The sequence below is a fragment of the Ceratotherium simum genome, chromosome 27, assembly GCF_057802395.1.
Source record: "Ceratotherium simum simum isolate JZ-2026a chromosome 27, ASM5780239v1, whole genome shotgun sequence".
In the NCBI taxonomy this organism is placed as follows: domain Eukaryota; kingdom Metazoa; phylum Chordata; class Mammalia; order Perissodactyla; family Rhinocerotidae; genus Ceratotherium; species Ceratotherium simum.
The window spans coordinates 38583662-38655750 of record NC_141926.1 but is presented as its reverse complement, the minus strand read 5'-3'; positions in this window follow the sequence as shown (position 1 = coordinate 38655750).

The window sequence follows — 72089 nt, the reverse complement described above, 5'->3', positions numbered from 1 at the left end:
GGCAAAAAACAAAAGTTTAAAAAGCACTGGATAGTTGGTACAATTTTGTTCCCCAACTTTTCATAGAATGTAGGACAAATTAAATTGGAAAGCATATAGAGGTAAAATAATTTTAGGGGTGCTCTACTTAAATAAATGCTATCCCCAATATCATTATATCAGGACTTTATTCATAAATATACCTACTGACCAATACATTACAAATGGAACATATAAGCTGGGACTTTCTATCATAATATTTCTAAATAATATCGATAAATCCTAATTAGAGAACCAAGCAGCATTCCACTCATTATATCTGTTTTTGGAAAACTTAAATTCTATCTGGCGTTCTGAAAGATTTTACTAATTCTCCACATAGAGTTTAACCTAAATGACGTATATTTTGGAAAGCCCAGTAAGGATTTCCTGGGTACAAAGGAAAGTAGTTTTAATTTTGTGGCTTGCTAGAGGGATCTGTAAAATAATGAAGTTTTAAAGAGACCTCAGAGACGCTCCATCAACAATGTCCCCGCTACCAAAACCATCAGGAAAGAATTATGTCAGCACTTTACTTTCTTTTCACAAAGGTATGGGCTTAGACAGAAGAAATACATCATCTTTATTAGAAGTATATTCATATTTAAATAAACTAAAATCAATGTCAATTTTCACAGGCAGACAAGATGAATTTTTATTGCCAAGACTGCCAATGAGAATGCCAAATTTTAAAGTTGAGAAAACTTGTGTTTCAAAACAGTAAAGCCACCAAGAGTGCTTTTGGACAGCTTAATCAGTAGGAGATCTTTGAATACTTGACCTCTTTGCCACAAACCAAAAATCATGGTGCCTGAGAAACAGAACACTGTCAGATTGTGAAATTCACTAAAGAAGAACTCGAATTTCCTATGAGAATGCTTCATCATTTGCTGTGATTATTTTTGGCACTCTGTCCATCACACTGTGTCCTTGTAAAAACAACAGTATGTTTTGTTATTGTCGTTGTGGTGACTGTTGTTAGTGTTTGCATTGTTCTAAGAAGTAACAAGAGCATTCTGGAATCTGTGAGATAATTAAAATGTATAGTCACAGCAGTTCTGATTATATTCAAAATATACCATTGCAGATCCTATGAGCTCACAATTGGTACTCGATATACGCACATCAACACTGTTGCTGTTAGAATAACATTTTAAAATCTGCAAAATCTGGTTTCCTGAATCTAACACACCTGAAGACACTTTAAGTTCCTAAAATGTGAAACATTATTTAAATATCGGTTATTAGCATTACTTTTTTTAAAGTTATATATTAGATTCTCAAAAAAATCAATAAAACTGAGTAAAAAACATACATAGAGTCAATTCATATATACACATATACAGTCAGTTCTCCTTATTCATGGTACTTATTTTCTACAGCTTCACTGTGGACACTGAATTAATGAATACTGAGCCATTGCTTCTAGGGGAAAGACAGAGTCAGGTTCCTGCAAGCCTCAGGTCACAATATTTTTGTCAGCCAATTCATACATAAGCTTGTTTTAGGCATGTTTCTGTTTAAAGACATCTTATTAACATGTTTTCTATAATTATCTGCAGTTTTTTTTAATAATAAAGCACTAGCTAGGAAAGATTTAACATTCCTGACTCTGGATAACATAACCATCCACTTCTTGGCTTCCAACCTAACAACAGTGCTGTTTGCTGTGCTTTTCTTAATCAGCTGCCATTTCATGAATCCATAAATTTAGCCACGTTTCCAACTTTACCATAGCTTCATCATATACTATAGATGCTCTTTTAGCACTTTGCTGAATGGCCTCATGTACATATCACAAATGTCCTCTTCCTCTTTCTGGATGTACCATATTGTTGATTCATTAACATTGAATTAAAGGCCAACAGCGCTGTAACTCACGCCTGACGTATTTTCTCCTTAAGGCACATCATAACTTTCTTGCACTTAGAAACACTAGGCAGCACTTCAGCACAATGCTCGGGGGCCGTTTTTAACAGTGAAATCAACAACCAAAGAATACAAAAATGCAAAAAATGTGGCACTAAATAGGCCACGAAAACGGCATGTCTTTACAGTATGAGAACTGAAACAAAAGGCAGAGTGTCATCTTGTTTGACCTTAGCTGAGAATGTGCCCTGGTGGGAACTCACATGTTTCACCACTCTGTGCAAGTCTGTGAACAACCATGAAGGTGCTATGGGTATTGATTTTGTCGCTACAAATACATTTTACCAAGTAGGAGTTTTCACAAACACGGAATCCGTGAATAATGTTGATGGATTGTGTATCTGTGTGCATATTTATAAATGGTTGATGTTTTTGTAAAAGTTGAAGATAACAGTTAAAGGCCAATTATCTTGGCTATTCTCCCATCTGTCCCATAGCCCTTGATCCCTCTCTAAGAGAAATAAAGAGTTTATGTGAAAAATGATAGAATTTTAGAAAATCCTACTTGTTCTTTGATACAATATATATGGTTTTGAAGTTATATTCCTAATTCAATAAATAATCATAAAATGATGAGAATTACAAAGCTTTTTAAAATTACAATAGCTTTTTAAACAAGCTATTTTTGCTTTTCTAATACACTCAGAAATTAATAAATACTTTAAAATATATTTTTTTCTATTTTCACTTTTATCTGAATGAAAGTTCATTCTTTCAATATGTGGACATAAAAGCTTATAATCCTTTAGAACTATTATTTTTTCAAACAAGAGGAGAGACTAGAGTCAGATAATTTAGCTTCATTTTCTACCAATTCCTCCTCACACTTTATGCAACAGTAAGGTCCACTGAAATCTTCATGTTTTTGCAAATGTTAGTCACTCTAAGGAGAATAGTTTTATTCCCCTCTCTCCATCAGATGCACAGGTTCATAAATGATTCCTGGTTGTGGTCCTATTACTCATCCTAATAGACAGAATAGATGTTCTGGAGACTATCTATTTTGACTTCAAATAATAAAGGTGCTGGAGACACAGACCCGGGTCTTCTAACTCTGCTTTGACCTACACAAACTGAATGAAGTCACGTGCGAAATAAATCAATAAATAATAATTCTGCCCAAATAATGTAGGGGACTCTAAAAACTGAACTTTAATTGTAAAGACAACAAAAAATTCTACTTTCAAAAGTGCTTAAAGTACAATAAAATGTGATTTCAGAAGAAAATGTCTAAATATGAGTTGATATGGTAGGCATCCTTTGGTCTGATTTATCTTTGAATGTCTTGAACTTAAAGAAATAAACCATCCAATGTTTGATGAATAAATGAATACAAAAATTGGGGGTTCTACAGATTTCAGAAGAGGGTGTAGGATTAACAGAGAGAGAAAAAAACACAGTTGCTTAATTCCCGTTTTGTTTGATTTTCTCAAAGAGAGAATTTTGAGATAGAAATAATAGGGAAAATCATTTTTAAAAGGATAAATTTGGCTCCTGATGTGTAGGGGAGTCCTCAGATACTTCAGATAAAGTTCAGTCTTCTAGTCCAAACAAACTACACCACATGGTGGTGCAAAATCCCTGATGTGGCTACTGATAGTCTTTCAGACACTAAGAAACAAAACTTACGGTGAGAGATATTTCAGGTGACTTTTTTAAATTTTTAAAATAAAAAAATAGTAGATTTTAGATACTTTGAAAATAATCAGTAATTTCTTGGTATCATATTATCTCATTCAAGGAATGAGTCATGCCCCAAACCAACTGCTTCCCCTTTTGTTTGGATGTACACTAAGCTAACATATTTACAGAGGATGCCGTAAACCAAACTACGATATCCAGATTTTTATAAATAACTTTATCAATTCTCTCCTGATAGCCTTGTGAATAAGATGGTGAAATATGAGTTGAAAGGTAGTAAAACAAAGCAATTCCACAACAAGTGAAGAATTCCAGCAAAAAATGTGAATTACTGCATCAATATAAATCTGAAGGAAACCTCCGTTTTCTTATTTTAACCAGTCTTTGAAAAAAAATCTATGATCTTCAAAATTTCTTAGAAAATTCCAGAATAAGGAAAAAAGTCATATGAAAGTGGATCCAGTCAGTCAAGTTCCAGAAAGAGACATGATTTCATGAAGCCTCGAGCTTATGGAGATTGGAGGATTCAAATGCTGGCAGCAGTGATGGGGAGGCTGCTGGGTGTCTTAAGTCATTAGCTGCACGGAAACAATAAATCTTTATACTTAAAGTAGGAAAGAAGAAGAATGTTGAAGAGTCTGGTGGTATCTACCTTAAAAAAAGGAGAAAATTAAGAAAGAGAGGAAAACACCCTTTAAATAGTTGAAGGATTTTTCTAAGGCAGAATCAGGAAGTATATTCCACTTTAGTCCTAAAGATCTATAACCAGGACAAATGTCTAGAAGCTACTGAAAAGTAGATTTTTCTTCAACTTTATGGAGAATTTCTAAGTCCAGAAATGTCCAATAGGGATTGAGCAATTTGGCAGTATGAGGTATTTATCAATAAATGAATAGGAGAAAAGTTAAATGACCTCTGTTTTAGATGGTTCAAAAAGAATTCCTCCCATGAGGAATTGTTATAAATCAACAATCTTTTTCTTTTCTGGAATAAATAAATGAATGGGAAAAGTGAAAAATTTTCTTAAGTTTGAGCATTATCTGACATTATATTTAAACTAATACAGAGAAAAAGAAAAAAAAACAAACACTACTTCCTAAAGAGAAAAACTATTTCATAATGGCTTGCAAGAGACAGCTCTAAAATATTCCTGTCCTGATTAGTGAGTGCACTACTGGTTTCAGAGTTTTATTGTGAGTGCTTATCTGTTAGGGACCAAAAAGAAATTCTAAAGCTTTTTTGAAAAGAATATATATTTTGTACAAAATATTTCAAGTGGGCTGTTCAGACTAACATTTGACATGCTATTTAAAGACGACCCAGGAGTTCCTGGCCCATAATCATGTACTTGGTCTCACGATAGGATAAATCAGCAGAATAATAGACAATAAGTAGGCACTAGATTCTTAGAGAAACAAGCAGAATGACCTGAGGCCAATCTATGTATGCATGATCTGAACTGATAATTCTAGAACTTTCCCTTGAATTCCTTTGAGCCACCTCACATTGCACTTTTAGCTAAATGAAAAAAGGATCAAGAATGTGCATTTATCCCCTGTCTGAGTTTTATAAATCTTTCCAAGGTCATATACAAATGATTTAGGAGATTGTCTGTTATTTTAAATTTTCTGCCCCACTGATCCCTTACAAAAATGCAGATCGTCAAGGCCAAACTGAATAAAGATATTCATGGAAGAAGAGAAAAATGAACATTAGTTGTAGCTCTGAAGAGCCTGTCAGTGTCTGCTTTACCACAGCTGTCATCCATTTCTCTTTAACTACTTGTAGGCTACTTAGAATTATAATTAAAGCCTGTAGTGTTTAAACTCACTTGACTGTCACCTGAAGATTTACCTGATTGGGAAATGTGCCACTTCATGCCACAAAAAAAATTATACAAACACACACATGCATTAGAAAAAAAAAAACGCTGTCAACTGCTAATTGGAATGCATGATGGTAAAACAAGAAAATATAATATTTTTAAAAAATATAAGTCATGTCTAATGCTTTCTTTCTCCCTGTTCATCCTCTAGTTGATGGGCATTCTCATCAGCAGTGTGACGCCAGCAGAGACCCACGAGGGAATTATAGCAATGCATTTTCCCTAGGGCCACCGTTTATACTATAAATTATGAATGCATTATTATGCTGCCACTTTGGTTTTGAAGAGCTTATGTTAATTAAAGGCTAAGAAAGCACACATACAGCACAATTATTTTTAATTAAGATTAAAATAATACAGTAAGTCAATACAGTCCTAATGGGAATGATGGCTTAATGTGTCACCTCAATTTCTTGTCGATGTAGCACAGCCACGTGTAATGCTTGTTTTTAGTTTCTTACCTTTTAAGTATATAAACCTCAAGGTCAACCAGAGATTTGTTTTATGCCTGAGACAGTGCTGTATACAAGCAACTATGGAGTGAATATTATGTGGCAAGGACTATCCTTTCTGAAATGGATACAAAAATGTAAAATACAAGATTCTATGTTTTAGGAGTTTGCCATCATGTTTTGGGTGAACTCTGAATTTGTTACTAAAATGGAGACTAATAATTTTTCTATAAATTTAAGTAGAATAATAAAATGGCATACAGCAAATGAATGAGAACCATATTATAAAACAAATATATTTGACTAAGCTATGTTATGAAGCATGACATTTTGGATTCTTTCCTGCAATTTAAAATCAAGGAACTGGGAGTTAACTTTTGCTTTCAATTTAAAAATAAGCCCAGCTAATTTGTACCTTCTTTTCTTCTTAAATTGTTACAAAAATGAATATTACATAATTGCGTAAACTTTATTTCTTTAATTTAGAATGACTCCAATTTCCCCACGTCTGCCAAGTTTATTAAAAAAAAGATTGATTTTGCAAAGTACTCAACAAATACTCCTATTCCAAAAAACACTAAAACCTCCAACTCATGGTGTTTCTAGGCAATAAACATTTCAGCCTTGCTGTTGTGTTCTTACATGTGAGAATTTATTTCTCTATGAAATAAGACTGTCATAAGTACTTAAATGGCAGTTTCCATAAAAAAGGGAACTTTTATAATCTATCAGTTAGAGGAAATCATACCTCACACAGAGATATGTTCAGGTGACATTTTCTTTTATTCCTGCTAGAAGTAAAAATCCTAGGGTTGACAAGAAACCTAAATGTTTAATTTTGTCACAGCAGCTACCCAGTACACAGGCCGGGAATGATCTCATTCCTGAGGACAGGTGAGCAGCAGAGATTCCTCAGGAAACTCTGAGGCTGAATCATTTAGAGCAGCCTGCCCAAACTGATGTTGCTGGGACTCTAGTAAAATGAGAAGACATAAAATCAAAATGAAGACAGTATAATTAAAAATTTTTGTTTGACAGTTTACTTCACTTTATGGCGACTTGTTTCATGTGCTTGTTTCAGTGGCAAAGAAGTTCTATTTTCAACATGAGACATTGTTTTTTCACAGATACTCCAATAAAACTACATAAGGAAAAAAAAACAAGAAGTGCCTGATGAAAAACATGAAATTCAGTAAATATGAATATGTACCTTACAGATAGAGTATTCATATTATTTAAACTGGGCACTTTGGGAAGGATATAATTAATAGCTGTGTCAGAACAACAGGAGAAAACTGAACACATTGGGGGATATCAGGGAATTATAGGTAAAAAGAAGAGGCCCTTTGAATTTTAGTTGGTAACAACAAAAATTTATTTGGAAAAACCTTAAAACCACAAAGTTTCTTGAAATAAATCTAAATTAATTTATTCCACGCCATTTTCATTAAATGCTAATACATATTGAAATGATATTAAAATGATTGTATTTGTGAATGTTATTAATATTGCTTGCAAAAATACATTTTAGTATATTCAATAAAAAGAGAAGAACCAACATTAAACAGCTGGTTTTGATTTTTTATTGGATAGAATTGTTTTGCCTGGGTAGCCTAGGGCTGTAACTAATCACTTCCCTTCTAACCAATCCTCCCTCTAGGTCCTTCTTGATTGGTTAATATTTCCTAATTTACTCAGACAGAGAAATATAATTAGTCTAATACCAGACGAAATAAGAACCCATGTGCTACCATTTTTTGTTTTCCTGTCCTTTCCTATCAAATCTGTTATGCACTTAGACGATGCATATATTATACGGCAAAATGTAAGAATCTTCAGTGTTGCTTCTTTTTTATGCTAATTTACAGATATAATCCATTGATAGTTGCTATTAATTCAAATATAATTTTCAATGATGAACATTATCTTTGGTAAATTATTAAAAATAATATGCAGATAATTCTATTCTGAATGGAATGTCTCTTTACCTGGAAACAATCCATTTACAAAAAGTAAATTTACAAGTCTTGCTTACTTGTGTGTTAAGAGGAGAGGAAAAAAATCCAATAAAGTGTACCGCAGATATAAATATAAAGTTTTAATAACTTAAATAAATTATTTCTGGATTTCAATATTTTGTTTTAAAAATGAATATGTAGGAGCACATTGTAATTTCTTAAAATATAAGACAATAAGGATTTGCTGTCTTTTAAAAAATATTTGCTAAAAATACTATGCAATGAATAATGATTAGATATTGAACTATGACTAAAAGAGTAACTTCTTTTCCCCATTCAGAGGTGACCAGTAATCCTGTACAGAAGACTAGAACGGAGGTACGCAGACGAAACCTTTAAGTGGCGAGAAGAGAGGATGTGTGGCCACACGTGCTGTATCGCCAAGAGGAGATGGAGCAAAGGAGGAGACGTAATTAAACTTTTCACACGATTTAAATAAACTTTCAAAAATGTTTTGAAATGTAACTTCAAAAATTATTTATGCCATATATGCTCACAGGATGTTATAATGTATTTTTTGGTTGTTTTTATAGCTGTGATTTTATTGGAAAAAAATTATGAAGCAAACTAATTCCCCATGAAACAGAAGCTATAATTCTACGGAAACAAATTCAAGTTAAGCCAACTAAGCAACTCTCTTGACATTTTTATTATACTTTTTTTTCCACTTTGACTTATTACTTAAAAAAAGGTCCAAATCCAAAAAACCCCAATGTATCCATTCCACTCTGAATGACAAGGGTTTATATCTCAACTATCATTTATCCACAGATATGTCTGGTCCATATTCTATCCTTTTACTGCTCTGTCCCATATTAGCAAGAGCCTTTCACGTTTGCTTTGAAAATGAGCAAAATACCACAATAATCACACACATTTATCATCTGCACAGGGCATTCTGCAAGTTTCAGGTAATATGATGCAGTACATGCTTTAATGCTTTGACTTAAAATGACAAATGGTAATCTAAGTATTATGAGAAATATTCAGAGCAAGAAAAATTATATATTTCTTTTAAATATCAAAAACTGCATTTTAAATAAAAATAAAGTCTGTACTTTATTTTTATAAAGGCCTAGATGTGGCCTTTAAACGGTTTTCTTATTTTTTTCCTGCAGCTATCTGAATTCAAAGATATACATACTATGTTATATTTCTCTCAAAACTAAGAGTTGATATTTTTCTTTGTTAAAGACAAATAATGGCAATTGTTCTTGCAAGTTAGTATTAATTGCGAAAACATCTCAGAAATATTCAATTTTCCATGCTAGATACAAAAAATAAGAGTGAGTCATTTAAACACAGAAGACTTTTCATTAAACGGGATATTGAGTGAAAGGAGTACTGTGATTAATTGAATTTTTTTGAGTTAAAAAGATTTTTAAAATTTTCTGACTCTTGAAATGGATTTTCCCCTAAAACGTCTCTTAGCACATATATGATGACTCATGCAGCCAGACACAGGGGATATAACTTCGAATGTGAAGTCGGGGAATTTGAGTCTTGAGTTTACAACCTTAGGCTGGTGACCTTGAATCTATGACCTCAGGCAAATAGTCTAGTCCATTTGAGTTCAGTTCCTGCCTGTGTATGATAGGAATACCAATACCTATTCAAATGATTTTTATGTGAATTAAATAAGAAAATATAAATAGAAGTGGCTTGTAAAAAGCAAAGGACTTTAAGAAGCTAAGGTATTACAAAATTCGCTACTAAACTCTATTAGGTGATTCAGAATCTTTCTAATATTTCAGAACTCTGACTCAGAGTAACAATACTCATTATATAGGATTTTAGTGATGAATATAAAAAGTATATGGGATTTGTTTGATCATGTACTGACTCCAGGAAGACATGGGGTTATTTTTGTAAATAAAATCTTCGTATTAGCTTGGTTCAATATTACTTGTTTCTTTCTCCTACATTTAGAGTATATCCTCTTCAAAAATGAAAAAAAAAGTTTTTATAGAGTCATTATTTTTCAAAGTTTTATTTTTCTGAATTACTAATGCTGATGTATTAATTGATATTACACATTACAAAAAGTAAAATTTAAATAGTATATTTTAAAGCAGACATGTGTGTTAAACTTATGAATTTATTAAACTAAAAATTACAACATCCTTACCATAGCTTTACAGAATGCATCTACTATGCTATCAACATCTCAGTTTAAAGAGATACAATATAATATAAATAAATGAATCCTCTTATTTTAGGAATTCTATTCTCCATTAGTCTACTTGCACAAGAACAAGGTTAATTTTTACTTAGTCATTCATAGTAAGAGAACTTTATTTTACATTGTTGTAAACACAGATACCTTCAGTCTTCAATTCCAAGTTATAAAAATAATTTAGGAAGCAATGTAAGACAAGGTTTATATTCCACTTTCTTAAAATTTTCTTAGTTTTAATTACTCTGAAATGACAATACTAAAACCAAAGTCTTTCATTTGTTGAATAGATAAGATCCTTGAGCAGTAATTGCACAAGATTCCCAAGACAGTATCCATGGAAAGATATAAATAAATAGGCATAACATTCTGAACAAATTTAATAGTGATTCCAAAAAAAAAATTCTTTTTTTTATTAAATTAAGGTCCATTGTAATTACTTTTTAATGTATCGCATATAGGAAGTACAAACACGGCCTGAATCTTCCCTTAGTAATACTGAAGCAAAGAAACAGAAGAAATAATAACATCATCTACATCATCTCGTCATCCTCAGAAAGGGCTGCATCGAAAACCGCCAAAAGCAGACTACTAAGTATTTCGAAAGTCAAGTCAAGGCTACTACGTTGAGTGTGTCTGAAGACGTTTCAGTACCTGTCCTAAAGATATGTCAAATTTTTAATTTTTTAATATAAAATTTTTAATATAAATAAAAATGGCCTCTACCTTGTTTTATTCCTTGTGGAATAAAAGTACTTAGATGTTTGGAAAAACTAATTTAACTTATAAGTGGACTTCTTTTCCTCGTCTGACAGTCACTATCAATTTGAGCAAAGGAGAAACTGAGTAGCCCTCAGGCTTTGCAGCTTCAGCCTTATCCTCACTATTTTGTGTGACCTTTAACGTCTTTAACAGAAAAAAGAAGGATTCTTCATTATATGAAAACAGAAAAATAGCATTTTTTATTACTTTTAGATAACTTCCTATAATTACTTTATTACTGAAGTGTAAAGTATTTTTAAAAAATTGTTATATTGATGAGATTCTGGATAATATCTTTCTAAAATTAATGCAAATAATAGACGAAATTAAAGGAAATGTTATCCAGTGCAAAATGGAGTGTGCAATTTGGAGGAGCAAAAAAAGTAAAATTTAATACTAACTAAGGAAGGGACTGATGGGCAAATTAGATCTTAGCACTGATGATGAAGGAAAAGAATAAGGTGCCATATGTCAGATAGTGTGTGGTAGGCATTAAATGCATAGTTCCCTGATAGTTTCTTGTATTCATTTCTATAGTACCTGTGCATGCACACACACACACATGCACACATTGTAAAGATCCCTTTGAAAATTTCCAGTCTTGCATCTACTGATTCAAGCGGGGAAAGGACTTGTTCAAACATAGCTCTGGCAAACTAGAAAGATCAGAATATTTTGGAAGCCAAGGCTCAGTGGTAATATTGACTACTAACATTATGCTAATGAGAATTAAGGTAAGAGTTGGCGGAAATGGAAATAATTGAGACCAAAAAGGTTTGATATTTCAGAAGAGATTTTCAGCCCTGTAAAACTGTAACTAGACGATTTCCTGTCCTCAAGGAACATCCATTCAATCATAGAGAAGGGATGGTCCACTGTGAATTTTTATTTTTAATTAAAACTATTTGTGTTCTATTTCAAAGGAAAAACTTAAGGATTATGTTTTGACCTTACCTTCCTTTGGATTTGACACATTCCATAGAAATTCATGTTTGAGACTGGCATTTGTTAGCTTCTATTCTTTTAACGTTCAGTAAGCTACCTAGATTCGGACATAGTTCTCTCTGCCTACTGATAGTTTTCTGTCATAAAATAGCTTTAAAACGTATGCATTCCAATTGGTCTCACTATTGTACATATACATCTACAGAATAATCAAATCTGTAGGAAACTTTTTTAATAGAACCTATTAGAAAGCATTTGCTGTTCTGTAGTCAGTTGCTATGACACAGTTTGATATTACAAAATAGAGAACGGCAAAGCATAGCTTTTCCTAGATAGTAGTTAAAATTTTCCGACTATTTAAAGTAACAGTGGACATAAAATTTAGATTTCATCTATTTAGGCATTTATGCCTGAACTAGATTAATTAACAATCTTTCCTCGCAAGCTATTATAACACGTTTTCAATATGGAAATCAAACATATTTATGTAAGTAAGATTGTAACAGACTTACAATATGAATTTATGTAAGTATTCCCTTTATTGGTCAAAAAATGTTTCCATTTCTTATTTTTGTTCCCCCCATAACTGCCTATAAAAATGCATGCCTTTGCAATATAAATTACACACACTATAAAAATTAAAATGGCATTCTTTTCATGATAATTCTTACAGATGAGAGAATAACATTTTCGAGAAATTATTTTCTGAAGATAGCAGCTTAATATCTAGATCATTTAAATACTTTGCAATATAAAAAATTATAAATTGTATGTTTCACTGAGAAGCAAATGAGTTTTACTTTAAATGTGCCTAAGTTATTTGCTGTGACCCTGATATCATCATTTTATACTCTGCTACTTTCTTCTTAACTCAGCAGCAATAAATAAGAGCAAGTTTTGAAGGTCATTATTAACTTTAAGTGTGAACTGTACTGAATGGAAAATGCTGTTCCTGATGCTAGCAGAGCCTTTGAATTCTGAAACACTACATTATGAGGCTTTGTATTACCACATACTCATCATCTTTTTTCCATAAACATCACAGAATTTCCAGTGAATTACCCATAGGCACAGAGTTAAACATGCCTCCTGGGGTAAAACCTTTTATTTCTTCTTCTTATAATAACTTTTACAGAAGGAAAAAAAATGAATCAGAGAGCTTTTTAATGTATAGGTTTTATTTAATGCAATAGTTACTTTTCATGTTAGTAAAATATAATTATGTTGAGAAGAAGGTAGTTTATAAGCAATTAATTTTGATTTCGCTGATGTCAGTTTGAATTCTAGGGGCTCAATGAAATATATAGATGCTATTGCTACATGTAGTTGCTCAAATAATGTAGGCTACCACACATGCTGGATGTTGATGTGTTTGATTTATTCCTATGGATATAGTTTCTTTTTTCCAGTTGTCAATCACCTGCTGGTGTTCTTTAGGGAATAATCTGAAACCTATGTCTGAATATGTGTAGCAAACCATGAACGAAAGGAAGTTAACAATGCTTTGGGCTGAGTTTCAAACATGAATTTATTTAGAGTGGCAAATCCAAAGCATTATTGCATCAGAATGTCTTTTCTTCATCATGCATAGTAATTTATTCTCAAAATATGACACAATAGTTTTAATTTTTAAAATATATGACATTTAGGAATTTATACAGCTGAATAGAAGTTACATGAGTATCTGATATGTCTGATTCCTCTTTGTGTTCCTAAACTTGTGATGATGCTCAACATATAACAGATTCTCACTCAATATTTATTGGATGTTAAAGTATATTTTATTGTTAATTAGAAGGGCATAAAAACACATACTGATTACTAACTTATTTTGCATTTTGCAAAATACAAATTATAATCTACTAAATTATTCTAGACTGTTACAATGTTTAAAAAAAGACTCTACTCTTTGTTTTTATTCTTTAAATGTTACTACATTGACAAGGATCTATGAGTATTCCAGTCCACACAATCATTGCTATGCTATATTGGCAAATCATATGAAGAACAATGAATGCTTGTTTCCATAAAATATGAATCAAAAATACAAAGTCTGTCATATGACTATAGGAGATGCACAAGTTAGATTAAATTTGAATTTTTAAAAATAGTTTAACAGAGGATCTGTGAGGCCAATAAAGAATTAAAGATAAAGAAGATCAGAATAGGGCCAGCCCGGTGGCTTAGCGGTTAGGTGCGTGCGCTCTGCTACTGGCAGCCCGGGTTCGGAAGCCTGGTGTGCAGGGCTCGACAGACGCACCACTTCTCCAGCCATGCTGAGGCTGCGTCCCACATAGAGCAACTAGAAGGATGTGCAACTATGACATACAACTATCTACTGGGGCTTAGGGGGAAAAAAAAATCAGAATAATTTATACTAGTTAGATTTTTAAGATCGGAAATTAAGCTCATTGTCCTTATGCTGATGGAGTCAGTGATGGTGAGGAGGTGGAGATGTGCTTTTCAGGGTATTGTTGTGAGAAGTAGACTCTTCATCTGAACTCAAAAGTGGGGGTTAAAAGGAAAGGTAGTTATCAGTCACATATCAGACTCCCTAAAATAGAAAAAACCTTGTCAGCATGAATGTAGCTGAGGCACTTCATAAATACAAATTTAATTCAAAAAAAGTGGAAGGTAGTATAGTTTGATTTGGGAAAAGTTTAGGTTTCTGGGCATGGCGTATTGATACCTTTCCTTTATGGAGGTTTAAATAATTCTTTATATAAAGGTTTATATAATTTTTCTTAAACATTTATATCATTCTAGGAAATCCACATTCATTAGGTTATACACAAAGCAGAAGTTCTTCGATTCAGGAAAAGGGCTATTCGTGTGTTACTATTGAGCGTAAGCAGCACAAACACCCAGAAAGCTTCAGTGCTAACATCAATGCCACCTTTGGAGGGCTGTGAGACACACAACGGTATCTAATGACCCATTTCCAGAACCTTGCTCACATGTCTCCAGGAAAGGCGAAGTTTGTAGCCCGATATCTTTGTTAAAATAAAGTTGTAAGCGCAGAGGGAGAATCCGTACCTCATATATACATTGGATTTGCTTCCAGGCTACTCTAGACCATTGAGGAAGAAACTTGGATATTTTCAGAGCAGACTACCTTTAATGGAAGGGGGAGAAAAAAATCCCAGAACATTGAATAACTTAAAATAGTAGGAAGTAGATAAATTTAGTAACCCAATTTTTGGGGAAATTATATACCTTAGAGCTTTCTAAGACAGAAAAATACCATAGATAATGGTACCATCTATTAATGATTTACAAAATAGTAATTCAGGGACATCTTTAAAAGTAAAACTACCTTTGTGTAAAAATAAGAATAGTATTAATTTCAAACACAATATAGGCTCCTTCTTTAAGGTTTTTTAACATCAAAGAAATCCCTATTATATATATATCTGACTATATGACATTAGAAACACTCATTATAAAATAGTATATATATATATCTGACTGTATGTCTGTAATATATATACACCAGTTGAGCATATTTATATACACATATGGAATTAGAAATGCTTTATAATGTGTGTCTATGTCTGAGGCACTTAAAAATATATAAAATTGAGTTAATTCTCAAAACATGCAGTAACTGATCTAACACATGATAAACATATGGATCAAAAATTGTTAATGTAATATATACACACAAATACATATATACATCTATATATAGATATACATATACATATGCAAAATTACAAAAGAAATAATAATAATTTCCACATTAATTTATAAATCATTATATAAAATTAAATTTCACAAATTCAAAAAATACAACATTAAAATTAAAACTTACTAAGTGACATTGTTTAAAAGGTACAGAGTTTCTATATAGGATGACGAAAAGGTTTTGGAAATAAATAGTGGCGATGATTGCACAACATTATGACAGCAATTAATGCCACTGAATTGTACACTTAAGATGGCAAATTTTATGTTATGTATATTTTAATAAAATAAAAAGAAAATTAAACATGACTCAAAGAAAATACTATACTATATCACATTCAGGCCAAATCATATTTAAGGGAACATGGAAAGGTCAATTTTATAAATGCGTATTAGTCAAGATTGAATATGTTTGTGTTCAGATTCTAAGAGTAGGATCAAGGGAATGATTTAATAATTATTTATAATTTCCTTAAATATTTGTGTATCCATAAAATACTTTAAAAATCTTGCTAGGGCATATATGACATTAGTTGTCAATAGATCTTTAATATTATTTTCAAATGAAAGTTCACTGTTTAAATATTAAAATTAGAAAAACAAATGTTTCCACTTCTGTTATTGTTTCATTCAAAGTATGTATCTTTTTAAAGATTTTATTTATTCCCCCCAAAGCCGCAGTGGATAGTTGTATGTCGTAGCTGCACATCCTTCTAGTTGCTGTATGCGGGACTCGGCCTCAGGATGAACGGAGAAGTGGTGCCTCGATGCGCACCTGGGATCCGAACCCGGGCCACCAGCATCGCAGCGCGCGCACTTAACCACCAAGCCACAGGGCCGGCCCCAAAGTATGTATCTTTTATGCATTAAAAAGCTATAGAATATAAGGATTAGAAATGTACTCTCTAGTTTATAATTCCCTTTCTATAATAATAACTTCATGAATATTAACCTAAGATGGTACAATTTCTTTCATTATGAACCATCAATAAAAATGCACCAAGTTCTCTTTGAAAAATATCAAACTAAACACCACACACAAAACGTTGAAACAGATCTTTACATTGACTCCTCACAACTGCAAGTTGCCTTACTCCAGTCACATATCCCACACAGTCACATTGTCTTCAAATATAGAATTATTCACCACATCAAGAGTAGAGAGTCAAGCAGGTTGCTCAGTAGACCAAGGCCTTTAAAATCAACTTAAGAGAAGAGAAACTAAGAAATGGCTTTAATTGTTCCATTATTTTTGAAAGTCCCTGACAAACTCACAAAAACCATTATGGAATATTCAGACCCCCAGAAATACGACTGTAACTAAAATACATCCAAAGTGTCCCATTAAACACAGAACTTGGGACTTTAGTTGACTTCCATTTCTCCCCGTCTGGGAGAGGTTTTGCTATGGTACTTCCTGTTAGTGGTAGCACCAGGAAGACTTTCCCACATCCACAGCAAAGCTACACACTCAGGAAATCAGCATAGGGAATACTACATGCACACTAAGAATAAAAGAAATATTTTGAATTTCAATAAACATTTACAAAAATGAAGTCCTAGGGATGGCCTGGTCACATAGTGGTTGGGTTCACGTGCTCTGCTTCAGTGGCCCGGGGTTTGCCAGTTCGAATCCCGGGTGCAGACCTACAGACTTACACACAGCTCATCAAGCCATGTTGTGGCGAGGTCCCACATATTGAAAAACAAAGGAAGACTGGCACAGATATTAGCTCAGGGCCAATCTTCCTCAACAACAACAAAACAAATGAAGTCTTTCTTTTTCCTAATGCGTATTCTAATGAGTCAAATCATCATGCACACTTTCGCCTTTTACACTTATAATACATGCAATTGCCCAGTAGGAAGGAGAACAGCTTACACTACCCCACTGATCTCTGTTTATTGTTTTATATTTTCAGTTCTTTCTGACATCTTTTGAAGTGCAAGTTTCTCACTAACTCACAAAGAACACTAATAACAACAATAAAGCATTCATCAGGGTATTTATATTTTAAGAGTAGGGAAGGGAAAACAGAATAAGTTCTTTTGAATACCTGAAGGAAGAAAGTTTCACTTTGATTGGTATCTTGTGCTAACAGAAATTCTAGCACAAGAATTTAAATATGCTTGAAAGAAATTGACGTTGTGCTAGGGGATATTAAATCCTTTTTCTCCTAAAATCTCAGAGGTAATTCTCTTCATTATTATAGAGCAAAAACTTCTCACCCCTCACCTCCTGTGTTTATGGATAGGAATCACAAAAGCTTCATCAAGTTGGAAACAAATCAAAATGCCCTTTCTGACTTGTTAATGAAATCGTTCCAGTCTTTTTTTATTCACCATCTTAATAGTCATGCTGTTAGGAGATTGTATCCAACTAAGAAAGTTATTCATTTAAATAAGAATCTATTCATTCTTATAGAATTTAGAGAAGAGGCTTAAGCAATATGAATAAAAGAAGAATTACTTGTCTGTCAATACGGGAGCACTTTCCTAGATCGTTGGTGATAAATTAAACATTTTAATATGTACTCTGATTTATTTTGATCGCACATGTAAATACTAAACATTCTGGATTGATTCTGTGTCAAACACAAAACATAAAAATATAATATACTGATTATATATAATTTATGTATATGTCATGTATATATATAAATATATAATAATATATAATAATCATTAAAAAGATTAATGTACACATCATCCAATCTAAAGTTTGCAAGTAAATATATACTGAGCTGATAATTAAAAACATAGCTACATTTATCTTTATTTTGCTCCCTCCTCTTGTACGCAAATATAGGCCTCAAGTTTAGACTCCAACTGTGCTGAGAGAGAAAACATACAAAGCTCAGGCTTTATGAGAACAAAATGTATTCTTACCAAAAATAAAGGAGAGCATTGTTGATATAAATATTTTGCAAAAAAAATGAAAATAATCTAAAGCAATACAAGAGATATCAAACAGCTTGTAGGTTTTTTTTTTTACTTTTGTAATCGTGTCCTAAAAAGTTGCTATTCTATATCCTGTTTGTCATATAACTGAGGACATCCAAATTAATAACCTACAGTAAATTGCCTATGTCATTATTCTTCTCTCCAAAGACAAAACGATCTGGTCATGAGATTCTGCACAAGAAGTAATATATACTATATGACATGGACAGAAGTTTACAGATGTCTACTGAAAGAAGATTGTTATCTAGAGATAGAAAGAGCAAACCCTTCATAACACTTATGGGACAGGTACTCCACTAGATTCTTTACGGATTCTTCAGCTCATTTAATCATCACAATAAGCCCATGTTGATAGCACAATTATTCTGCCCACTTTACTGATGGGAAGACTGAGGCACATAAGCGTGAGGCATTTGTGTGGGTCACATGATAACTTGCCCATGGTAACAAAGTAGAAATGGCAGAGTCTGGATCTGAATCCACTCAACCCATGCTCTTGACCACCTCATTATACTGTCTTTTCTACGGATTTTTAAATATGGTCTTGATAACACAAACAATGAGGTTGATAAAACAAACAATTTATGGAGTTTACAGGAAAATTAAATTTATAATGGAGGAGTGAGTAAAAATCATTTAGCTAACTTTCCTTTTAACAAATGTGATCAATGTTGGAAAGATCCAGTGGTAGAGACAAGGACCCTAATAACAACTCCTGCTCGTATACATCTCAGCAGCTTGGCGGCCCGTGCTATTAAAGTAGTGAAATTACCTTTAGCTCAAAGGCAAGAATTTATCATTAAGATTATCTTTGAAAGCTCTACTCCCTATGTAGGTTTTAAAAAATTAGCATAAAATATATAAGTATCCTCTAAAATTATATCCCCTCCACACCAAAAAGTTACATGGTAAATCATAAATAGCAAGACCCCAAAAAACCAGACAACTTAGTCTTCGTTTACATCCTAAATTCAACTGGACTTCAATAAGAAGATTGGGAATTTGAGGGAAAATAAAATATATCTTTTTTTCAAAAAGTTTAGGAGTCAAGGTTGCCAGTAAAGTACACTTTAGTAAGTTACTGCCTAATACAGTGCCACTTGGCTAGGTGATTAGGACAGGTCTACTAAGCAGAGAGTCCTGACGAGTCTTTCCCTTAGAGTAAATTATAAGTCAGTAACTCAACATTTCAGTTAAATAACACTGAAGATCAATCCTAGGGAGAAGCAGTGGTGGGGATACATTGAGATGTCATAAAACTACATGGGCTTCGGGAGCAGACAAATCTGGATCAATATTTTCACTACGTGACCTAAGGAAAGTTATTTCACCTCTTTAGCCTATTATTTCTCTCTCCTGTAAAATCAGAAATATCAAAATCATCTTTGAAAGGCTGTTGTCAAGATTTTATGTAATAAAATTATATGGAGCAACGGATACAGCCTGGCATATCATAGGCGCTCAGTGCAGCTTAGTTCCTCTTCATCACTCCCCTTATGTGAAACTTCTCCTGATGCTTGTCTTCTAGATGGGAGGTTCCCCAAACAATAGCTATCTTTCCAACTATGCAGTAGATAAAATACTTAAGGTCATACCTTATATATGTGGTCAAAGGAACAAGTGATAAATGCTTACAAAAAACACAGCATAAGGCCGGGAGCATTGGAAGTGGTTAACAGCGTCAATAAGAACAACATGCTATTTTCTACTGCCTATTTCCCCTTGGCCGTGTCCAACTCCTCCCCACCACCCTGCTTCTCCAGCTTTACAAGTCCTCAGATTTCAATGTAATCTCAAGGCATTAGGAAAATGAGAGTTTCATTTCAATAAAACACTATAGGGCTCATCCCTTATTAAACTTGTTTCTGCAATACTTAAATTCCGTAGGTTGCTTCTTACCCTAGGAAATGGATATGTTCCCATTTTTTATTTCATTTTCTGACCAAGTCTTCCAACCAATTGTGAAGATGAAATGAAATGCTAAATCCCATTGCCACTTAATCCAACAAAACTTCATCACTCAAAAGCATCTCGTTCAATCGCTATATTACCATAAATATATTATATTTATATATATATATTATATAAATATCTCATATTTTCAGAGACATTATAAAGATAGATAATGATTCAAAGGTTTAAACATAAAATCACTAACAGGGTTCAATTCTTTTACAGAAGGTAAGCAAATGTTTAACACATCATCGTTGTTGTTGAAAAATCTCAAAATTTTCAACGTCATTACAAATATTTTACATTTAGTCAATAGATTTCAAAACAGAGAACTTTAGACTATATGGAACGCTTTTGCATTTGGACTGCCATGTATCACACTGCAGAAAGCCTTATCAAAGGAATGGGAAAGAGTTATGTAAATAACTAATATATAAAAGGTCTCCATGGTCATAAAATGATTCTAAACTAATCATACTATCTAGACCTTTTATTTCAAATTGTCAAATTTGAATTGTCAAAATATCTTAAAGATATTACAGCTTTATTAGAAAACCCATATTGGGGTTCGATTGTTTAATATTTCAGAATAACTCTTATTTCGAAGTATGGTATCCTGCTAATAGTAAGTTTTCCAATTATGTTTTTAAAATAAATAAATCCTTAAAATAGCTAAGAATTTTAATACTTTGCTACTAACATCTACTGGAGTGATTTATGGGGCTAGAGCTAGATGGAGCTCCTGTTAAATCATTCAGGGGTCAGACAATTCGACCTGGTTGTTGTACACATTATCCAGAGTTCTTTCATCATCCCTGCAGAAGGTAAGAGGAAAGTCTAGTGCAATACCTAGACAAGCTAGAAGACATCGTTAAGAGAATTGTTGGAGAAAGACATATGCTTCAGAAAAAGTCGACCTGACTAAATCATTCTATCTCATTCTGTTGTTTTATCATCATTATAACACTTAACACTGTACAACATCATCTTATTCTTTACTTTCTTTTTTTTTGTCTTGTCTCTTCTAAATATAAGCCCCATGAGAACACAGAAAATAATAATAACAATACATACACGGGAGGAGGATCTAGTGTACTCTTCCACAATCTATAAACAGTGCTATATATATCCTAAACTACCTTTAGTTATGGTTCACAGTATTTAGTTCTACTTCTAAGAATTTTAACACATAATTTTTTGTCTCATATTCATATTCCCCTGCTTAAATCTCTCCCTTCCTTGGATATGTAAGGATGTTGATAAGCCAGGTGTTGAAGTAAAGAACTACTAATAGAGAATTTTCTATAAATAACTAATACCTCTATGTAAAAATGGATGAGACCAATTAACCATTGAAATGCAAACTGTTAATGTTTTTTAGCCATTAAGAGAAAAGGAAGAGACTGTTTTTTGACAGTGTGGTATTCTTGCCTCTTGAGGTTTGGGAAACACAAACCTAATGGTTATGCCTTCAGGCAAAAGTCTGAACTAATCAGGCTACTAATCTGCCATCAGATGTAACACGCCACAAACCACGTGAACTGAAAATAGAATGTCATTAAAGAGGTTTTCTATATGGTCCTTTTGAATACTGTAATAGAGAGGAAATGCTTATCTGTCACAAGTACTCTGACTGCCCAATAAGTGGGTGGGTATGTGTGTCTAAAATCTTTGCTATTAGGAAGCATATCCAAACTCTTAAGGTTTTACTAGCATGTTTAAAGATAGATGGGTAGATAGGTAGGTAGTTAGGAAGGTAGATAGACTGATAAAACTAGCATAGTGTGTTTTTCAAGGATATAGAGTTTTAAAGTAGATTCTGCACCTTCTGTGGATCTAAATTATTTTGCAAACCAAACATTAAAAATACTAGTCTATTCTGTGTAGGCAATTGATTATTAAAAATGAAGGGATAGATTTTAAAAGGTTAAGTGAGTGTTCTGCAGAATTTGCTTTTTGTTATCTCTGTAGTGCACTGGTAAATTGTTGACCTTGGAATGCAATAAATAATGTGTATGTGACATAAAAAATGTCTTAACGGAAGAAGTGAATAAGAAACAAAATAAAGGCTAGGTTCATTCATCTACCCTCTTCAATCTGACATTTCTCCACTCTCCCTTGCAACACCCCTAAATTCCTTTTTTAAAAATACCACTTTTAAGTGGAGAAATATTTTCTTCAATATGTGTATTGTTTCAAAAGGGATGAAGGGGTGAATTCTTTAGCATATACAGATAGCTTAATACTTCGAAAATGTTTACATATAATTATGAGGCTAGAATAAAAGTTCAAATTGTGCTACTTGTCTCTCCCATTTTTATAAAAATTTATGAACAGTTCTCAAAAGTTTGTGTGTCAACATACTGATACAACTTTACCCAATAGATGCAATTTATTTTTCAGAATGTCACATCTGTTAAGGCAAATCACTTTTTAAAAAAAAACAGACATCTCAATAGATGGGTGAATCATTGGAGGTAGTGTATAATTAGACTGAAATATAGACAACCTGCAGACAATTTTCCTTCAATGATTCATTATTTTGTCTTGTTTAGATGATAGGCAGGAACCTAGTTTTCAGTTATATTTTTTCTTTTTAAGAACCTTGTGTGCAATTAATATAACAGACATTCCAATTTGAATATTTTGAACATTTCCAGCTCTGCAAAATAATAAACTCTTTCAATTGATTTTAATTAAAGTAATGAAGTAATAATAATCCATTTAGAAAAATAAAACAACTAGAAACAGTGCCTGGTTCTTAAAATTTCCTTCATAAATGTACATTTCTCTTAATTTTAGAAGTTAAATTTTGTTTCTTTCTCATCTGAGCACTGTAAATGATTAAATAAACATATTATATTGCTTCAAAAATATTTATAATTAGGTGAGTCTGTCTTTATAGATTGATTTAGACCTCAGGATTCAATGCACTGTAATATAAAATTCATGATAGTTTAGCAAAAACTTACACTTACTCTAGACACACAAGGAATGACTATATTCTAAGAATGTATCCAAACCAGATAAATGCAGCTCTCATGTAGGTCCTCAAATACAAAGAAGAGAGTCTTTCAAAAATTTCTTTCCATTGCAATGATTATTTATAATTCAAGATTATTGCAGGGATTATCCTATTGTTTGATATAAAATTTAATGTGACACAATACAGCAGTTGGTAAAGTCACAGAGCTAGAGAGGATAGATTGAAGGCCAGGTTCCCACTAGCCAGAAGCTGGGCAGTGTCCAGGCACACAGCTGTTTCCTCCTGCTGCAATTAGATAACTGAGGCAAACCTCAGCTGGAAAGGCCTGAAGGCCTGAATTCTATACTTTTTATGTTTTCTGTACTTAATCTGCCAGTATTAAAATCACCTAAAAATAATTTGTACATTTGCCTAACCCTTATATTGCCAAATAAACATCTGGAAAACAAGTTTGCAGGAGGGGAAAATGCTCCATGCACTTAACAGAATCTCCCAGGCTTCTCTTTGCTACTCATCCCAAGAAAGGTTATTTTCTCAACATCAAGGTAGATCTGAGAGTTTTGCAGGTGCATGCCTGTCAGGTGTTAGTGTGACGTCACTGGGAGATACACCTGTGAAATCTTTCCTTGGGCTCCAAGGATGGTGAGTCAGCGGTTTGGGAAGATTATCAACACACGGAGTTCCTCTGTTGGCCAGGAAGTGGGCTAAGGGCTACAGACGCAGACTGAGTAGCTTTTACAATGATAGTAATTCATAATATATATGGAGTCCTTAAAATTTGCCAGCACTGTGTCTGTGAAAGGCTTACAGAGACCCACTTATGAAGTCTGCACAACAACCCTCTCAGTGGATATCATCTCTCTCTCTCACACACACACATTCACATTTTAAATACTGTTCTGTCACTATTATATAAACTGTAATATAAATCACGGTATTTCTGCTTTGAGGGAGCATTGTTCAAACATGTGATACAAAGTAAATATTTGATATAGTCATAGGAGTATTTTTATCATCTAATGAAGTAATGGGATGGTTAATTGTATGTGTCACCTTGGCTGGGCCACGGTGCCCAGATATTTGATTAAGCATTATTCCGGATGTTTCTGTGAAGGTGTTTTTTGAATGAAATTAACATTTAAATTGGTGGACTTTGGCTAAAGTAGACTACCCTCAATAATGTGGGAGGACCTCTTAAAAAAAAAAAAAAACAATTGAAGGCCTTAAAAGAACAAAGACTGAGCTCTGAGCCAGAAGAAATTCTGTCAGCAGAATGCCGTTGGACTGGAGCTGCAGCTCTTCCCTGGATCTCCAGCCTGCCAGCCGACCAAGCCTCCAGCAATTCCACGTGCTAGTTCCTTAAAATAAGTCTCCTTTCCATATATGTGTATATTCGTTTGCTTTTTCGACCCACTCTTCTCAAAGCAAGCTCAATCTCGAGGGAGATTGGGAGTTGTACGGGGGCCTGCAAGGGAGTCCTGGGATGAGAAACACCTGGGTGCCTCGATGCCTCTGCCCCCAGTCTCAGACTTGCCTTAAGGATCTGGCTCACACCACATATCAAGCAAACCCCAGTCTCATCAACGCCTTGCTCCCTCCTTCCTCAGAGTATGTCTGTGTGCATGCATATATCCATCCTGATGGTTCTGTTTCTCTGGAGAATTCTGAGTAATACAGGTAAAGAAGATATAATAATAACTTTGAATATTTTATGTTATCACTTAAGAAGTTTTAATTACTTTCATTAATAAAACTTCACTTAATCTTTGCAACAATACTTAAATAATGCAAGGAGGAGATTATATGTAATGATGTTTTATAAATAAGCGACCTCTAGCTAGGAGAGGTTAGATATACTGTCTGAAATCCCAAGTTAAGTGGCATTGCTGGATTTGACTCAGGTTTTGTGACTGCTTGTGTAATGGTTGTTCTTTCTTGGCCCCCATAAGTCATTAATTTACCTAGTCCTTGGTCCTTTGCCACTTGCAGCTTCCAATTCTTTAACAGAAATGGAAACTCACAAGGAGCCTCTGTTCAACACAATTGCTACAACTTTTTTTGTGTGTGTGTGAGGAAGAGTAGTCCCGAGCTAACATCTGTTGCCAATCCTCCTCTTTTTGCTGAGAAAGATTGGCCCTGGGCTAACATCTGTGCGCATCTTCCTCTACTTTATATGGGACACCGCCACAGCATGGCTTGATGATCCATGCGTAGTCCGAGTCCGAGATCTGAACTTGTGAACCCCTGGCCGCCGAAGCGGAGCGTGGGAACTTCACCACTACGCCACCGGGCAAGCCCCATAATTCCTACAACTTTTACTTGGCAAATAAAAAAGAATTGGGGGCAGAACTAGAAACAAATGATACCTCATATTTTTGTTTCTTCTTTTCCTCCCTGGATAGAAAAAAATAAAAGAATAATACTTCTCATACAATTAAGTTCAAGTTCATTGTTAAACTTGGCTGTAACCAAAAGTATCAGAGAAATGTGACTGCATGTGCACAAAAACTATGAAAACTAGCACTGACTCCTCTCCACTAACAACCTTCTCTTCTATTCTTGTACATTTTAGGAACAACCTTGACAAAATGAATTATAAAACGAAGTTAAGTTTTGAAATAGAAATTGCTTCTTCCACATTTAATTGAAATTATATAGGAATTCTAGCACTAAGGAATGTCAGCCTTGCTTATGTGTTAAAAGCAGCAAAGAAAATAAAATATATTTCTCCATATTTTAAACTGTTTGATTGCTCATATAGTCTACGAGCAAGATAGCTCAAAGCCTGACACAAAGGAAGGATAAGCCTGTGTGGCACAGTGGCTCTCAGAAACCTCGATCAGCAGGGCCTCATCTCATGTAAACCCCTGGTTACGATAAGTGGTTGTAGGAAGAAAATATTTGTGTTTATTTTTTTAAACAATATGCCTCCTTCAAGGAACTGGAAAATTTGGCAGAGTTTTTCATGAAACAACTTGATATCTCTGATTAAATATCCTCGATTATCTTAAAATACTGTTTTAAAAGTATTCTCTAGACTTTGGGGTCAAAATGCTTGACTGGATAGTATATAGTTTTACTTTTTCCTCCCTGCTCTATGTCCCAGGAGAAAGGTAAGTGATGCTCTAAAAAGGCATCAATACTCAGGTTTGGGGAAAAGGAGAGAAGAGAGAGCAGAGAGGGGGACAAATGTAAGCTAGAAAACAGAGGGACAGTTGCTATATTATTTATCAGATCCTTCGAAGAAACAGCCTCCTAAACTGGTAGCGGATGGAATCGAGAACCACAGTGATTCACAGAGCACAAGGTCCCCAAAGCCGGGCTTTGGAAGGATCCTCACCATTACAAATGGAAGTGAGAGCGAAAGGGGTTTGATGTCTGTTCAGGAAACCAACACAACTGCCCCTCTCCCATTCTATCCTTGTAAAAACTGTGGTTTATTCTCTGGAAACGGTGAACAAGAGAGTCTCTGAATTGAGAGATACTCTAGGACAGAGTGGAATCCTGCAAATATATGCACATCATGGAGGCTGCAACTGAATTTTGACTTCAAAGATTTAGCTAACCCTCCTATGTGGTCTCCTTTTCCTTTGCATATTTTTCATTAGATTGTGGGGAGATGATCTAACACGATGAAAAAGACATCAGGAAATGGAGGAAAGCAAACTAAAGCAACCCATTAATCAACTCTATTGGCCTCAAAATAACACTCTAAGTGCCTACCATTTGACATGCACTGTTCCAAGAACTTAATCTGTATTAATTCATTTATCAACATAACCCAATGAAGCACAGATTATTATTATTTTTATCTTTTGGATGAGAAACCTGGGGAACAGAGGAGAGGTTACAGAGTTTCTCCACGTGATAGAAGCTGAGATTTTTATCCAGGAAGTTTGGATGCACAGCCTTTACACGTGAGAACTACCCTTTACTGCCTGGTGGGAGAGAATATGTACCCTAAAATTGAACCAAAGAAGTAACTACGAGAAATAGAAAGACTATGAACAAATTGCCCCAGGGGTTATCATCAACAGACTTAAAGATCTAGAATTATCTCCAGAAGGCAGCTAACTACAAGATAAAATTTCATTCACCAATAAATACTTCAGTCACTATTTGAAAAAACTGTAATTAGATTGAAATAATTCTATGCTGGTGAAAAGATACTTATTTGTACCCCTTTTCCATATATAATCTTGTTATATAATACTGTTTTAACCACTTTAAAATATATGATGATACTGATTTCAACATGTTAATTTTTTCAAAATATTTTCCATAATATTTTCATCATAGACTACATTGATATATTTGTTAACAAAACTTATGTTAATATCTGCACCCTCACCACATGATCTACCTTTCCTTATCTTTACTGTTACCTGAAGCTCATCCAAATCACAGAAAAGGGACTTAAAAAAAATTAACTCTCTCTAATGCATAAAATGCTGAAAAAAATCAAAGATGTAAATTAGTGTTCTAGAAGTATATCACCTTTCCTTGCCAATTTTATTAAATTTTTGTCTTAAACTTCTCATAGCATCAATATTTTTTCATACCTTGTTTTTTTATAATAGGAATAACTTTGAATGTTACATTTGATATATTAATAAAAATAGTTTCTCCATATTGATAAAACTATCTGTAAATATGACCTTTCTCTTGAGTCCTGTAGTCTCTTAGGTAGTGTCAACTCATATGTAGGTTGGTCAGTTATATTTTTGAATTCTGAAATCATGCATTTTGATTCTGAAATTAATACTTCTTATAAAGTATTATAATTTAAAGTGTTTGAAATGGGATAATTATGAAAATGGATCAGTTTCTCAATTTTCTAAGGTATATTTTCAAAATATTAGCATGCAATAGTAACAAAATTATTTGTGTAAGATTAAATATGCTCTTGGATTCTAATGTCAGTATAATTCCAACACAAACGTGCTTTACCACCTGTTTCACAGGTTAAATAATGAGGTTGCCATTCTTTGCCAACTATGGTTCAAGACTTTTTGTAGTTACACCCAACATTTCAGGATTGAGGATTAAAAATTTGGTAAACTTGATTCACTGAAGGTCAGTTGTCACTTGTTTTTGAAATGTAAACATGTTTCCTTGATACCGTACCTGGAAGAATTTCCAAAGCAGAGAGCTATTTTCAGTAGCTTCCAGAAACATCTTTGTAACACCTTCTTAACTGTGATTTCCTAATCACTATGCAGAAGATTTCACTGCCTAATTAAAGGACTGGTGCAGTGATGAAGATAAAGAATACAGAGCAGGGCTGCAAGCTAATCTACAAGCAAAACACAGGAGCTACTTGTCAAGAGTAAGGGCATATTTTATCGACAGCTGTGTCCAATAAGGAGGAGTCATGCAGTAAATATTTAATATGAATGCATTTCTGCCATGATTGTTACCTCCTTCATTATCTTTCACTGTGCTCGATAAAATAATTAATACACTCATTTATTGAAGTTCTATTTTCAATGGCAGAATTTTTAAAGAATAATATTCATTTTCAGTGGAAATATACCCCTCATTTTAGTAACTGACCATATTTAAATCCCATGAAATAAATGTGTAGTTAATCTAGTTAACTGTTCACTTTGTTGGTAAGATTCTGTTTTGAATATATGAAATGTATATACAGTATTAATTACACATATATGATAGACAGTATCGACATAAATGCCATCATTATTGTGTAAGAAACTGTTGGCTCAATAAGCTAATGGAAATTTAGCAGTAATTTACAAAGGGAGTACACATATTGTGATAGAATAGACAGGCCCAAACTTTAAAACCAATTGCTAGCTCAGAAACATTGTCAAGTTACTTAAATTCCCTGAGACTTAATTTCCCCATCTATTAAAAAAGAGAGGGGGGTAATAATATTATCTACCACATGGAGTTTTTGTGAGCATAAATAAGATTATATAAAACACATGGGGCACACTAGGCTTTTAATAAACGTTATCTATCTCCCCCAACATAAACAACATGATAGCAGCTCCAGATTATCCAAGCCAAATGAAAGAATAATGAAAATTTTAAACATAATTGAAGTTTATTATCCAAAATCTTTCATATTTAGATTTGTAATGTCAATAAATGTATATTGTATTTTCTAATATGACTCAGGTTCTGTAAACATCAGTGGCAGGGTCATAATAAATAAGATATAGGAACACAGAGTACAGCCACGTCTATGTCTATATATCTGTTTCTATGTCTATGTCTATATCTATCTGTCTATGAACATAACCGTGTGTGTGTATAAAAATCTAATTTTCATATATTTCCTCTAGGGCAAGTAAGAATAGTTAAGAAAAATGTTTAGCATAATTTAAACAGAACATGTTTCAGCCATCAACTAAATGAACAAAATAGACAAATAATTGAGAAATAAAAAACATATGGTAAATATTAAGTTAAAAAGAATGTTGGAGTAGTAGTGGAAGGCTGTGGAGTACTAATAGATTATTAAAAATAAATCATTCCATTAAAATGTTGCCAGAGGAAACAAGAAAAGTCTGGATTACTTTAACGTACTTCAAGCTTTCTTCATCAAGTTCTATACATCCTTTAAAGAATCCTCTTACTACACTTACCTAGAGATTGAAGGCTAAATCTGAATTTAGACTTCCTTAGATCCCTAAATTAGAGATAATGTATGAAGAATAAAGTGACCTGATGTATTAGGATTGGGAGTTTCTTCTTTTATGTACAAACTGATATTAATCTTTAAAATACAGATATTACAAAGACTTTTTTTAACAGAAATAATGCATTTTATATTTCCAATGCCAATTAGTTATATTTTGTTTCTGTCAGTTATAGAATAAACTTTCTCAGTAAGAGCACAAAACATAGTAAAAATATAATCAGGAAAAGGAAACGGGGGTAGATTTGCCTTAAATCAACTACAGGAATTTTTATGTTCCTTTGTTTACCAGAACACGAGTACTCTTAAGGAAACATAACTTTAAAAAATTCAAACACCCTAATGATTTGAGTAGGTTGATATTTCATGTTCTCCTTTTTATTGGGGGGGTTTGGCACAGATTTCTTACAGTCCCCCTAAATTTGGTTTTCCATCTTTCCGTAGTTATATATTTGTAGCAGGGCAGATGGCTGCCAGCTTTCCATGAAGTTAAGTGTAATTAAGCTTTTGTTGATAGAATTGAGCAGAAGTGAACTGTATCACTTTTGAGTCTGAGACTTAACACTTTGATCTTATATTCCTCCAACCTCTTTTCAGCTTCTTGGAAGCTGGAACAGTGGATTCACCAAATTGGGACCATGTGGAGAAGAAGGCAGCATCTGTAATATGGCAGAGGGACAAGAGAGATGAAACCTGCATCCCTGAGTGACGATGGGAAACGGAGCCACCCCAAGGGCTTGGGACACTCACTCACGTTAAGGCTATTGCTTGAGAGACATACAAATCTCTGTTACCTAAATCACTGTATTTTGAAATGTCTCTGTAGAGCAGCTTTAGCCTCTGCCCTAAAAGATATGGGTAACCACTGAATATCATATCAAGTAAAAATACCACAAATAAAATGATAAATCTGCAGCATATGGCTGTGCAATTTTCATGTATTTTAAAGTTGTTTTTAATGTATCACAAAACAAAGGATATTGTTGCAAATTAATTGGGTGTGACATGTTAAACATTGAACTTTTTCAAGGGCTAAGAATATGCAGTTTAATTTTGAGAGATAAGTGAGGAAGCTAGAAGTGAAATAAACCTTCCTTTACATCTGACTTGCTTTGTTCTCACACCCAAATGTTTTCCTGCTTGCCCCACTCCAGGTGTCTCTTCATCTGAAATCTAGTAACATATTCCTTACATCATTGACTGATGAATTTTAAAATTAGAAATAACCTTGGAAAATATTTTTACTATCTACAATTAATTGTTAAAATTTTCCTTTAATATCTCTCTGAAAAATCATCAGTTACTCTTTGAACATTTCCAGAAGGAAGATTACCAATTCATCTTCTTTTTCCATTTTAGACTGCTAAACTCTCACAAACTTCCCTAAATTGGGCTCTGATAAAACTCCATGTAACTCCTTCCTCTATTTCTCTTTTGTTTCCCTTTTCTATTGAATCACAATGTCCACTTATATTTCAGCATATAGATTTAAGCATTTTTAAGTTTTTTTTTTTTTTCTTTTTTTTGTGAGGAACATCAGCCCCGAGCTAACATCCATGCTATTCCTCTTCTTTTTTTTTTTCCTGAGGAAGACCGGCTCTGAGCTAACACCTATTGCCAATCCTCCTCCATTTTTTTTTTCCCCCAAAGCCCCAGTTGTATGTCATAGTTGCACATCCTTCTAGTTGCTGTATGTGGGACGCAGCCTCAGCACGGCTGGAGAAGCACTGCGTTGGTGAGCGCCTGGGATCTGAACCCCAGGCCGCCGGTAGCGGAGCACACACACTTAACTGCTAAGCCATGGGGCCGGCCCAAGCATTTTTAAGCTTTTGAAAGTCATACCAACATCCTGCTTTTTTAATCTTTATTCCTGCACAGTTATTCCAGACCAAGTGATCCTTGCTTGCTAACTCCTCATATGAATTTCTACATCATCACCTCATGATGCATGTATTCTTTGCATTATTTGATTGTGAAAATGCTAATATATTTTATACCCATAAAAAGTTTGTGAGTTCTTTGAAGGCAGTGTTAAATAACAATATACCTCATTTTTCTGAGATTCTGAAATGTAAACGTATTAAATACTTCCATTTTATCTTGGGTGTAATTCAAATAGGCAGTTTGAATGTAAATAGACATTATTAAATCCAGTGGAAATTTGAATTGTCCTTTTCCAGTACTGAGGATTGAGTGGTCCAGCTGAATTCCTCTTCTGCTTCTCTCTAACACCACCTCTTCTTCCAAAAATTGCTCTTTGCCTGGCTCCCATATTTGCTCACCCCAGGACCACTGCACCAAGAAACAAATCGGAGTGCATCTATTTGTCCATTCTAATAATGCTTATTGAGAACCTTCTATATGTCAGACACAGTTCTAGGCACTTATAATACATTTGTGAATAAACAGAGCACGTTAACTCTTGGAGTTATGATGCTGTAGTCTATTTTAGCTTATTTGAAAGGAAGAGACTTCTGGTTTTCATTCTTTAATTTTCACTGGTGCTGTTGCTTGTACAACATACCTTCCCTCTCATCATGAACTTTAGCCTGGCCGCAAATCGCAGCCCATCTGATAGCTTTCCTTAACTAAAGTTGCATTTTTTCTTCTCTTCTCTTGCTTACAAAGTTCCTAGAGTACTGCCCATTCCTGCCCGATTCCCAAGTAATAGCCTACAGATTATATTTGATGCTGTTTAAGTAAACCCAGCTCTAACTGCTTCAATTATTTGAATTAAATTTTTGGGTCCCCTTGGATGCCACTCCTGAATGGCATGCCTACCCCTAGGACTAATTTTTCTTGTTACTTTCTGTACTTGTTTACATCGACAAGCAGCTTCCTGCTTGACTCCAGTTTAATTACATTCCTAATAGACACATGTTACCAAGGTACCATTAAGTATAACATTTTAATTTAAATTATTACACTACTTGAACACATTTCCACAAATAATTTTATTACACTGTCTTATAGTTTATGCTAAATAGATTTCTCTAAAGATTATTTTTTTACTCCTCCTACTGCCATATCAAAATTAATCTATGTTTAGCAGAAACTGTGGGTACCCTGGTCATATATCCATGGCACTCACTGACCCCTTACACTTTGGATTTTTACGGCAAACTCTTGCAACATTAAGCCTGAAAGCTTTTTCTGACTTGCACAGGCCTGAACTATGCAGTGTGGAAGGATGGAATGGCAGGGAACTACTGTCCCTCCTCGGGAAGAGTCTTTGACCAATGACAGATGGGGAGGTGCATAAATATCCACTAACCCTCAGCTTCCTTCACCTGGGATAGGACAACTCTGAGCTGGATTCTGTACATTTTCCCAGGGGTTGCCAGCAAACCCGAGTTCCAGCTGCCCACAGTGGTAACCTGCTCATCAGCACAGGTAATTTGAACTTCTGTTCCGTAACAGAATCACTTATTCTAGAACCAGTGCTTCCTGGTATCGCCACCCTAATCAATTACTTGCACACAAGTCTCTACATCAGGGTGGGCTTTTGGGGAAACCCAAACTAAGACAATGGTTAAGATAAAACGATGTGTGCGTGGATATATTTGACCAGTCCTAGTATGTCTTTCAACATACTTCCCACATTGGAGAAAAGATTCTTTTACTCATAATTAGTAGTTTCTTTAAAATACCAAATGGACATTTAAAAGAGGTGAATAGATTGTTTTAAAAAATCAGCCTTTTAATTTTTATGCTCTATAGTTTTGGTCTGTGTGCTCAACTTTCCTGATATGTCCATCACTTCTCAAGGATTTGGGTCACATTTTCTGGTCATTGAAAATCTGATGTAAATATACAATGTATAGAGTAGCTTTGTGACAAGATATCAATGATAACTACCATCCTTAAATTTCCATTATTTGAGGTATTCAATATTATAGGACACAATGCATTTCTTAGAATCAATATAAGTAGCATTTCTAAACTATTTCCTAATACTTAACTAGGTGATAATTTGATGTAAAAATAATTTTAATAAATACAACATACCAAAATAAATACAAGATACTTCAAGATTATGTTAATTTATAGCAATTATACACTAAATGACAAATGATGTCACTCAAAAAATGATTTATAAACATCCAAATTCACCATTTGTTGCTAGAATTCAGGTTTGTTTTTAACCCAGTAATTCTGGCTTGCAGTACTTTTACATAAGAAGGAGACTATGTATCTTATTGCCAACATAGGAGAGCTGTTACAAGAATTTAGGTTGTGACTCAGTCTAGGAGGGTTTTTAACCCCAACACATGTACTGTAACATTGTTTTCCACATAACATTTAGAGAATTCTAAAAGAGCATTGAAGCTGGCAGTTATTCACAGTGTTGGCTACAGCAGACCGATTCTCTGAGATCAAAATGTTAAGTTAGTTCCAAGAGGGAATGTGAGAGAAAAGTAAAAGCAATTTTTCCTTCTTCTAAGCTCTAGGAATTCGCATTTTCCCCGAGTGGCTGAAAACATTTTCTATCAGCTGATACCATCCAATGGGAAAAATCTGTTGGAAAAAGAAAACTACAGGAAAGTAATATACTGTCTGTTTAAAAAAATTAAAAGAAAGAACTAAATTTAATATTATTTTTATTAGTGAAATGTCTCGCCCTTAAACACATTTCACCTAAATATTTGTCTTCTTGTATTTATCTGTGCAAGTAATCTGAAACTGTTCCACAGATGATTAAAGTCTAATGTTCTCATTGAGATTAAAAGTATTCATATTCTGTGAATTAGGATGACTGGCATGGGGGTGCAGAGGTGAGACAGACAATGACTGCTAGACGAGAATATGGACAAAAATGGTAACTACTTCATTCTTCTACTGGAAATAAGTCAAAGCTTTTTTATAATGCACGTCTTATCATTCCACTTCTGCTAAAAATAGTTTCACGTGGGTATATTTCCCAAAAATTCATGCTCTACTTACTTAATGTTGAAATAATTTGGAAAAACTCCTCCTGAAATTAACCTTTGATCAAATTATAACCCTCAAATGACAAAAATGTATAAAATTGGGGAAGATAAATTTAGTCTGAAATTACTGAAAGCCTTCATTAAGCCTTAATATATGCTGTCAGCTTTAAACTAAATAATAGATGAGATTTTAACATAATCAGAAGAAAACTGCTGCTACCTGCCTCTGTTACTGTCACAATGAAATTGACAAGATAATTTTGAAAATAAGGCCTTCTCCAAGTCACTTCATGGATCTGACAAGCACACAGTATTTAGAATTATAGCTATTCATACAGAAAAAGATTTATCTACAAGGATAGAAGATAGTTCAGTAGAAGATCAAATACATCCTCCTTTCGACAATGTAGTGTTACTTGCTTTAACAAATAAACACAAGTACTTCATATGTTAGCAATTCTTTGCTTTCAGAAAAGATTCCATTTTCTGTCCCTTCTGTAATGGTCTTCAAGTAATCTTGACACAGTTAGATAACCTTTAAGTAATCAACAAAGGCATAGCCTATATATGTTACACTGAGTTATTGTGTTCACTTGATCTCTTAAGCTTTCTCTTATGTTATTAAAATATATAGCTCTAATTATGACTACCAAGAGGGAGCAGTTGACTAGATCTCTCACTTTAGGAAAAGGGTACAAAACAACAAAGAAAAGCAGTATCCCTACAACCTTCATGGATATGTATTAGGATGAAGTTAAAACTTAAGCAAAAAATATTCTTGCTTTCCAATTCTGTAAAATATAAAATATCCAATAATGCCTCTTTTTATCCAGGTGAATATAACTCCTAAAAAATAGTGACACGACTTTGGACTTAATATACACAAAGTTGGAGTTTCTGGAGCGGTATTATGAACTAAAAGTTGTTTAGTTATATATAATATGTGTTATTTGACATTTTTGCATTACCCGTTAGTTGTTATTTTGATCATAAACATTTACTTCTCAATTTCACTGCCCACCCAGATGCTGAGTGGTCATGGCAATTACTAATGATTATTACACCTGGAGCCAGATAGCTCTAGCTCTTTGAAACAGTATTTAAGCAAAACTGTGTTCTATCTCTTATATGACAGTGCCTGTTAATATTGCCTTATGAGTACACACAAAAACCTGGAGTGTCTTAAATTCAATTGATCATTGATTGGTGTTGGAGCATAGGTTAATAAAAGAAACAGACAATATTGCAATAAGACATTTAATCAACCAAACTAAAGTTATCTATTTTAGAATTAAAAAGTATTTTCTACATCAAAACACTGAATATGACTTTATATTTCCTTTAAATACAGAACTTTAAACTTGTGATATCCGGATATCATACTTTGTTTTTTCAAATGCTAAAACTAATAGCATCCTCACATAAACTACGCTGTTCAACACAGAGAAATATCATTGCTGTTATTCTTCTGTCTGCCTATAACAGCACAGGAAAGAGAAACAGCAGGAAGAGACTCATGAACTCACCTGAAACTTGAATACAATAGATGGGTCACATTTTTGAATTGCCAACTTTGATGTGCCTTTACTTCTATATTACAAATCATGTCATATTCAGAAAGTTTAAACGTTGAGGGATCTATTGAGTGCTGTCCCTGATCTTCAAGAAACCTGAATTTCCAAAGAGACATACAGATGGAATTTTTTTTCTTTTTGCCCTTTTCATTAAATGTCTCCAAGCAAAAAGTTCAAGTTGGAGGGGGAAAAAAGAAAGTTTTAGGAGCTTGATCTAAAGTGATCATTTTTGTATCAGAATGGCAAAGAGAAATCAGCTTTAAAAAAGGAAATATAATCACATTTCAAATCCATCCAAATTTTATACACATGTGGAAAGATATGGATTTTTAGCATGTCAGAGTCATTTATAAATACCTAAAAAGCTTTAGTAACTAGATCTCATTACTCACCAAAATTCTTTTCAGAGCTTCATATCCAGAATGTGCTCATTATTAGGGGATAGTAAAATCTTATGCTTCATTTCTCATATTCCCTCTTGGAAGAATTACATATTGATCACCAAAGTAGAGAAAGGCAATGTATGATGTACCAAAGCCATAGGAAGATTTAAATTTGTATCAGATATTATACCTCAATAGCATTAGGCCTATGGAAATAATATATTTAAAAATATGAGTTAAGCGTAGACATGAAATTTATTGCAATTTGTGAATCTTGCAATTTCCTTTGGCAGGAATATAAATAGTCTAGTAGCCTAGAAGATTTAAAAAACTAAAGAACTAAAAATGAGAAAAACAAACCTGAACTTTCGGTTTTTTAAACCTACTTATGAGATATCCCAAAAAATAACTTCCTGAATCATTTTTGAAGCAAGTTGTTTATATATCCCAGCCAAATAACGTGTCTATTCACTCATGGGTCAGGGCTGGAGGCTGAAATGTAGAGCAGATATTTTTATCTCACTCATAGGTACATATTTATTAATATACATTTTGAAAATTTGTAAATAATTAGAATCCCTTCCTATTAAAAAGAAAATATAACACTAAGATAGTGTGAGTCCACTGGGGCTAAAAAACAATGGCTCTCCAAATTCATTCTGGAGCGCCAGCAGACTCTGAGTCAATAGGGAATTCCTGGCCAAAGGTCACCAAATACTGGAAAAGCATTCCTTGAGAGAGGTAGACTTGTTCATACCAACCAAATCCAAGCCAGGTATGGTTCCAGTGACTCTCACTTGACAGTGAAAGCATATGAGAGGAGCCACCTGCAGCATCCAGCAACCCCCAGAACTTGTTTCACATTCACACGGCTTGTGAAATGGGCATAACTCTGGAGGTCTCAGCAAAGTCACAAAGTAGTGGGACAAACAAGTCTCTGACTTGCTTATCTGCTGCAATAAACCAGCATTTGAGAGCACATAATCGTAAGAGCTTACCTTGCTATGTGTAATGTTCTGAGCACTCTCTGTGTTAATTAATCGTCCAAAATGAAAGACACTTCTCCAAAGAAGATATACAGATGGCCAATAGGCACATGAAAAGATGCTCAACATCACTAATCATCAGGGAAATGCAAATCAAAACAACACTAAGATAGCACCTCACACCCGTTAGAATGGCTATAATCACCAAGATAAAAAACAACAAGTGTTGGAGAGGATGTGGAGAAACAGGAACCCTCATACACAGCTGGTGGGAATGCAAACTGGTGCAGTCTCTATGGAAAACGGTATGGATATCCTCAAAGAATTAAAAATAGAGATGACCTATGATCCAGCCATCCCACTACTGGGAATCTATCCAACGAACCTGAAATCAGCAATCCAAAGAGGCTTATGCACCCCTATGTTCATTGCAACATTCTTCACTATAGCCAAGAAGTGGAAGCAACCTAAGTGTCCCTCTACTGACGATTGGATGAAGAAAATGTGGTGTATATATATATATATATATACACACAATGGAATACTACACAGCCATAAAAAAAGACAAAATCATCCCATTTGCAACAACATGGATTGGCCTGGAGGGTATTATGTTAAGTGAAGTAAGCCAGAAGGAGAAAGACAAACACTGTATGATTTCACTCATATGTGGAATATAAACCAACACATGGGCAGAGAAAACTGTATTGTGGTTACCAGGGGCAATGGGGGTGGGGGGTGGGCACAAGGGATGAAGGGAGTCATATATACGGTGATGGACAAACAAAAATGTACAACTCAAAATTTCACAATGTTAAAAACTATTAAAACATCAATAAAAAATAAAAATAATTAATCCTCCAAACAGCCCTGTGATGTAGTATTATATGCTCCTTTTACAGATGAGGAAACTGAGGTATAGCATGGCAAGATAATTGTCCTACATCAGAGCTGAAAATCCAACCAAGGCCTCTAAACACAAATACCTGTTGAACTACACCTACCAGGTTAATACTGAGACAATTTTTCAGCAATGTGGTCATGATATTACTTACACAATACAAAAGATTTACAGGATACGATGCTGGTTAATGGGAGTGTGTGATGCAGAAAGAAGATATGAAAGTTCAGTGTTAATGCTTTTGAAACTTTTATTTGTCTATAAGTCATATTGTAGACTAGGATTAATATGGATTTTTTTTTAGACATAATTTACTGATAGGATCTTTCTGAAATAATTTTAGTCCAGAAGGTACTGATATATACTGTGAGTGTTTTGTATATTTAGAGTCCAGGCGTTGAAATGATTTAGAATAAAATTAACCCAGATTAAGTTTTGTAGTATGATGAGTTATTTTGCTGAAGTCAGCATGAAATAATGCTTGCCACAAATTTTAAAAGGGGCCATCACTGAATATATAAAGCAAGTGATTAAAAGACATGTCAAACCAAGTTAATTTTTTAATAACATCTGTGGGTGACTTAGGCTACTTTTCTGGATGTGCCTCAAGAAATATAGTAATTGTGGTGGTTTTGGAGTAGACTTAGAAATGTGGATTTGTCAGATTGCTACATGTTCTGGTCCTGGGGGAGCAAATCACTAGAGTTAAATTCACATGAGGCTGGGGCCGGCTCCGTGGCTTAGTGGTTAAGTGCACGCACTCCACTACTGGTGGCCCGGGTTCGGATCCCAGGCGTGCACCGACGCACTGCTTGTCTGCCCATGCTGAGGCGGCGTCCCACATACAGCAACTAGAAGGATGTGCAACTATGACATACAACTATCTACTTGGGCTTTGGGGAGAAAGGGGGGAAAAAGGGAGAAGGATTGGCAATAGATGTTAGTTCAGGGCCAGTCTTCCTCAGCAAAAAGAGGAGGATTGGCATGGATGTTAGCTCAGGGCTGATCTTCCTCACAAAAAAAAAAAAAAAAAAAGTTCACATGAGGCTAATTCCTAAGCTCGAATGCCAATGTTTCAAATTATATTGGAGGGATATCCTGGGGCTTGACAGCTGGAACAAGTCATCTGCAACGGCATACTCTCCTGGGTAGGTAGGTTCTCTGAGGAGATGAAATTATAGATTAGATGTTTCTCCTGAGAGCACAGAATTAGAACAAAGGGGATTGAATGGTCTTAAGGGATCATTTTATCAGACAGTGGTAACCTGATTAATTGCCCTTCCCTCCTGTTCTGCTATGTTTCTCTCTAAATAACTGGGCCAAGGGACTGTGGAATCAGAGCACCTTTCTCCAGCTTATTTCCGCAGAAACAGTGGAAACTCCGGACCCTGACACTCATTACCCTCCTCGACACTATGGTGTCCAACTTTGCTATCTCTTTATTAAATTAATTTTATCTGAGTCTAATATTTCAGGACATAGAATTTGACATTGATTAGATAGCAATAGAGGACAGGCAGATAGCCAGTGGAAGTTTAATTCTTTCATAGTAGAGAATTGGCTGTGTAAAATTTGTGGTTTAGAGATTTGTTGACGGTATTGACTGGAATGGATTAGAATAGGACAGGATTGAAAAATGAAAGATTATTATAAAACACAGCCCAAAGGCATTAAGAACTTGAACATGGATTATTGTGGCAGTTAGGAATGGAAGTTAAGGAACAGGTGTAAGGAACATTTTGGGAACAGAAAGTTATAATTGTTTTCTCCTGAGTTGTAACATAACTGAGTACTCAGAGCCATAGACTCATTGTTGCTAACATTGTTTTCTAAGTCAACTAAAATATCAATAAAGAATTCAGTAAAAATATCAGTAAAAGTGTATGCTATGAGAAGTTGTAGGAACGAAAGTAACAGTATAAAGGAAAATAATTTTAAATTATTTTAAGGTCAGCTTCACTACCTTCCCTCTTAATATGATCTCTGCTTGTCTTTGCTGAACTTGCTGACTTGTGTCTGAAATCTCATTGAGATTACCCGACAAAGTGTAATATTATAGGTTGTCGGACTGACTGGGCAAGGGAGCAAGCCTTTTCCATGTTAAACTGCTGTGCTTAAACTCTTCTTTCCAGTGTGGACCTCTCATGCCAAAACGAAAGCAAATGCTTCTTTAATAAAAATTGAAAATGCATGGGGACAGTTAGTACATGGGAACGCTCGACTTTCTGCTCAATTTTTCTCTGAACCTAAAACTGCTCTAAAAGATAAAGTTTATTAATTAAAAAATAAAACAAATAAATTTAAAGTGAAATCACAGGCAAAACAATACAATCTTTCCCCTCGCCACCCTCAGATCTTTTTCTCAGTGAAGACAGAGTTCATGTTCACTACAACAGGGAAAAGTTGATTCTCTCTTCTGCTTTAGTACTTTTTTCTAGCAGGGTGCTTCTACCTCACAGTTTTTGTTCCCCCACTTCCCACCAATCTGAGCTCCCTTCTCTCTGCCTCCAACTCGCCAGTTTTGTGAGGACAATTCCTTATGGGGTGGTCATATTTTTCTTTAACATAACACATATCACAAATGTGAAGAAAGTCCACCAAAAACATTAAAACAATTTTATAATAGACATTTTCCCCACCACCTACCTTTCAAGGAAATGGGGATGGTGGTAGGGTAGTGGATATATAACATAGACTTATAAAATACATATAGATATTACATATACACACACAAAATTAAAAGCAATTTAAAATGAAATAGTTAAAACTGATATTTAATTTTATTCAATTTCCTATGTACTGTTACCAAAATGATTTTTATATGAAAAGGATCATAATGGTAAAACAAAATATGAAATGTCACAATGGAAATTTAAAGGCATCTACATCAAACCATGGGTTAGAGGGTATGCCTGGATCCCTTGAAACCTCCTTCAAAAACTTAAGATTTTTCTTGCATTCTAAAACTTCAGTTACATTTTGGAATGCAAGGCAGCTTAAAAATAGCTTGTGGAGGTCTTTTAATTATAGATCAATAAGTGTGTCTGAGTGCAAAATCAATTATTAATAGATGTAAGCTGAAAAATTGGTACATTTTATAAAGTTGGATTCTATCTTCAGAGTGGTTCTTGCTTTTTGGTAACACATTAAATGAATAATGCAATCTTTCTGAACCTCTAATGTTTCACTATTTTTAACAAATGTTCACTACTTAGACAGACACTGAGTTAGTTGGAAAATCCTGGACTTTGATAAATGTAAAGTTTAGCATGAACATTAAGGGGAAAAAATATAAATGCTAACTTCTGAGACAGTAATTCTAGAAGCTGGTTTTCTATAGTTTAAGGTGTCAATATATGATGGAAAACAGTTGACGTAGAAGAAATGAAAATATTTCCCACAGTATCTAATGTTTTCTCACATAAAACCTAAAAATTATTTATCTTTTGGTTAAGTAAATCTCTTTAAAATATGTTAATTTTTTTCTCTGGCAGAGATAAAATAGAAATAAAGAGAGGAAACAATGCAGTAACAAAGGGCCATGTTTGGTGGACATAAAAACAAGCATCAAAGAAGGGAGAAATACAAGCACATCTTAATTCACACTATGCATAAATGGCACCAACAATCAAAAATGCATGCAGAGTTCAAACAGACTTGCTTTTTAATCTTCCTTCAAAAGGCAAAGCAGTGAATGACAATCAAATATGAATAAACTGAAAATGAATCAGCAATAAAACAGTGATATACAATTAACCGTTTGCAATGTTAACATTGTAAGAGAAGGTAATCATAAATTAAAATGATGCAGTTTTATTCAAAATAACTGCTTTAAGTATATTTGATTTCAGCATTGGTTAGGGCCACGCTAATTTAATATGGATAAGAATCTGTTTTTTCTTAAGCATCCCTCCTCAACATCATTTCTCAGTTGCTATTTGGTACAGAGCAGTCATTTCTCTCCCTTCTCCTTGCTGGCAGGGCCCACCACCCTTGATAGAAGCTGAAAATGCTATACACTCCGATTTCTAGTCTCTCCGGCTGGTAGACCATGGCCATCAACCCATACCTAGGAAAGTGTGCTGAATATTCTGGGAAAATTTTTCTCCCTGTCAAAAGGAGAGAGAGATGTGGGGAAAAGATATTTTTCCCTTCTTGGTTTTGAATGAAGTCATGAGAGGACAAGATGGGTGGAGATGCTGCAGCCATCTTGTGCCAGAGACAGAGACTCTCAGGGAAGACGGGCCACTGAACCAACCAGGAACTCTATTATCTCAGCGCTGTTGCTTGGGTGTTCTTGTACCAGAAAACGACTGATTACCAGTTGACCTTTTTAAAGAAATTCAACCCTGCATCTATCCTAAATTATTTGGTCTACAGCAACACTATACCTTATATAATCATGCCCAATTTTCTATAAGTTACATGATACAATTTCCTTTAAATTGTTTGGAACATTGCAAAAAAACAAGTTCCACTTGAATATAGAGGGTGATTCATTACAAAAGCAATACAATGTAACAATGCAATATAATTCACCTTTCCAAGATGGCCTTCTTTTTAGTACTGTGTTTCTCTCCACCAGGGTTTTCAAATGTATTTTTTTTGTTTTATTCTACAAATGAAAGTTTCTTTCTTTCTATTTTTTCAGAATTGCAATAAAAAACCACGAAAGAGTGTTAGTGTTGCCCTGGTCAAAGAGGAAGAGGGTGGAGCTTGCTCCCACTTGGCTCCCAATCCTTTTTCCTTTCAATAGCTCATAAAGGACTGTGGGGAACACACTTTCAAAACCACTCCTCTTAGTCCTAGAGTGAAAGCAAAAAGGCAACGAGAAGAGAAATCAAATTGATCTTTTACCTACATTCAGAAAAAGAACGGCAAAATGCAGGTCAATATGACCTTTTCTAGTTCTCTACTTTCTAACTCAGGTATTATACAGATAACCACAAGGGATCAATACATATCTGTTGAATGAATGAATAAAACTTTTAGAGCACTGTGTTGCAGATTGAGCCCAGGCTTATTGTTGCTTTTCTACCAGGACTTTCCCTTATGCAAAGATGTCCTTCCCGCAGGCAAAGGAGTGGTATAACATAAAATAATAAATGCATAGGTTTGTGAAGCCCGTTATATGCAAGGCATGGTGCTACACATTTCTGGGGAACAATGAATGTAAGATCCAGTTTCTGCCAATGAATAAAATTGCTTAGTAGGAGAGAGAGGATACTATATGTGTGGCCACAAGATACAAAACAGAAAATAAATGCCAAGAGAAGTATAAAGCATGTTAAAAGTTTAACAGAACAAGTGTTTGTATCATGTAAGGAGGGTCATAAGCAAAGAGATAGTTGAGGTTGACCTTGAATGAGGGATTGAATTTCAGAAGGAAAAATGTAAAAGAAAGAGTTTTTGAAGGAAGAGACAATCAAGTGCTTCTGAGTAAAATAGTAGCCCACTTTTCCTTAAACCTGGAAAACATAAAGAGAGCCAGGGGAAATAAAAGTGGAAAAGTACTTGGGGATTGCATTTTGGGAATCTTTGAGTGTCAAAAAGAATTCTGTCACATCTGATCATCCCCCCCAAATACATCCAAAATAAATTCCAAATATCCGGCCTATATGAAGAATTTGAAACGTTTATCCATAAAATAAAAATAAATTTATTTTTTATAAAAATAAATTTATATAAATATAAAAATAAAAAGTACCCTTTGATTTTATCATAATCCATACTACAACAGAGCCTATTAATAAAAATAAATGCTAAACTTACATTAGAATTCAATTTGTAATATTTATAACTGAGTCCTCAACTATCTTATTTATCTAGGTCCTTAAGAAATAAGATAATGGTTGGTATGTCGATATATACTGTAATTGTCAGTAAAAATCTTGAGCATTTGATGCTCATTTTTCTGAGTCCTGATGTTAAAACTAGAGAAAGTGGGATAGACAAAGTAAGACATATTATTACTATTTTAATTCTTTCTTTTCATACTAACACTCAAATGTTAAATATGAGATTCATAATAGATCTTTTCTTTTAAAGAATCTGATAAAAGGTTTGAGGATGATTAGAAATAATGTCAAAAACAAGCCTGACTTTCAGTAGTGCATCTCATTAAATGGTATATGTCTGGAGAGGACAATTGCTCAAAAATTTACAGGAATCAGTCACTCTGATTTGCCTCTACACTACAGCATCAGCTGTTTTTACAGTGAAACATCTGTTTGTCATTAAACAGCCTGACACACAAAAAAACTACCAACCCAATTAAAAAATGGGCAAAAGACCTGAACAGACATGTCTCCAAAGAAGATATACAGATGGCCAACAGACACATGAAAAGATGTTCAAAATCACTAACTATCAGGGAAATGCAAATCAAAACTACAATGAGATATCACCTCACGCCCGTCAGAATGGCTATAATTAACAAGACAGGAAACAACATGTGTTGGAGAGGATGTGGAGAGAAGGGAACTCTCATACACTGCTGGTGGGAGTGCAAACTGGTGCAGCCACTATGGAAAACAGTATGGAGATTCCTCAAAAAATCAAGGATAGAACTACCATATGATCCAGCTATTCCACTGTTGGGTATTTATCCAAAGAACTTGAAAACACCAATTTGCAAAGGTACATGCACCCCTGTGTTCATTGCAGCGCTATTCACAATAGCCAAGACTTGGAAGCAACCTAAGTGCCCATCAAGGGACGAATGGATAAAGAAGCTGTGGTATATATACACAATGGAATACTACTCAGCCATAAGAAACGATGAAATCCAGGCATTTGTGACAACATGGATGGACATTGAGGGTATAATGCAAAGTGAAATAAGTCAGAGGGAGAAGGTCAAATACCATATGATTTCCTTCATTAAGTAGTAGATAATAACAACAATAAACAAACACATAGAGACAGAGATTGGATTGGAGGTTACCAGGGGGGAAGGGGGGAGGGAGGAGGGTGAAAGGGATAATTTGGTACATGTGTGTGGTGATGGGTTGTAATTAGTATTTGGGTGGTGAACATGATGTAATCTATGCAGAAATAGAAGTATAATGATGTACACCTGAAATTTTTACAATGTTATAAACCAATGTTACTGCAATAAACAAAAAATTAAAAAAAAAAAAATAAAACAGCCTGATAACTTGAGACAAGAAGTCAAGTTATCCTTGAGCCCATCCTGTCCTTCCTTCTGGACAGGAAGATGTAAAACCAATGTGATTTGGTGAGGAAAACGCATAGATTTTTATTAAAAGATCTAGCCTTCTTGAATCCAAATTTTTATACTACTTTGTGTATGTCAACTTTGTCCTCTGTCTGAACAAAGTTGGCCTTTATATTTGACTATTTCTTGGGTTTTATAGACAGTATCATGACGAAATTAATATTAAAAATCAAAGTAAAATTTATGTCTGAGTAATTAGTAAAAAATCTCATCAATAAAGATTCAAGAGAGTTAGATAATACTTTAACTCTTTGGAGACGTATTCTGTGTAAAAATAAAGTAAAAAAGACATAAACAACTTTTTATTGTTGTTAATCTTTGGTAGAAATTTAGTGTTATATTCATTATTATTAGCCATGTGAATATATTTAAATTTTATATCGGTTTACTTCATTATATACATACCCTGGCAACTTTCAAAATGGATTGTCAGCTGTTCCCAATAAAGTTATCTAAAATATAGAAATATTAAAACACAAGAAGCAGAGAGGAAACCTAGAGCAATTTTGAGCACAAAATTATATCTGTACATCCTGGAATTCTAAGCAAAAGAGAAGCATGATGAGAAATATGTATCTTATAATTAAAGGTTAGCACAACATTCATTGGGAGATACTAACGTTTTCTCAGCATTAAAACTCCAAAATAATTTGATGTCTGGTTATTCAGATGAGGAAAAAGAAATAATATTTTGTGTAATGACAAACAGTATACAAAAGGATCATGAATATTTTTATATGGCCATCTCTACTCACATATGAAACCTAATAGCCAAGTGTTACATAATACTGTCTATAGCATTGTGTGGTCTAGAAATCTAACTTTATAGTGACTTAAGTAGGTAGAGGATCAGAGCTTAAACAATGTCTAGGAATGGCTGCCAAATAGACTATCAATCTCAGATATCAATTGTCTCAACCAGGCTTCAGGCTGTCTAGATAATGGATGGTTCAAAATGGTGTCTGCTGATCCCAAACAATGCTGACGTTTTGTTATAAAAATGCTTATAATCAGAAAGACAATATCAGCAGAGGTGTGCTTCAGACGCACTGACAGGCACATCCAAAACACTCCTTTTGGAAGCAGTTCTGATCTCCCTAAGGGTCAAAATTAGTTAGGTATAGACCCAAAGTTCTGCACCATGAAGCATGGAAAGAAGGTCATTTGACGTCGTTTTATTATTTTTGCCTGTGGCAGTCATTATTTTTCATTTCCCATATTTTTAGATGATATTGGTCTTCCTTGGGTTAGTCTGGGTATTTTATCTACTCTATCTTTGCTATCATGAGGCAGAATATCCCTAGAGATTGACCAGTATATCTTTCAAACACACAACACAAACACACTCACACATACACGCACTATTTTATTCCTGTGTTGAAGCCAGTCACATAATTGTTTGAGGCTTATGGGCTTTGTGTTTCTGCTGGCTGCTGTCCAGCACTTAAAAGAGAACTCAGTCATTAATAGAATTCCCCTTCTGCTGAAAAGACCCTTTGTGAAGCTTCTGGTTGCATCTACAAGATCCTGTGATATTAAGTAAAAGTTACAATGGATGTACGAAAAAAGAGCAACCATATGCCACAGACAGTAAGAATTGTGTTAAATTAGTTTCTGCTGGAAGTCTTTCTTTGCATATCTTTACCCATCCTATCAAGTCCATCCAGGCCTTAGGCTTATGTTCTTTAAACTGAGACATTTTTCTACTTATCAACTTACAAGTTCTTTACTGGAAAAACTGTGACAGCACTTTCTTTGAAGACATCAGTAGGGTGGATGTAACAGAATATTGTTTGATCACAATGTAAAACCTGTTTTTGTCACTTAATTACTCATGCTATGAAAGATGAAGGTAATAAATGTGACAAAATAATAATTAGTGCAATTAGCAACATGTACTGAATATTTCCCTAAACACCCTTTACTTTTGAATTCAAAGAGAATTTTAAATCTTCTACACTTGTGTTTTATTGTGGCTTAAATTTTTAAACTTTTTTAACTAAACTAACTTAATGAGGTAGATTATCCTCATGAAAAAACTACTTTTTGGGCAGCGTATATTGGAATTTCATTAACTCGTTTAGGATATTATTTAGACTACAGCTGTGCTGACCATGGCGTAGCTTATCCGTACAGTGAAGTGGTTTTGATTATGAATCTGGGTCACACAATCTGCAATGATTCACACCAACCAATAAAACATCAAAAGCTACGGCAGCTTGGAGTCAATACAGCATCTTACGAGGATATAAACTACGTTGTGCAATTGTTTTTAACAGCACACATCATGATTTCTGATTATACGTTTACGTGTTAATATTTGCTTAATGACTAATATACCCCATTCAACTGCAAGTTCTCTAAATTCAAGAACAATGGTTATTGTATGCATTGCTTTGGCACTTCTGCTTGGTGAATAGTGGGTGCTTGACAAAGGTTGGTTGAATTAACGGAGACGTGTTATTAAGTGAGCTTTTTTATGTGTAAATTGAATGTGGACACTCATTTTGTGGGCCAAGCATTTGGACTGTGCCATTTTGATGTAGTGGGTAGCGTAGCTCCCACATTTGACACCAATGAACGCTTCGATTCTATATCTGGTTTCTATATCAAATGTTCAGTTCCTTTTGAAGATGCTCTTCTGCCCCTTTAAACCTGGGGGTGGTAATGGCTTCCTGTTTTCGTTAGGTCCTTAACCACTAGCGCCTGCATTTTCTCAGTTGCACTCCTTCAGTGTATCAGCTGTTTCCTTAGTGGGACTCTGACTACTAAAATTGAAAGGGTTAATGATTTCTCCTGTATTTTTAAAAATTAAAACAGCAAGCTTAGTTTTAATTTGGATAATTACTTTTATTTAATTAATTTTTCTTGGTTACTGTTTAAAAAAATGTTTACTATTACCTACTACATGTGACAATTTTCACCATAGGAAATATTGCCATTTTCAGTTTTAATTTTTATGATTATTTCCACCTGTAATATTGTAGTGAAACAGGTAAGAGACTAATAACCAAATTTTCAGAGTCTCAATCTATGCAAAAATTGTGACTATCTCCTTTCATATATTCCAGAATTGCCCTATCATTTGAGAACAGTTTATTATATTTTAAATCTAATACTTTCATATACCTCCTATAACTTTTAAAGTATTACATTAAACAGTTTTTTAGCTAAGTAAAAATAAAAAATATATATATTATGCATTATTTTGAATCACATAATCATTTTTCATACTGTCTTATTTACTATTATTTAAAATTGAGATGTCACACTTCATTTTTCATGAAAATTTGGGGTTAAAAATATTCTGGAGTGTATTCTTTTGGAGGGAAAACTAAGAAATTGACCACAAAAATGATTAATATGATAATGATGTAGAATATTAACATGTGTAGCAGGTAAAATATATGTTTATGACAACTACATAAAATATATGAATTGAAGATGGTTTGCTATCAAGTAGAATATAACTACTAAAATCATGCTAATTTAAGAAGGTCTTTTAACACACTGAAGGAAAACAGACACAAAAAATAATATTCATATATGAAATTTATGTTAAAGGAGTTAAAAGGAGCATGAAATTACTTTTTAAAGAAATACTCTCTTTCTTTATTATAGGTACTTTTTATCATTGCGTATTAGGTAAAAAGCACACAACAAAATATTAAATGAAATAGTTTGTATCTTTAAACAATTACCTACTTATATATACTGATAAAATTATTTTATAGTAAAGAAGTAAAGGTTAACTATATATACATATATTTTTTGTGTGAGGAAGATTAGCCCTGAGCTAACGTCTCTTGCCAATCCTACTCCTTTTGCTAAGGAAGATTGGCCCTGGGCTAACATCCGTGCCCATCTTCCTTTACTTTGTATGTGGGATGCCTGCCACAGTATGGCTTGATGAGCGGTGCGTAGGTCCATGCCTGGGATCTGAACTTGCAAACGCCGGGCCGTCAAAGCAGGGCAAACGAACTTAACCACTACGCCACGGGGCGGACCCTTATGTTTTTTACACTGACATTTTGTTATCTGTGAAACACCAGGTCACGTTAAATTTTAAAAAAGTTATTTTGACTCACATTTAGTTTCCAAATGACTCTTCTAACCAAAATTTAAGGGTGTGTATTTGTGTGTGTGTGTGTTGCTAAATGTGCATGTTTGTGCATGTGTGTATGTGAGTGTGAGTCTTCCTTTTCATAAAATTATAGATGGGGCCATACTGTCATAGTTTTTAGGCATTTTGGGGGGTAAACATTTTATTCTATTCCTCAAATGGTCACTGTTTACAAAAGAGGACAATGTGCCGTAAATCACGTCTGCAGCAACAAGACAACTTCCAAAACTAGACCTGACTCTCACATTTCATCTGAGGATTATCTCTTGGGATGAACTAGGGGAGAATTTCTATGGAGTCCAAAAGAAAGAGACTTTTTAAAAAGCTCTTTCAAAGAACAAACACTGGTGGTTTGGTACAGCTATTTGTCTCTGTTTTTTTCAATTGCCTTAAACAACAACAGTGAGTGTTAACTGCATTGGAAAATGTGCGACAAATGAAAAGAGAGGTTAAAACAAACCAAACAGAGCAAAAGAACAAAAACAGAACCAAAAGAAGCATGTGATTCTATAGACTTTGAGAACCTCAGAAAGGTTCCTTCAATGCACATTGTTCCTTTTCTACTTTATCTTTAAATATCCGTTATTGCTCTCTCTCACAGTGCTGTCCTTACGTCATCTCAAAGAGAAGAGGATGAGAGGGCGAAAGCACTTGGCACGATACTGGAGGTCTTGGGGACCAGTTCTCCTTCTGCCGCTCACCCATTGTATGAAGCCTTTGGCAAAGAACCTGCAACTCCTTAAGGCTTAGATTTTTAATCTATAAATGAGCTTTAAAAAGAATTTCCCTAACAATATTGGTACTGTTCTAAGAATCAAACAAAATAATACTATGAGAACCTTTTGAAACTGCCACATGCTAGGAAAAGTAGCGTATTTGAGCGACAGAAGCACATGAGAAAGCGGTGTAGGATGTAAATGCTATTTCCAGCTGGAATGTGAGGAAGCGTGGCGCTCTAATTTAAAGCCTAAGTCATATGGACTTGCCAGAGTGAACTAGTGAAGCATTTCGCTTAGAAAGTGAGTGCTTTGGACTGCACATAAGTACTTTAAAACTCTTTTAAATAAACGCTTCTATATCATCCATTTCACAGGATGGATCCCTGGTGAAATAACACTTCACATTAATAGCTAAATTATTGACCGCTGTTAATGTATTCCTAAATACAAAATGGGTTTAAAGATTTTTAGAATAACATTGTTGGGTAGTAATTTAAATAAAATGTCATTTTAAAGACATCAGCCTTGTGTACAGAATAGCAAACAGTGAACTGGTAATTCATTTCATTCACTAACTAATAAACTATCAAGAGCGAACGGTGTGAAAGCCGCTGTGCTAGGCACTCTAGGAGTTTCAAAGAAGACAAGGAGCTTCCAGATCAGAAAGGGCTAGACAGTGTGTCTGCAGTCCCTGTTTTGCAAGGGAGAAAGTGAGGTGTGTGTGACGAAGCTGTGCAACAAGAATTGTGGGTTTTCAGAGACAGAACTGTTACTTCTGCTTAGGATTAACAAGGAATGTTTTCAGAAGCAGTTGTGAAAAAGCAAACTACAGATGGTTGTTAAACACTCATTGAAATATCTCCCTTTTCCTGAAATAAGTATTAGTATGATCATAGTAATTTGAACATTACGTAGTTTTGTCTTTGTCCATTGGATATCCCTAAATGCTGCCAATTTTTAAAAATTCTTAAAATATAGAAGCATTAACATTCTCCTGAATAAGATTACATAATCTCTTAATTATCCCATTTTTGAATGTTCATTTTGTGTTGAGTACCTTATATTAAATATAAATAAAATGTAAATTAAAAGGCCACAATCTATTTTTCTCTAGATATTTAAAAAAAAAAAGTATGCATTTACTCTTAAAAAATTGGAACCCTAGGGGTTGGCCCAGTGGCCAAGTGGTTGAGTGCACAGGCTCCGCTGTGGCAGCCCGGGGTTCGCGGCTTCGGATCCGGGGCCGCATGGACGCACCACTTGTTGGGCCATGCTGTGGTGGTGTCCTATATAAAGTAGCGGAAGATGGGCACGGATGTTAGCCCAGGGCCAATCTTCCTCAGCAAAAAAGAGGAGGATTGGCATCGGATGTTAGCTCAGTGCTGGTCTTCCTCACACACACACAAAAAAAATTGGAACCCTAGGCTTTAATTTAATTTTTGATTATCTACCTGTCTTGTAAGCCATAGAAAATATGTTGAAAAGAATCTACATTTTATTCCAAAAAACACAAAAAAATCTTATTAAATTAGCCTAGCTGCTTACATGTTATGTCTTTGTATCTTCAAAACAATTCCAGTTAATTATGTTTAACCAAGAATTAAGGAGATTCAGAAACATGCCCAAGTAGTATAGCTATTCAAATCCAGTTCTGTTTGAATTTGAAGTTTATATTCTTTCCACTTTATTTTAATTCTTTCAGGCACAACAAGTTTCAGTTAATCATTTACTGTTATACAGTATCTAAAGAAAAATATAGTTTTAATAAATTGATTTTGTTTGTATAAGGTTATGATTTTCTTATATAAAGTTGCCAGTGAATCTACAGTCAGAGGATTTATAGTTATACTCTGTGGAATCGCAAGATTTTAGAGCAGCTGCAGATCAAATGCAATCAATATACTTTCACACGTGGTAAAAATGAGCCATTCATTCGATATTTTATTTATAATTGAATTATTCTATTTATTATTTTATTATTTATTCTGCATTTTCAATCTAAGTGCTAAATTAGTCAGCTTGAACAGTGGATCTAAATCTGTTGTTCTACACAATTGTCTGTAAATTAATTTGAAACTGAAGCTTGTGTATGTGTATTTGTGTGTGTATCTGTGTGCAAGATTATAATAGATAAAATCAGATAAATTACCTTCTCCTTGGGTTCCAGCAAGTAGATATGATGATACATTTATTTTCGTGTATTTACTGAAATGTATTTATGAGATCGGTAAATTAGGTTATGATTATATATGACATTTTAAAACGAATTTCACTGCAGATGCTTTTACCATATTCTCTACGTAATGCGGTCCAAATACATCGAGAAGTAGCCTTTGGTTGCTGGTTTTTCTTCCCTGATTTGATGTTTTGGTTTCATTGGAACGGAGAGCTTAATCCTTTAGATCTTCCCACTGGAACCAGGCATGCAGCTCATTTATTTTCATAGGAACAACTTTTCAATCTTGTTCTGTTTACCTATTTCCTAACCTTATTCTGACATCCCAGGCCCTATACTTGCCATCCATAAGGCAAGTATTCATTTGAAAATTAATCCACTGGAACCAATTTGCATTGAGAGCGAGGCAGCCTGGTAAGGTAAGTGAAAAAGATCACTGCACTGGGACAAAAAAGTCTAGAATCAACTCCACTACCATCTAGCTGAGAGACCATGGGAATCTATTTTTATCCATTTTCCTTCATTTTTCCATTATCTGTAAAATGAGATATCTGGATTTGTTAATGTCTAAAGTTTCCTTAGTCTTATAATATTCCTGTAAACATATGAGGATTTTAAAAATGGATAGTCTGTTTTTTACATTTACTTAATATAAATGTAATAGTTAAGTCCATGTTTTTTATATAACTTCTATTTAGGAAGTAAGGGGCTGATTACACAGTATTCCTTTATGTGCTAAGGAGGATTTAATTCAGAAAAAAGAAAATATATTTCATTTTTAAAGAAAGATATTCTACCTCAAAAAGACTTATTACAATCAGGTTTTGGGGTCATGCTTTCAAATATTCTCCAACTTTATTCTGTGACTTAAAAATATTTAACACTCAGGGAACTCCATTCACATTAATTATTCCCAAATGTGTGTGAATACTGGTGATGCCTCTCTTGACACTGAAATTCATACAAGTGCATTCTGACATGATAAAAGGAACACTTTCTAAACTTCCATGAACCATTTCACTAGTAGGAGCTATCCTTTCTATAAAGAAATCTTCGTCCAGACCCTTATGAACCAATTGTATCTTTCATGAGATATTTTTAATGCTATAAATAAAAGGTTTTTATTTAATAGCCCTAATGAAACGTTATAAAATGAAATGCTGAAGACTGGTTTATCTCTGTATATGCAAAGAGCCCATGAGAATTAACATGCAATGGTAGAATAATGCAATTATAGAATTTTTAATTTTAAAGAGCTAGAGGACAATTGAGCAGTCAGTTAGTCTAACCTTCTTGCTTTGTGAATGAGACAGCTGATGCCTATGCAGATTAAAAGATTAAGTGACTTTGACAAGGTCATGAGTCTGTTTAAAGGCAGGAATCAATATGTGGCACTCTGTGTACACAGACACACACATATACACACGAAGCGCCACACACTGACTACTTTAGAGAGAGAATCACAGGTTTCGTTGTGTTATACACACACTGGCACACTGCCATGTAAGATTGAATTTTTCCATTATTTGTTTAGAATCATGAAGACATATACTCAAAATAAATAGTACACACCAACAATTTATATAGCTTCATAAAGAGTCATAAGAACACCAATTATAATGGAGTTAGATACATTTGCTAAGATTATGTACAATTAAACAGCCACCTTTTGTTTTCTTTTGTTTTTTGTTTTGTTTCTTTTCTTTTGTATAATGCTTGGCACATAAAAAGTCTCAGGATATCAAATAAAATTTTGCTTTGTCTTAACTAAAGACAAATGAGAACCATTGCATTGTAAAATATGTCGGCCACATGTATAATTAGTAACTACACTTTAGCCTTGAACATAATTTCATAGAAATGAGGGAAAGAGGATACATTCATCCCATATATTTAAACACAAACAAATATTTAAAAACCTCGGACCCCTGAATCAGAAAAGCTTTTGATTCAGCACAGCAGCCTGTGATGTACTGCTGAATGTCATTTGCTTAGTCATAGCACTGGGGCATGTAGGTAATAAAAATTCCGTGAGCATGTTTGCAAAATATAAATGCTTAAGCAATTCTTCGCAGCCACAACTTGTGGTGTAGAGGGAATGCAATCTTGAATAAACAAGATGAATGAAGTGAAGGGTAACCACTGCTTTATCATTCTTCATGTAGACTACAGAATCCATTGCCTGAATGTCTAAGGGGCAGAGCTTTACGATTCTGAACAATGCAACCATATTTACAACCATGGTTAAAAGCAAATTAAATAATAAGCTTAGCAGGAAGGATATATTGAATGCAATCTAAAATCAAGAAATTTACCATAGAACTAACATTACAGTAAGGCTATCTCAAACTATAATATCTAAAATATAAATGGCAACACTGGTTGTCTAAAATGTTCTCTTACATGTCATATTCCATTTCTCCACATATAGCTTCTTCAAGAGTTTCTCAGATGATGTAGATTTATGTTTTATGGCTCTTGTCCCCAGGATTTAACACTTTTTCCTTGAATCATAGAGCTTCTCCTCTGGGGCCAATATGGCAATTTAAAAAACCAATTCCAACAATGGCATAGTTTCAGTTTTATTACTGTATGCATTATAACTATGAAATTGACAAAACATATATTAAGCTTAAGTTATTTAAATATTTAGCTTTCAGAAGTGATGTATAAACATATTACTGAAGAGGCACTGAAAATCTTTCATAAAATATTTTAATAATCTTTTCATCCTTATCTTCAATCGCTAATTCTTGTTCAAATAAGGAAAGCCTAAAGGGAGAGCAAATGTTTAACTTTCTGTCAGAGTCAGTGGTTAAATGACGCTACAGGAAAGATTTTCTGAAATCAGACAAACTTACCATTCAGAAAGATCCTACTCACTAAGGTCTTGTTATGATATAAGTAATACTACAAAAGTACAATTATGGGGCATTTTTATGTCTTTTTAAGGACCCTGCTGAATACATAACTCTACTGTAAATTTTAATTAAATTAATGCCCTAACCTCTGGTGACACCTTTATTTTGTATAACTAAGAAAATTCATCATTCCATTCATTCATTAATTTATTATTGAATGCTTTCTATGTTTAAACACTCTAGTACGCACAGTAGAGATACAAAAACGGTGAAAGAAACTGATATCTGTCCTCAATCAACTTACAGTCTACTAGAGAAAACAAGAAGTATCCAATAAGTATACCACAGTGTAAAATGTAATAGATGCTCTTGTGAGGTAAAAATAAAGTGTGATGACTCTCTAGCGTACCCAGACCTCACTTGCAATTACTAAAATCAAAGAAGCATTTGTGGAGGTCTAGCATCTGATCTACACTTTTGAGGATGAATGTAATTGCAATAAAATCTCATATATCATAAGCATCTTGTAATATATTTATGTAACTGCATAGTTTAATTTTTTATTTTTTTAAAATTTATTTATTTTTTCCCCCAAAGCCCCAGTAGATAGTTGTATGTCATAGCTACACATCCTTCTAGTTGCTGTATGTGGGACTCGGCCTCAGCATGGCCCGAGAAGCGGCACGTTGGTGCGTGCCCGGGATCCGAACCCCGGTCCGCCAGCAGCGGAGTGTGCTCACTTAACCGCTAAGCCACGGGGCCGGCCTGCATAGTTTTATATTATTTCAAAAAAAGAGTTCTTCTCTTTCATTTAATTAGCTTTTTAAAATGCTCAACTCATGGTTCCCTTTTGCAAAAAGGTAACCTGTTCTCTGATTGCACTGTGTTCATACTTCTGTTCTAGCCCTTGTCAAGATGCAGTTAATCATCTCTTCATTTTGGTTTCTCCCACTATGAATTCCTTGAGATGGGAACTCTTTTATGTTGTCTTTTTTCCAAAATTTAGAATGTTCCTGGCAGATTATATGTATTCAATAAATGCTTGTTAGTGGAATGAATAAATAGATAAATAATCTGAGTTCCTCAAGGCAAGAAAACATATTTACTATTATATTTTCACAAATATTAGTTGAATCAAATTCTCTCCAAGATTTACAAATGTGCATATTATGACATTATTCTTTTATACAACTTTTTATTTCCGTAAATCTCATTACAGTCGACATATTAACATCTCATTTGACGGGGCACATTTTAAGAACTTTGCTGGATTAAATTTCACATCCACGGCACAGTTTCTACAACTTTACAGTGAAATTTTTCACAGATTCAAATATAAATTCATGACTATGTATTGCATATAGTATTTTATTAGTAAATTAAACTATTTTTGAAGGAAAACTTAATGGGAAGCAAGCATGGTTTAATGAAAAATCGCAAGCGCTAGATGCAGGCAGATCTAAATTTGCATTTTAACTTTGTAGCATCCTAGCTCTGTTTCCTTAGGCAAGTTATTGAAATTCCCTAAGTTTAAGTTCGCTCATCAACAAAATGAGGATACCAAAAACTGCTTTTTTTCAGGGTTGTTGCAGAGACTGGAAACACAGTGTATGTACTTGTTTAATAACAGTTATGATAATGATGATATTGATGATAATGAGAGGATAGGAATACTGGTAACAAACACTTAGCACTTACTATGCCCCAGGCATTGTTCTAAATACTTATATCTACTAACTCAGATTCAGTGGGAATATGACAAGGATGTCTCCCTTTTTAGATTGCAGCCCTCTGCTGGACAGGGACAAATACAATGACTGTATTTTCTTCTCTAATTCTTTATATTAATTAATTAATTTAACAAGTAAAATTGTGCAATGAACTGTACTAGTTGTGGTCATATAGCAGGAGTTAGCCTGATGAAAAGCTCAACACTCATGGGCCTCATTTTCTAAAATAGGGAAATAGATAATATTTAAAACCAATAATTGGAAATTATATAGTGTTATATGATGGTACGTGCTATGAAAAAATCAAGCAGGAAAGGAAGATATGAAGCGTGGGACTGTGGAATGGGGCCTGCAATGTTAAATGATGTGAAAGTTTTATTTATAAGATGTCCTTTGAAGGACTTGAGGAAGTCATCTATGGGGATATGTCAGAGAACTGCATTCCAGAGAGAATGATAAGTGGGAAAACCTGGAGGCAGGAGTGTGTGTATGAGAGTGTGTGCACGCTTGTGTGTGTGTATATTAAGGAAAGGCCAGGAGGCCAGCTTGGCGACAGTGAGGTTACCAAGCTGGAAGAGTAGTAGGAGATGAGTTTGTACAGATAATAGATGCAATCTTAACATATTTATTAGATTTTATTTTTTACTGGATTGAGATGGGAAGTCATCGGGAAGCTTTGAGCAGGGAAATGACCTACTCTGACTTATGTTTTGTAAGGTCACTCTGGTTGCTGTGCTGAGAATAGATTTAGAGTGGCAAGACTCAAGAGTAGAAGCCAGAAGATTGGTATGTGCTTTTGCTGTAACCCAGAAGAGACATAGTGGTCCATAGCTTGGACCAGAGTATAAATTCCATATGTGTTAAGATGTAATTTTAAAAACTTGATATATTTTAAAGTCGAGCCAATAAGATTCTTAATGGGTAGTGTGTGGGACATGAAAGAGAGGAATTAAGCTTCTTGGACCCAAGCAACTGGAGAGTTGGAGTGGCCAAGACTGAAGTGGGGAAGACTGTCGAAGGAATTGGTTGTGGGGATGGGAATTAGGAGACAGTTTTTGGACTTGTTAAAACTAGGATGCCTATTAGACACCCACACGGACATGCTAAGTAGGCAGCAAGGGAAAGGTCTGAGCAAGAGACATAAATGTGGGTATTGTCAGCATACAGGTGAACTTTGAAACCATGAGGCTGAAAGGGATCATCAAGGGATCACAAGGAGAAAAGGAGTTCAAGGTCAGACCTTGGGTGTTCTACTGTCACCAATCAGTGAGATGAGAAGGAATAAAGAATCAGTTCAGGGCAGGCCCCATGGCTTAGCGGTTAAGTGCACGCGCTCTGCTACTGGCGGCCCGGGTTCGGATCCTGGGCGTGTACTGAGGCACCGCTTCTCCAGCCATGCTGAGGCCGCGTCCCACATACAGCAACTAGAAGGATGTGCAATTATGACATGCAACTATCTACTGGGGCTTTGGGGAAAAAAATGGAGGAGGATTGGCAATAGATGTTAGCGCAGAGCTGGTCTTCCTCAGCAAAAAGAGGAGGATTAGCATGGATATTAGCTCAGGGCTGATCTTCCTCACAAAAAATAAATAAATAAATAAAAGAATCAGTTCAGAAGTGGTCAGTTACATTGAAGAAGAGCCAAGATAAACGTTTTCATGGCGGGCGGCGGCCGGGGCAGGGAGGGGGCAGAGTAATCAGCTATGCCGAAATTGCCAATAGGACAAGTAATATAAGAAAAGAAATATGAGAAATAGAAAAGTAGATTTCACAGAGTGGAAGACATTGGTGATCTTAAAGCAAAATTAGTAAAGTAGTGGGAATAAATGCCTGACTGTAAGGGGTTTGAGGAAGAAAGAGAAGAAAGTATTAAAACTGTCACTGTGAGGAACTTGGCTGTACATGGCTGCAGAGAATTGGGGTGGGGGCTGGAGAGGATAGTGGGGCTACACAGTAGCCATTCAAAAGATTATTGAATTGAATTGAAATATTGGTTCAATGAGTATTATTTCCCTATAATTTGTTCCACAGCACCAGTTCGTACAATATGTTTTCATATAATGTATGGGCAAAATTACAGTAGGCCTGTGATGTGCATAATTTAAATTTGCTTAATTCATAATTTAATTAAAAGAAATTTGATATAATTGTGCAACAGACAGCCCTTACAGCCTATTTGAGGTATATAAGAAATCAAAGTTGCTCTGAAATCAGCCGAGGTCATTTATTTTAATGTAGCTTGTTAAACAATTAAGTGTATTGGTTTACTTTACAAGATGTAAGGTGCTTATTTATAAGATTGACCAAAATAACTTACACACCATATTTCATGATGTAGATTTAAAAGCTTCTAGTAGTATACGCCTTCATGCTATGAGTCAAATACATCTGGACAATAAGAAGAAACACTCAACAAGTACTCTCATAAAATGGCACCCATATTTACCTGTATTCGAGCAATGCCTGATATTATAGCAATTACTGGAATAATTTCTCTCTTACTCTTCTTCTTTCTCGTTGAAACTTCTCTTCAAAATATTCATTCAGGTTGTCTTAGGTCTTTGACAACATTACAAATGCAACTTATTTCCCTTCTTTAATAGTATTTTTAGTACTTAAAGGACTGCAAAATCAAAACAAAGCAAACAGAAACCTTAGACTCCTGAACACTGAAATCTGGCCTCTGGGCTGAGGGCAACATTCACATTGCCAATTGACGGGAAAATGTTGTTGATCATTCAATAACTAAAATCTCTTTAGTGAAAATAAATAAACATATATTTTTTGGAAAGCACAATTTTTACTAGAAGGCTTTTATTTCACATTTTTTGTATTCTTAACCATTACTACTTCCCCCGACTCTGATTTGAAGCAAAAAACCTATCTATTTTCCTTCTTAATGTATGTATATGCATTTGTTAATATACTAATCAATGCCCTTACGTCTTGGCAGGCTTTTTGATATTCTGTAGTCATTTTCTCTGCTATATTTAATTAAATGGCGTGTGAGTATAGATTAGTGTGAATTATTTTCATAATTGGATTGGATGAAGGGGGAGTTTCTGTCAGTATGCAAGAACAACGATGAGAGAGGAAATAGGGGAAAGATATCACAAGTCGTCGAGGAACACTACAAGTGTCAGGCTAGAGAGGAGACAAGGAAAAGTAACTATGACTAAAGCAGTTCATCTTTTAAGAAAGCATAAAACTTTCTTGAAGCATCTATATAATATTTTGTTTGCCACTCATGAGCTATAAGAAGTGCATCTGAGAAAGCCAGAGAAATACATTAACTGTAAGGTACTCTGCCCTATAATTGTAATGTACTAGTCTCACCTTTTAATCTTAAAATATATTGCGTGTAAGCAGTTCTCCTAATGGAATTGCATTAGGTTGAATTTCTCTAAAAGTAATGTAATAAAATGAAATAATTACTTTAATTAATAAGAATGTTTTACATTAAATAAAACCACCTTGCTTTCACATTATCCGGGTAAGAAGATGACTTTGAGTCTGACTTTAAATTGCTTTAACCTTCTACTTTATTTCCCTGATAACTGAGTATTTTGATTAGAAAATTTCTAGAATGAAAATACCATCACTGCATTGTCCTTTTTAATACATATTCTTTTTCTTTTTTTTTTTTTTGCCAACAAAGATTCTCCCTGAGCTAACATCTGTGCCAATCTTCCTCTATTTTTTAGTATGTGGGCTGCCAGCACAGCATGGCTGCTAATAGAGCTGTGTAGGTCCTCACCTGGGAACTGAACCAGGGCTGCTGAAGCGGAGTGCACTGAACTTAACCACTAGGCCACCAAGGCTGGCCCTAATACATATTCTTTATTTGTCTTAGTAGATTGTCCATGAAGATTTTAGGCGGAGTCAAATGGCCCAAAATGCACGGCATTTTGGAGGATGTAATTGTTGATTGAGTTGACTGTAATCATTTTGGTGTGAGAAATTAAAATGACTAAATATGCTGATTTTCATTGAATAGTTTTAATGTTACATAGAAAAAATATAGAACAAAAAAGAATTTGTTTGCAACTCATAGAGAAGGTGATAAATTAATTTACATTCAACCAAAATTTCACACTAACTAAAATCATTTGTAATATGTGAACTTACTTAATTCATTAAGTCATATGTGAACTTTTCTCCTATCCCCCCAAAACATAGTTCCCAAAACTCATTTCAAATTCCTGCTACATATTAATTATCTATTGAACTTCGTCTTTGTGAACAGCAGGTGTTAAAATGCAACCATACTCATTGAGAAATAAAATAAAATACCTATCTGTCCTTTATGACTATTTTTGCATAGACAGCCTATATAAGAATTAAAACAGTATCTCTACCCCTAAGTGGACAGAAAATACCACAAACAGACAAAGAGACAGACTCAGCAAGACAGTAAGATCCTACTTTACTTTTAAGTGGGTCATGTTAATGTGAGCAAGTAATTTAGGCATAAAGGGATCGTGGCTCAGCAATTTTATTTTTGTTTTTAGATAATACTAAATTAAGCAGAGTGATTAGAATCTCAGAGGATAATATTGAAATTAGACTTCAAAATGACCTTTAACTTTAGATATTATCAGAAATATATAGAATGAAGTTTCACTAAAATAAGCAGAGAATCAAAACAAGATACACTCTACAAAACCAAAGCAGAGTGACAACGTATAATTTGGGCAGTCGATAATCCTCATGGAATTGTGGAATTCAAATTCAAATTCAAAGCAATAATTTGTTTTTCCATAGCTGTATTCCCAACATGTATAACAATTTCTAAAATATAGTGGGCCCTTATTTGTTGAATAGATGCGTGAATGAATGAATGTATGGTTATACTGAAATTTTGAGAAAGAATCTTAACTTTGACACAATATTTTAACAACAGTTTATTGATTTTCAGTGCTATGGTCTCAAACTAAAAAAACAAAAAAATATGAAAATTAAATTGTTAAGCCAAGTTAAGAGAGTGGTAACAAAAATTATAAAATTAAGAAATTGAAATCTAAGTAAAAATTAAATTACACACTGATTTTGGCTGATGAAAGAACAGCAGGTAGTGAAATCCTTTAGAATATAAACACAGTAATAAAAGAATAACTATTGAAAGTTATTTCTTTCTACTGAAAAGAATAAGAGGAAAACCGCTTAAACTGAAGAAGATACTGGGAAAACTTCATAATTGTGGTCCTGCTAAAATTTAGCAAAGGATAAATTTGGCAAAATTAATAAATAAACTGATACACATCATCATTTATTAAACAAACATTTACTGATTGCCTACAGATGTCAGGAACCGTAATAGGCACTGGAAATACAAAGAAAGCTTAGAGATGTAACCTGGCCTCAGGGTTCCAAAAGAATGATTTTTACCAGCCGGAGAATGAATTAGATACTCTCTGAGTGCTGTGATGTATGTGTACTGGTTTGATTCTAAGCATTATTTCCTGTAGAAGTTCTCTTTTGATTCATTCAAAGTAATGCAATTCACAGAGAAACAGTTAAACTTGTAGCTCTAAAGCACTATTCAAAGAAAACTGATTGTGTCTAGCTATATTTCTGTATAACCTCTAATTGGAAAAAACAATTCCATTCTCTGGGTCTATGGGGCAACATGCAAATCAAATTCATCTGCACAATGGAGTTTTGTGATTTCTCTCAGCATAACCTATCTTTATTTGCTAGCTCCTTACATGACAGAGGGTTCAATAACCCCCACCTCTCCAATGTTCTAGCAAAGGAGCAAGAGATTGCTCTCTAGGCGGATAGTCACAAGTAAGCAATTTCAGGAATCCTCTAATGAGGCAATCCATAATGGTTTTCCTAACTGAGTTCATTCACCAACCACAGGGGAAAAAAAACAGTAATTCTAGCAGCCTGTTTGAAAGAGGAACACATGCACACACACCCATTCCTTGTGTCAAAAAAGAAAGAAGATGAATACGTTGATGAAATGATCACTACATAGGGTTGTCTTGGACGACAATTTATGCAGGTCATTTGATATATTCTCTAGGCCTTGGCTAAATTTAGACTTCAAAGAATGGCTAGTTGTTTTCAATTAAATTCCATATTTAATATTTTATTAGCTTAAAAATCCTCCACTTTGGAAAAAAAGAAAGGACTGAGAAAGAAATTATGCTTTTATTTTAAATTGAGATCTTAATGTGCATCTCTCTCTATATATATGTATATATGTATATATATAAATTTTCAAATACTTGAACTCAATAGAATGAAATGCATCACCTTAAGTATTTATTGTAGGTGCTAAAAAATTCTTGTTCTGTTTTTGTCTCCCAAATGAATAATGAACACTATGACTGCAGCATAGTGAAATTGTTTTTTCCTGAGGTAGTGTCAAAAAAGTGCTGTGAGATGACTATGACCTTGGACATACAGATGGAAATATTAGGGTGATATTAGAGATTTCAGGACTTAGTTTATATTTTATAGATATATTTGTAGAGTTTATTAACTGCTATGGGGAATGCTTTTTTAAAAAAAATAAAATGTTACTGTCCTTTCAAAGGCACCTGAACCAGTGTGTGTAGGATTGGGGTCTGGAATTTATACTTTGAGCACACTCTTGGTGATGTTTTGTGTACACTAAAGTTCTGGTACTACGACTTTAAATAGTTCTCATCTCTTCCTCCAGTGCATGAAATAAAAACCTCTAATTCCAGTTATTACTAGTATAAATTTTCATAGACTTCTCGAATTGAAAATGACCACAGAGTTCAACCATTCAAATCCTCTTCACTATTTGGGGGTGGAGGGACTCACTCCAAATTTCTATTTACAAACTTGAAATCAGTAATTTCTGCAAAAATTCTTGGCCCTTCTCCAAAATGCAGGACCCTCAGTCAACACTTTTCAAGTCACTTCTTTCCTCTGCCACTGCTCTGTGGCTTCTGCTAACTCTACACTCTCCTTCTACCACAGCTCACTGAAGACATTGGCATCTTATTCCCATCATCATACCTAGAATGTGCCACAAGCCAGACTGGATCTGATAGTTCCAATGGTATCTTTGATGTCAATTACCAGTTCTTGGACCAAATCTCTCTAGGTCTCTCACCCCTTCCTTGCCAATATCCAAGTTCTTCAAATTCATGCAGTCTTCCAAGTCCCTTGATCCTCTATTTTCTCCCAATTTTAGGGAAGCCATTTCCAGGCATTATGTTTTATTCACAACCAAGAGACTATGTCATCTATTTGTCAACAATGCTCTCAACTTTACCACGGACTTCACCCCACCTTTCCTCCTTCCTAGACTGCTCTGTAAAACCTCACCCCTCCATTTAGCCATTTAGGCTGAGGAGAGAGCGTGGCTGAAGACAACTATGCAATTAAGTATAGGTCGATGGTTTTCAAACCCAGCTGGTCCCTCAGCTATCTCAGAAATACTTTTATTTCTTTTTTGCACCACTCAACGGTCACTTCAAAATTTCAGTGCCAATCCTAAACTTGCCACCTACACCCCATCCAAATTGTCAGTAGACAAACTTAACTTTATGCACTTACAGATAAATTATCATCATCAGTAACCATATTTCCTTTCTTTCAGCTTGTTTAGGCACCAAATTAACCCTTTCATCTCCTCAGGGTCCTTTCCATATCAAGCACCCTGTTACATGTTTGCAGCTTCTCTATGTCTTACTGACTCCTTCCTCTCAGCATGGACAGTAATGTGAATGAGGTATAGGGGTTACCTAGGCAGGAATGTAAGTGTGTGTGATGTGGGGGGAAGGAAGGCAGAGAGAATATTCAAGTACGAGAATGAGCATCACTAATTGAGCTATGTTAATTGAGCATGAATCTTGTGATAGAGGCTCTTTACAAATACCTTCCTGAAAACTCTAAAGATAGGTGTTATTATCCTAATTTTACAGAACAGGAATCTGAGATTCAGGTTCTGCAACTTGTCCAATGAAGTAATAATAGCTAATATTAATTTAGCTCTTACTACTTATTAGGCACAGTTCAAAACACTTTATTCAGCAATGTCATCTTCTCGATAAGCTTATTAAGTAAATTGTCATATAATCCCCATTTTGTAGTTGAGGAAACATCACCCAGTCCTAGCTAGTACTTTCTTTTCCCTTAATAGACCAAATTCTTAAAAGCATTGTCTATCTTCAAGATTTCTTCTCCCTCACTTTACATGTACTCATAGCAGCTGGAGTTTTTGCACCAAAGCCCCTTTCACTGTCACAAAAGTGCAACGCCAAAGTACCCTTTCTTCTAAATCTATTGTTTCTCTATTTCCTTCTAGACTCTCTCTCCCTCTCCCTCTCTCTTTTTCTCTCTCTCCATATGCTTATTCACAATTCTCAGTTAGATTATAGTAATAGTCTCCTATGAATCTTTTTATTGTCTTCTGAGTGTCCCTTCTAAAACAAAAACTTGATCATAATTGTTTTGTGAACTGCTGGACTCGACTAGCTTCAGGATAAAATCTCCTAGGCAGGACATAAAAGGACTAGTACTCCAGCCTTCTCGAGCTACTTCTTTTCTGGACTTGTCATCACCTGCCCATGCTTATTCTCATGTTTGAACATTCTCTCCTATCTCCTTCCCATCATATCGCGCGCGCACACACACACACACACACACACACTTCTGTCTAGTTAACCCGATACATTATTCACATTACAAGATCCACCATATGTTCGCTCTGATTTTCCCCATCTAACTTCCTTTACAAAGCACCCTATTCATACTTTGTTCACTTTGATCATCATTCTAGATCAGAGCTCAACATATTTTTTTGTAAAGGGCCAGATTTTAGTCTTTGTGGACCTAAAGGCAAAATTGAGCAAATGTTTTCCCAGAAAGGCCAATAATCTGATTAAATTTTACATTTAAAAATGTAAAAAAACAATTTTACCTCCCAGGGCATACAAAAATAAGCAGTGAGCCAGATTTGACCCGTAGGACATCATTTGCCAAAATTTGTCCTAGATTATAATTATTTTTATAATTTATCTCTCTCTCCCATTTCACAATTGGAACGTAGGTTCTATATCTCTTATCTTCTTATTTTTAGTGATTATCTCAGTGTTTAGTACACATTCGTCATTTACCAGATGTTAATTAATATAAAGCAAGTAGTAAGTGACATTATTCCTGAGTCCATGCCAAAAATGCAGTCAACCATTTCATTTTATAGACAAAGAACTTGCATCAATAAAATGTTAAAGTAGCTTACCTACTTTTATAGTAAGTATAAATATAATGCTTATATTTAACAATATATGATGAATGCATTATAACATAGTCATTTGGGCATATTTCTTCCTCACTGAGGCAGAGATTGTGCTATTCCTTTGTTGATCCTAGGCCCGGCACCCAGCATTGAGTCACACAATTTATAATCACGCAATTGCTTTCACCATGTGGTGCACAAAATGCTTTCTAATATATTTTATATCATTGCATCATAAAACAACATAAGAGGGAGATATTGTTATTTTTATATTATAAATGACGAAATGGAGCATAAAGAGTTTACGTGACTTGTCTAACACCGTACAGCTGGAACACGGCAGAGTCAGGACACAAACCCTGTCTTCTGATCACATATCCAGGACCTTCTCATTATAAATTTGCTGCTTCCACACCAAAAGGAAACATTTGTCAAACTCTCAAATGAAGTTCTTTCAAAGTTCAAATGATATTTCATTGCCAAAATGACAGTCAATTAAACCAGGAGCTTAAAACTTTTTAGTCAAAGGACTAATGTTCTCCCTATCTGAGTTTGCAGTGTTTATCAGGGAATTTAACTGTTAATGCCCCTGAAAATGCTTTTCAACTCAGCAAAAAGGGATCTGTCTTGATTAAGTTTTTAAGGTGGTTCCTAATATTATCAGTAACCTAAGAAACATAAAGAGGCAAAATAATGTGGGGAGAAACCTATATTGAGGCAAGAGGAAATAGAAATTGATGATGGATGCAGATTGTGACATAAATGCCTTTCAATTAGTTCTGTATGATGTACCATCTTTTAGTAAAGCTGGTGTATTTTTTTTTCACGTTTTGCATCATTTCTTTGGTGAGAAAGTTGTTTAGCCATCACTGACTATTTAAATGTGAGAATATACATTCTTCATAAACTGTTTTACTGTGTGCTTTTTATTTTTTTTCAATTTAGATATAAAGTATATACACCCCTGTGGTCAATATGAATTTTATAATATGAGAAGCATGCAATTGTTCGTAGTGAAATGACCAGAATTACATTAATAATGGTACATTTTGTACAAGGCGATTTGGAAATCACTTATGGAACTCCACTAGGAGCTTAACAACGAGTGAGTACCTCGCTACAGCTGAAATAATACAAAGGATGTCCTGAGTTAATTAGAAGAGAAACGACTTCTTCACCACTTCCAGTGATATATCACAAATCTTGCAATTCCGTTGGAGTTACAGACGCACAAAGTACAAAACAAAGGTTTCTGTGTTTCATCTCTAAGAAAACTGAAAAATGATTATGTCCTTAATGTTAGAATTAACCAAAGCAAAATGTAATTAACTACTAGTAGGAACATGTTTTCAATAGCCTATACATAGAGGTTTAAACAGATTCAAAATGATGACAGAAGTTTCTGCATGAAATTAATTATTTGCTGGAGATAATGCTGGCACTATTGTGACTTCTGTAAACTGCTGGAAGATAGCAGCAGTTTCCAAGGATGATTTGATAATACAGCTGTCACAATCCACTGAAGGATTTTGAACACAAACAATACCTGCTGTGTCATTTCCTAATATTTTAGTATAAATTCAGAAAGTGATGACTCTTAAAACTGAGTGCTTTTATAAAAGGAATTAGAACATACCGTGTTGACTTTTAGGCTATTAATGGATTGATTCGCCAGCTATTATCTTTTATACGCTCAAGAAAAGGCTAAATCCTAGATGCTTATTATCAAAAATCTAGAATCTAGTAAACAAATTTCAGGGAAGAGAATGGTGGACATTTTAAATTCTACTATTTGATCTTCTACTCAAACAATTTTGACTCATAAAATACATCAGCAACAGCATTCCACCCACAGCCTAAATTCTTGGATTTGGATAAATGAGCTATCTTTGGTTTGCAGCTACTATGTAATTTTATTGGTAGACCAGCCATTTAGTCAGCTGAAGTGTCTCTATTTTGTATTTCCCCAAATGTGTTTTGCTATTTTCCCCCAAATTATGGTAGCTACAATTTTCTAGTTCTAAAATGTAAGTGAGTAGTATTACAACTTAATAAATGATTCTTGGTTTTAGGAGTTGCTAACAATGATTCTGGAGATGAAATATAATTTATATATATAAATTAATCATATATGTGTAAAAAGTTTCATGGATCATTCTCCTCTTAGAAATAATTTGATAAGCAAGGTGAAGTATTATAATTTTCAAAGCCGAGGCCCACTAAAATTTAAAGACATGATTCTAGGAAAAACCTGAAGAAAATTACAGATTAAAAACATGGTCTCAATCTGTCTTTTTCATAATCCTAACATGTTAATGTATTTTTTTCTGGGAGGTATGTCACATTGCAGGTCAAGCAGGAATTTCTGGATCTTTTCCCAGACTTTTTCTGCTTTGCAGAAACTTACTGGGAAATCCTATTACACAAAGTTCTTAAAAGATAGTCTGAAATCAAGATATCATTGCTGCATTATGTCTGTACATGATTTAAAAAAAAAGCTGAAGATAGGGCATGAGAAACAGATAGAAACACTGTACTTCAGCTCTTTAACTAGCCATTACTGTTCCCAAGAGAGAATCATTAAGTCTGGTAATTTATAGCTGAACGTTCTCTTTTGAACCCTGTATCATTTTTTTCTACTTAGAATTAATTTGTTTACTTTGCATGATGGAGAAGGTGGGGCAAAGGGCAAAGGTACTGATTAGACATGTATCAACTGCTTTTTTCAGTAAACAAAATATGTTTGTGACCTCTTATATTTAATCCTTATAAGACATGCATTTTTCTTATTTGGAGCAATTCCAGATGAATTCTTTTTTTGATTTTTTTGTATTTTCGCACTTTTTGCAATGCTGTCTTTGAGTCTTGTGGACTAGGATAAATTGAGCTACCTTTGGCTTGCAATTACTATTCTTATTAAATGGAATCCTAGATTAACCAACATTTTATCAAATTTTATCAAAATATTACTGTCACGACTAGCATATAATAGACAGATACATCTTATTTGAAATTAATTGTATTTTCAAAAGTTTATGAAAACACTTTATATAGGCTAGTATGTACCCTTTCAGTCACAAAAGGGACAATTTTTAAACATTAGAAATCATATGAAATCAAAGAGATTTTTAAATAAGCATGGGAAAGGTACGCTTGCCCAGTAAGAACGTGAGAAGTTACACATTTGAATATATTTAAGACATTTTCACTGTAGACATTTTGTTGTTAAGACATTTTAGATTTCATAGGACACTTTAACACTCTCCTTGAACAACAGACAAACCAGATGTTAAAAATCACTCAGAAAGCCAGACCTAGCCTGACAAAAGAGACGATGTTTGGGATAAGTGGCAAGAGAACCAGAGCCCTTTATTTCAGCTTTGTCTTAATACTTGTCAATTAAGACATATGTCTATATCTATATCTATATATGTTGAACTCTTCCCTGGAAAAGAAGCACAATCAGATACCTTTGTATACTTTCACATACTCATTCATTCGTTTATTCATCAAATCATTCTTGTGTAATGAGGAACCCAAATTCTGGGTAAAATTATGTTGCTTGCCAATCCCTTAAAACAGGAAAGAAGTTGGGAGGTAGTGGCATTAAGGAGAAAAAAAGTATTTTTTCTTTCTTTACTTTTAAGGAATAATAACGTGACCATTGTTGGAAAGGAGTAGATCCAATAACCTACTTCTAGGCTGTTAAGGTCTAAACCATTACCGAATTTCTTTTACCTAAAAAATAAATCCAAATATTCAAAGAAACTATGTTGGCACACTGTTCAAACTTCAGTCGCAATTAGAAACATTTGGAATGTGAACTAGTTTTCCTGTTATTTGAGTCCATCTTACCAGGCCACTTAAGTCTCTTCCTTGTTGTAACTTTTCGCAAATTTGGTGTTAGCCATCATCAGCCCTTTGCTCTTCTAACTCTGTTAGCCTTTCCACACTGACCTGAAGTAACTTTAATTTTTTTTATTCCACTCTTTTCAATATATTTTAAAAAGAAAAAAAATCTCAGTTCATAAAAAAAAAAAAAAATTCTAATACAACTTAACCAGTGTTTATAATAGGATGACTGTGATGGTGAATATTACGTGTCAACTTGGCTGGGCTAAGGAATGTGCAGAGAGCTGGTAAAAGGTTATTTCTGGGTGTGTCTGTGAGAGTGTTTCTGGAAGAGATTAGCATTTGATTCAGTAGACTGAGTAAAGAAGGTCCCCCTTACCAACGTGAACGGGCGTCATCCAATCTGTTGAGAGCCTGAAGAGAACGAAAAGGTGGAGAAAAGGCAAAATAGCTCTCTGAGCTGAGACGTCCATCTTTTCTTGCCCTCCGACACCTGCCCTATGATTCTCAGGCCTTTGGACTCAGACTGGATTACAGCACTGGCTGTCCTGGTTCCTCAGCTTGCCGACAGCAGATCGTGGGACTTCTTGGCCCCTGTAACTGTGTGAGCCAATTCATATAATAAATCTCTTCTTATATGTATATCTATATATATATCCTGTTGGTTCTGCTTCTCTGGAGAACTCTGATTTATGCCATGACTATGTTCCATCTCTAGCACGTCGCATTGTTGGCAATCTGGTGTCATATATGATTCAATTGACATTTTCTTTCAGCTTTTGTCCACCAGGAATGTCTGATCATCTGATCACTTTTTCTGTATTATTTGAGTCTCTTCAGACATAAATTAATTGCTATTTGTACAATCCTCTCTACAAAAATGAGCCATTTTTAAAAGCAGTATTCTTCTTCCCCATCGGTAAGGGTATAGAGAGCGAGCTTCAAGTATTGGAAGGAAGATGAAACAAAATGGTCTTTCAGTTTCTTTCCAAATAGAATTTTTGTTTTTTAGAGTCTCCTATCTATATAGTTTCAGATATAATACAAAATAAATATTCTTTTAGTCTCAAATCAGTTAAATTACAAATGCTACTTTGAGATTCTGATGAGCAGTATTTCAAAAGTCTGAGCTTAATTTATTGAAAACTTCTCTGGATAAATAAAATATATTTCTTACAAAAATCTCTCCAATGTTGTGTTAACTTATTGACAGTATTCTACATATTAACATAAAACACAATCTACCGGCAAGCAGATTTCACTTCTACAGGGAATTGGATGACAAAGGACAGGGCAGAAAAGGG